We start from the raw sequence: 70,334 nt of genomic DNA, 5'->3' as shown, positions 1-70,334 counted from the left end.
ATGTGTTTGATTAATATTTTATCTGTCATTTGGTCCGTAAAATATTGCACACAAGGTATATGATTTCTAAGAGTCAGTTTTTACTTCTTCCGTATTGAAGGGCATTACATGAGTGCCTCGGCACAGATGTGGGCTAGCACTCACAACAATACTCTCGAAGAGAAAATGTCTGCTGTTGTTTCTGCTTTATCTGCCTGTCAAGATGAAATGGGTACAGGATATCTTTCTGCTTTCCCATCTGAGCTATTTGATCGTTTTGAAGCTGTAAAACCTGTTTGGGCACCATATTACACCATTCACAAGGTAAGATTGCATCAGCATTCTTGTTTTTAAGTCAGCTTTTATTGCATAATACGGGCCCTTTTTCCCCCCTTTTTGCTTTTTCAGATAATGGCAGGCCTTTTAGATCAATACGTTTTGGCTGGTAATGCTCAAGCTTTGAAGATGGTAACATGGATGACTGACTACTTCTACAACCGTGTGCAAAATGTGATAGCAAAGCACAGTATTGAAAGGCACTGGCGATCGTTGAATGAGGAAACTGGTGGCATGAATGATGTTCTTTATAGGTTGTATGCAGTTACGGTGCGTAAAACACATTTATGAATTTCCTTAGTTTTTTACCTTGGTTCTTTACCTGGTTAAATATAGTGAGATTTTCCATTGGCTACTCTCTAACCTTACGAGGATCCACTAAGCATCCATGGCTGAATGGTTAAAGCGCCCAACTCATAATTGGAGAGTTTGTTGGTTCAATTCCTATTGGATGCATGCTAATGGGACCCTCCACAAATATGAGCCCCAAAAATGGGGTTCACATGGCTTTTGGAAATTTCCATTGTGTACAACACAACCTTATGGCTGCCTTTTTAGCATTTAGGCAATTGGAAGAAGGAGTTAGTTCAAATCTGCAATTCTGCAACAAATTTGACACCTACTTTTGCTCTGAATATGTTTGGTATGATAATGCCCTTCATTGCGTGTTTTGTGCATTGAACAAACTATTATCCTTTTTCAAGGTTAAGATGTAAACCTGAGTTTGGCAAATGCTACTCTATGGAGTATAGTGCATTCACAAGTGTTGGACTTGGTTTGGGAGATCTTTTTTCTGTGGGCGTTTTTTTTTTTTTTTTTTAATTGTGGTTGTATTTAGTCTTTGCTTATCATTGTAATGGTTTTCTTATTTGCAAAATAGGTGATACTTCTAAAGAATCTAAACTTTGACAGCCAGTTATTGCAACTGTGTGCAGGGAGATTCGAAGCATTTATTGTTAGCTCATCTTTTTGATAAACCCTGCTTTCTAGGATTGCTTGCAATAAAGGTAATTGCCTTTTTCTGTTGTTTGCTTTCCTGGTCTGTATTGAATCTATCCTTTTTTTTCCTCTCTCAAACATGCTGTGTCAAAAGAAGAAACGTTTTCAAGAGATGAGACCTTAGGCCATACTAGGAAATATGAAATGTCCTACTGTATATGGAACATACATCATTGACTTCCATTATTGGCTTCACCCAAATATATTCATTTGGACACACCCATTCTGTTGTTCTTGGTGGATTGGGTATGAAGCAGCTGCTGCTGGAACCTGTTTGCTAAACTAGAAGTGTTACCCTGAACCACCAGATGTGCCTCTACGTGGTTATGGGATATAATTGGTGAGGGGCTCATAGGGCTCCAATGATGCCAATAAGATACTTGAACTATATGGCAGAACAATAGTCGATTAGTTATTGATTCCTGTCATAACTTAAAACTCGTACAAATATTGGCAATATATGTCGAGTTGGATTTGTAGATGTCAAGAGTAATGTAAATTCCACATTTGGGGGAGGAAACAAGACCTTTGTTAAATGTGTGGTAAATCGAGAGTTCACAATGAGTATCTGAGCAAACATTACATCAGAAGCAGATAAGTATCCATTGTTTAGATAGCCTCCCGTATGTTCCAGTGCGACTCTCAAGTAAAAGTGAGTTTTTTTCCTCGGTTATAGTAAAACCCACGTCAGCTTCTATTCCAAACACATTCTTGCATAACTTCCGTTATTACCTTGCAGGCTGATGATATTTCTGATTTTCATGCCAATACTCATATACCAATTGTTATTGGATCTCAAATGCGTTATGAAGTTACTGGTGATTCACTTTACAAGGTAAACAGCTATAATTTGTTTGCTCTGCTTCTGCACTTGTATAAAGAACGAAGGTTGTCTTCTAAGCCGAGGTTTCTTACAGTTGAATAGATTTTACACTTTTCTTCTTTTTGTCCGTTGTCTTCTGCTTATGGTAAAACCGGTTTTTACTTTTCTTGAAATTTTTTTCTTCTTATTATTTGTTGTATGTCCTGGCTCTGGCTATATCTTCCTGCTATTTGGGAGATCTCACAATCTGTGTGATATGAGCATTAAGGGAAGAAAATAAATCCAAAGTCTCTCTTCTTCAAATTAGTGCAAGAGCAAAGACCATCAAGCACAAATTTGTTCACACATTCTAACAATACTAACTTTCACTGATCAAAAAACTACAATAATAATTAACGTAAGGTTGATCAAAGTACTGACGCAACCCCTAAGGCAACCTCATGTGCAAAGGTTTTTAAAGGGGCCAAGATATCTGATGGTAATTCATGTTAGCTTGAGTGGAAAAAGAGGCGTGGTGGATTTCATTTCCATTACCCTACATATTTTTTTCTCTCTGTTGTGAAATGAAAGGTATTTGAAGTACTTCAGGATATTTTAAACATTTTAGTCGATGTACATCTTACAAACCTAAAATAGTTTCCTAACATGGCCTATATTCCAGAAACCTTTCCCCACAAATATTTAAAATATCCTAAGCATTTGTGCACCCGTTTTTCACGGAATTTTTCCAAATGTGGCAATGGTGGAAATAAAATTGATCAAACTCCTTTGAGAGTGCATGTGCAGTAGTTTCTCGCTGAAGCTTTTACCCTTGCTCAATGACATCACCAGTGGAAAGTTGCAATGCTGTTTTTTCCAGGAAATAGGGACCTACTTCATGGATATTGTTAATTCTTCCCACAGCTATGCGACAGGAGGCACATCAGTCGGCGAGTTCTGGTACGATGTTGGAACTTATAATCATAGATCTTACCTAAGAATAGGCTCTTTTCCCCTAATATTAGACTGCCATTGTTGGAGAGAATATACATGTAACCAGTGAAATGTATTCATGCCCACCTTATTGATGGTTCCCCTTAATGCCCTTTTTTATCCTAAATTGTAGTATTTTCCTCCCTCATGCTATGTGCAGGTCAGACCCAAAGCGACTAGCAAGCACTCTAGACACTGAGAATGAAGAGTCCTGTACAACTTATAACATGCTAAAGGTATGTCGATGACTATTCGTAAAGTTGGGGCTGATTGGGCTGGAGGTGGAAAATAGAATTTAGTTTGTATGACTCGCCACATTATATTACAATAATATGCCAAATGTTGGGAACATTTATTTCCAGATGTAGATATCACGATGACTTGGTATGGGACAATGGAGCTGGTGGCGATAAGGGTCAAGGCTTTTATGGAGTTGGAAAACCCCTTGGAATATTTGGGTTGGTATCTTAGCAAGGCCATATTTATAACCACGAAACAAATCCTGCTTAGTTTGGTTTTTTTTGGAAGTGTTAACCTTTCACAAGGAAAGTCAGAACCTCCCCTATCTCATTCAGTGGGAGATTCTGGAATCTGGGATAGGCAATCTTTGCTTCAAAGCATGATCCTTGACTCTCAAAAGACCTCAAAGATATAAGAAAATTGTCCCAAAGACCCCGGGTAAAATTACGAACATTGCCCTTTATCATGACCAAGTGCGACCTAATCCTTTTAGAACGTGCTTGGATTTAACGCGTAAACAAATTTCTCTCTCTCTCTCTCTCTCAAATCGTGGCTGCACCTTTGGGTTTTGGTTGTTAGGAGTTAAAGATTGACAAAAGAGATTTGATGTCAATCTCTGTCCAACTTTGGTGTTGCATACACTTCTCTGTCAGTGATCAGCCATTTACTAGACTTCTCCACATCATAATAATATTCGTGTTTTCAAGCATTGCACTGAAATTCTATATGGTAGGTTTCCCGCCACTTGTTTCGATGGACCAAAGAAATAGCATATGCAGAGTACTATGAGAGGGCCCTGACGAATGGTATACTGGGCATCCAAAGGGGAAGAGAGCCCGGAGTGATGATCTACATGCTCCCACTAGGCCGTGGCGTTTCCAAGGCCATAAGTTACCATGGATGGGGAACGAAGTTTGATTCCTTTTGGTGCTGCTATGGGACAGGTTTGGACCTGAAACCTCAAAATTTCTTGTGAACATGTTCTACTTTTCCTTCTCATTTTCCACGGGAAAAAAATCCCCAACATGTTTATTTTGTAAGAAAATTCATAATCTGCATAAACCTTTTGACTTCATCATGCAACATTAGAATTTAAAGTCTCCTTGGTTGTTTCATGAGAGATTCCATATTCTGTTATAGAAAAATATTTCCTAGCTTCCTTGCCCCCCTGTGATTTTGATTAAGAGAATCACAGAACGTCACTATTCAGCATTTAACTTCACCAATGATTTGCTTTCTCATTCGTCTTTAGTTTTGATTGAGGACATTTAATTAGCCTGCTGTCCACCTTTCACTCATGTCTTTGTTTCTGTCCACCTTTCACTCATGTCTTTGTTTCTTATTCAGGTGTGGTATTGATTCTTTTAGTTAACCTGCTATTAGATGTTTTCCTCTTTTGTTAATGGTTATTTACTTACTTGTGCATCTTTGTACTCTTTTTTCACTTCTTTTTTTGTGTGTGTGGTCTGACAATGATATTCCCGACTTGTCTAGGAATTGAGTCATTCTCAAAATTGGGAGATTCAATATACTTTGAAGAAGAGGGCAATGTTCCAGGGATTTACATCATCCAGTTCATATCGAGCTCACTTAATTGGAAATCTGGGCAAATTCTTCTAAATCAGAAAGTAGAGCCTGCTGTTGCATGGAATTCTCTCTTTCAAGTGTCCTTGACAATTTCGTCGGAGGTAAATTCTACAAGTTGTAAAAAAAATTGTTGGCAAGCTAAACCTCAAGTACCAGAATGATAAGACATAAGTAGGAGCAACTGTGCTTTTGGGGGACACTCACAAGAGTAGTTATTTTGAACAAGAATGATGTGAACTTCGAAGTGGATAAATGGAAATACAATTGTAACACAACATATTTTAAATCAAATGCACAGCTTAAGTCATTTGGAAAGGAAGTTGATAAGGTGATTAATTATTACTCTAATCAGAACTAGCTGGATAAAAAAGACCAATACATTACAATGTTCTTCAAGATGGTGCTTGTTCCAATAGGAAAGACTGAAAGAGGAGACAAAAAGTTGTATATCAGAAGCTTGCATTCTTTATAGCATGGATCCTCATAGGATTAATAAAATTCCAAGGCTCCAAGCCTTTAGTTTCTGCAACTATATGGAGCATTCTAAGATCCTATTTGGAGTTAAATTTAGTAATTTTATTAGTGCAAGCGCTTGGTCCGTGATGCAGGAAGGGTCCGGTCTGCAATCTACCTTGCATTTTCGTATACCGCTGTGGTCATTATCGAATGGTGCAAAGGCGGTATTAAATGGTCAGGATTTGTCTCTACCAAGTCCAGGTCTGAACATTGTTTTCTCGTTTCCACCTCCTTACTGAATAATGTCCTACTGTTTAAACATTTCGTTTCTGCATCGTGTATCTTCTATTCTTGGTTTCACAAGTCATAACAATTATGCCACAAAGATAAAATCAAGAAATAGACTGTTCTGAGGTTTCTTTTACTTTGTACCATTCACTAACTTCATGGGCCTCTTAGACAGCTGGCCTCGGCCCGGGGCCTTTCCCAAAGTTTTGGAGGACGATAGTCTACCCCTTCCATAGTCCAACCCCATTTGTGTGGTCATTTTCACTATTCTAGATATCTTGAAAGATCGTACATATTACCTAATTTATTGGTAATTGATTTCACAATCCTCTTTTTATAATCACACTCCTTTTGTTGTCCTCTAGTGATGTGAATTTTCAAAAATAACCTTTCATTTGTATACTCTCACACTTGGAAGGACAACATTGTAGATTCACATCACAAGAAGACAACAAAGGGAGTGTGGTTATAAATAAGGGAGTATGAAATCACCACCCAATTTTTTTTGTTTTAGATAATTTTTTAGAACTTCCTCTTCGAGAAATAGGTGAGATCTTCCATATGTGGAAAAATCTCGAATTTTTTTCTTCAAAATAGATTTGTTATTTACTCGATTGAATGGGCATGAAGGTGGAAAAAGGACAAACAAATGAGGATGCAAGGAGTATTTTCTAATTTGATTATTGCAATCTAAGCGTGTACGATAGACTAGAGGCTGCGTTGAAAGTTATAAGCGTTGCAATTTATAGTGATTCTCATTGTCTACGGTGGATTGTTCTCCTTCTCCCCAGTGCATTATGCACTCTGTCAGTCCACACATGTTTTGTTCTTTGTTTAGGATTTTTTTTCTTTTAGCAAACAGAAATAGAGGTACTTATTTTCCCCCTCCCGTTGCAGGTAACTTCTTATCAGTCACTAGAAAATGGAGCGCTGGTGACAAAATAACTCTCGAACTGCCAATGAGTCTAAGAATCGAGGCCATAAAAGGTATTACAGTGCTTGCAGTGTGTGTATGTTCACATATGTACATGGCATATTTAGCATTTCCTGGAAAACTACTTTGTTATGAAATAACTAATAACTTATTTTGTTTAAACTTCAGACGACCGGCCAGAGTATGCTTCAATTCAGGCAATTCTTTATGGCCCCTACCTTCTTGCTGGTCTTACCACTGGAGACTGGGACATTAAAACAGATTCAGCTGCTTCCCTTTCAGACTGGATAACTCCAGTTCCTGCTGCTTACAATTCCCATCTGATTTCCCTTTCCCAAGAATCAGGAAATTCGGCATTCGTCCTCTCCAACTTCAACCACTTACTTACAATGCAGAAGTTCCCTGAATCAGGCACTGATTCGTCTCTACGTGCCACTTTTAGACTTCTTTTAAAAGACTCAAATCCCACAGAATTTGCAGAAGCAAAAGACTTTATTGGGAAATCGATCATGCTCGAACCCTTTGATTTTCCTGGTATGGTCGTTACCCAAAAAGGGAAAGATGAAAGTCTTTCTGTTGCAGATTCTGCTAATGAAAGCGTTTCTGTTTTCCGTTTGGTTGCTGGATTAGATGGGAAACCCGGGACGGTTTCCTTGGAATTGGAAAGCGAGGAGGGTTGCTTTGTGTACAGTGGTGTAAATTATAAAGCAGGTTTAAGCATCAAGCTCAGCTGCATGTCTGGATCATCTGATGCTGAATTTGAACAGGCAGTGAGTTTTGTTCTGAATAGTGGGATTAGCGAATACCATTCGATCAGTTTCGTGGCCAAAGGGGTGAAAAGGAATTTTGTTCTCACTCCTTTGTTTACCTTGAAGGATGAATCTTATACTGTGTATTTTAACATTCAATCTTGAGAACTTTTTAAGGTGGAAGCTGGGGAAGAGTAAAGTACAATTGTGGAACAGTTTTTTTAAGTAATGTGAAAAGAAGATTTGTTGAAGCTACTGCTGGTTTTGTTTAGGATGTTAGACTTGGATTTAGGGTTCAAAACATTATAAAAACCAAGTACTTGTTTTCTCATTTCAGGTAATTTTGGCTTAGAGAATACAGGATTTTGCTCCAATGTGTACTAGCTTTGGATTGAGTTTAAGATCTCCTGTGCCATGAATCTTGATTTGTACCAAAAAAAAGGAGGAAAAAGATTGGAAGCCAAAAAAAAAAGTGAGGGAAAAGCAACGAGATATCGCAACAATTTAACATATGTAATACCATGATAATCATGCACACATAACTTAAAACCAAAAATTATGTTTGTGGGTTGACTCGTGTTCAGGAAGTCAATCTCAACTTCTTTCGCAACAAGTAAGATGTTCGTAGAGTTAAGCTTTTACTATATATCTTCCGATAAATCTAGAGAGAAGATAAGTTGTCAGGAAAGTAAAGGCTGGAATGATATAACACCTAAAATAAGGCGTTTTGAGTTGTGCTCTGTGATCCTAAGCTGAGCTGCTATTCTTTCTCCACTTTGTAGACACCCCATTCTGGACCATCCAGATAGCACTACTTTTCGATCTTTTATTTCCCCAATGATGATTATGGTCGAGAACAGTCTGAGGACGATAGTGTGTTTGAGCTTTGAGCGTCCCGAACCTCTTTCAAACCCCCTTCAAACCCTTCAAACCAGAGCCAAACAGCCCCAGCAAAACCCAAACTGGCTTACGCCAGTACCCTGATGACGTACGCCAGTTAGCTGCCACGTGTCAGTCATCGACCGTTGACTCAGCTATTACTGGCGCACGCCGGTCCATATGTGACGCACGCCAGTCAATCCCAGTCAAATCAACTTTATTCAGCCACATGGACGAGACTTTTGTACCACCCTGACGTCGGTCACAGTCTCCCTGATGATTACTCTCAGCAAAAACGCTCCCCCTCTCTCCTACACCCCCTATCAAGCCAAGTCCCATGCATTTAATGCATGGGAGGCTCCCTTCTTGACCCAAGCCAGCCAAACAGGCCTTAGTCCAGACTGATCTCAGTCTATCTCTCCTCTATAAATACCCCCCTTGCATTCATTTGCAATGGTTAGACACATTAAGAAGAGAAGGGTCTTTTTTTCCTCTCTTCTTGCTCTCTATCTCTGTTCTTCCATTGAAAGAGAAAGGAAAGCAACCCACCTCCATACACCCTACTGATATACAGTCACCTTCTAAGCCTCCATCTTCAAGCCTTAAGCTCAATACCACCTTCAAACATCAACACAAAAAGGTATACCACCTTTATATTCCTTTCTGTTTTCAACTCTTGAGGGGGACTAGTAAGGTCCAGGCTAGTAAGTGATACTAGTCCTGGCCTTAACCTGGTAAAATACAACAATCGTATGAGACAAGACATGGCGCGCGCCAGTACCTCTGTGCCGTACGCCAGTTATGGCAGTTCGAGCACTACTGGCGTGGGGATCATGGATCGTCATTTATGTTATCATATCTTTCTGTCAATCACCTAAGCATGATAATAACCAGTTTACTGCTTTCTGTATCTAGAGCTGCTTAGCTGTAGTAGTTGCTGCTTACTTCTTCATATGTTTCAAAAGGCCTCTGGGATCCTTCTGGTCATGTTCCAGAGCCCAGATGGTGCAAAGCCAAGCACTGGATTAAGATAAAACTGGCGTACGACCATCCCTGACTGGCATACGGCAGTTTGTCCTAAGATCCACTGGCTGGCCCTTGCATGCTAGCATAGTCTTGGCCTCCTTTTGTCCCCACACTGTTTTTGGGGTATTCTGTTGCTTTTCGTGGCTTGAAGCCATTTCATTTGTCTGTAACTGTATATATTCAATTCTATTAAACTGCGTGGTTTGTCCTGGGTGTGTGCTGGTCCCTTTTCAGAGCTCAGAGGGTTGCGAACAAAGACTGTGAAGCCTGATGAGTGGTGTACGCCAGTCTAGGTGTGGCGTGCGCAGGTCATACCAGCATGCAGTGGCTCGGCCAGTGCATGTTGGTGCGGATCCTGCTCATGACCCTTCAAGGCAGCGTACTCCAATTCATTCGGGTTGCTCAGTGCTTGTTCTCAATCTATATTTATCATTGCAAGCAATCATCCGTAAACATTTTATCACATAACTGCAACTTGTTACAAGTTTTAATCCTCATTAACTGTTCCCCCGCCCTAACTGGCTAAAGAAATGATCAAATGAGAGAAAAATGCAATCGCTTTATAAAACAAAATGCCTGAGTAGAGACCGATCTCCGGATTGGACGAAAGGGGTGCCATAAAACCCTTCCCCTTTCGTAACCTGGCTCCCGAACCTCAGATATCGAAGGTGACGACGGACCGGTCTACAAGCTTTTTTCAAAATCAAACAAACGTGGCAAACGTTTTCGAGTTCGATTCCTTGGGTGTTTCACCGCTAAAACCCGAGTGGCGACTCTGAATCGAGGCATTTTGCCGCGCTTTTCAAAGAGGGCCGCACCCGATATTTCAAAATAACAAAATTGGAAATTTTGGGGCGTGTGCCCACACACTTAAATGTGGAGTATTTGTGCTAGCAGCGTTAGTTCCACCAGATTCGTTTTTTGCTGAGATCGAGAATCGTGCAGTCTGAGCAATCGCGCGACGAATAGCCTAGAATAAATCATCTAACGTACCCAAAGAGTTGGGTACCGAAAATGTAAAATACCCATGCGTGTGCTTGTGGCCCACCCCGGTACCACATAAACTATCCCAGAAGAAGCTATCAATTCACATTTCAGGGGGCCCTCATGAGCAACAGAGCTTAAACATGCCTCACGAATCCTCTTGAAATAGAGGGAGTGATTCGAACCCTGTACCTATGGGATAGAGATTAGTGATAAGAGGAAGAAGTGTTCTCATCTGAGATTTCGATTATTCCATTCCAATTCCTTCCTAATACCTCCTAAAAGAAAATCCCGAATTGCTGACTGCTGCATTCCTTCATTATAGTACTAATGTTTCATGAATACAACCTGTCTTCTCCTGATAGTATATATGGAGTTGTTCTATAAGCTGACTTCTTCTTGTGGGTTTTGTGCTTATCTCAATTTGCAGCACATTCAAGTAAAAAGGCTCCTCAGTCCATGAAGTAGTTCACCCAAAACGCCATGGGAACAACCGATGTTAGAGTGGATGTGAAGCTGAACAAACCTGTCGGAAGTCTCGGAACCGTGGCATCCGTAGCGCTCCAAGGAGGGTTTCGCATGGGCATGGCGAGGAAGAGAAACAATGAGGAAGATGCCGAGGAGGAGCTTTACTTGCTCGTCACTGTTGCTGAAGATTCCATCTGAGGGGCTCAAGGGATTAAACACCAAAGCCATTGATGATGAAGATAGCCTTTTCCAGATCAAGATAGCCTTGTCCAGATCTTTTGAAACTTGTTTTATCGGCAGATTTTAGGTGATTTGTTCTTTGTTGAATATTGCTTCACATAAAATCTGGTATTTTCTTGGATTGAAATTACCATTGTTCTCGAGAATGTGCCCACATTTTAAATACTTCTATGGGTTGCATATCTTTTTCTGAAAATGGTAGGTATGGTATAAAATATGCAACACATACAAAATGCAGCACCCGACAAGTAACATCAAGCGTTTACAAAACCATCTCCCAATGTTGTTTTTTTCAAATTCAAAAACCAGGTACCACAAAACGCCGCAATTTACTACCCTAGTTAAGTACAGCATAATGTTTCAACTTCTACGTTCTTAGAAACAAAGTCCACAGGAAAAATGGCAGTCCGATAGTGTGTGCGTCTAGGTAAATCCATCAGTCTTCCTCTATTAGAAGAACTGTTCTAAAACCAAACCAAACCTCACCTTCGTAGTTTATCCTAAGATATAACTCATAAACATTACAATTGACAACCTTCTTAGCAACCAAAATAATTGACAAAATGGCAGGAGGTTTCACATAAGTCATTTTTATCCACCTGCAGCAGACACTGCCTTGCCTATTCTCAAAAAGAATTATGCCAAGGCTAAACTGGGATGACGAATAAAGGCACTTAAAAGTGGTTTGCCTCAACTTTGCACTCTCAAATTGCATGAACTAAATAATTTGGCATATCATTCGCATGCGACAGGAAAACCTTGTTACCTTCCATGTACAAAACCCCCAACCAGTGGTCCGTCATTCCCATCATTCCAACATCTCACCAATCATTCGAAGCATATTTTGGAAAAATTTCACCACCATCAAAGCTCTCATGTATGACGTAGTTGGATATTCAAGCCCTATCACTGCCCAGATCAATCCTACTCAAATCAAGGGAAACTCCATGTCAAAACTATGAGAAACGTAAGATAGCAAAATTAGATGAGAGCAGAGTACTTCCATATGAAGCATAAATGCATTAGCTACCATTTTCCTTTTAAACTATTGCTTCTATACAAGGGTAATAGAGGAAGAAACCTAGATTAATGCTACAACAACCAGCGTCTATAAATAAACAAAAAGATCAAGCTAATGCGGAAGTCGAGAGTCGGGAACATGAGTCGAAGCCACGTTTTGAAACGGCATTGAAGCAATGTTACTGAACATAGTTGGCACCACATTTGGTAAATTTGCTGGCACCATATCAAGTAGTTGTGTTGGCCTCAAGGTAGGGAGTGCCTGCCACAAACACATAAGATGTTGAAATTATAAGTAACACGTCATTAGCAAAGCAACCATAACTAGACCCTTTGAATGATGCAACTCCATTTTTTGTAATTTCTTGCATAACCGATGCAGCTCAAAAAAATCATTCTACCCAGTACCCCAACCAAAAAAAATAACTAATTACTGAAGAGTCTCAGACTGTTCAATCAAATTGGTACAGTTTCGTATACTCATACGGGAATAATTCCAAAAGCCATTGTTTCCTCTTTCCGTGCAGTTGTTTACTGGGAGTAGGGCAAGAGTACATGTAATACCAATTCAACCGTATTTGATATTAGGTAGCATCCCATGCCAAAATACGTAAAAATGTAACATGGAAATTATTCTGACAAGCATTAATGCCTGCCCTCAAAAGAATTTGTCAACAGCCTAAGTGACAACTGGGGCAGGTGACCTTCAGCTTAATCTGTATCAACAATTGAATTTCGAGCGCAACTGCACCAGAGAGTTCTTAATTTATATTCACTAGAATCAGCAGCAATGTGCATAGTGAAAGTATGGATCAAACATGCACATGTTCCGAAAAGATCTAGACTCCTAGCATGAGAACATACCATTTGGCAGAAGCTGCTTTGAGGCCCAACATTGACAGTTTCCAGCTCCAAATGTACCTGAAACAAGTAGGATACATAAAAATTATCTTTCTGCTTGCCCTTTCAGTTCTAAAAAGTTTCAACAGTAAAACAATTAGTAGGAGCAAAATCAACATCAATCTCCACGAACCTTCCTTCGTTTATTTGCGCCATTATCATCATTTGCCTTCTCTTTCCCAGACTCCACTCTCTTAGAAGCCTTTTTACACTTGGTCATTTTAAGGTTAGGCGCCCTCTCTTTTGATGTGGTGGCGCAATCTCGATTCTCCTCCTCAGTGCCACAAATTGGACGAGTCATTGAGGTACTCGGTATTGAATCATTACGGGGAGAGTTATTCACACATGCACATTGCTTCAGAGCTTCTTTTATGGCGCCTAGTGCAATTTTGTAACTCTCTTGAGATAGCGAACCTTCTTCACCCAAAATTATAGCCCGTCGACACAGATCATTGTACCGACGGACCTTCGACTGCACTTCATCCAATCTATTGCTAATGGCATGCCTGCTCGTAGCAGCATTTGTCCATCTTTGCAGTATGTACTTCAATGGGATATTGAAAACTCCGGACATTTGGAGAACCACAATAGCATGTCTACACAGATAACCGTTGTATTCAAACAAACGGCACGAACAACTAATATCCGATTTGGACTCATTCCATTCCACTATGAAATCCTGATTATCTTCAAAGTCTTTAACAGAATATGTAATTGAAGATTCATCTTCTTTTTCTTTCTTAAGATGGCATGCAGCTGCTCCCAAAACCTCAACTTGAAACTTCTTGAAAATCTCGTGAGTATATACTAGCGACATTTGTTTTTCGAAAGGGGACGGAGACTTCAACTCAGGTGTTTCATGCCATGCGTCAAAATCTGCCTTGGCTTCCTCTTCATACCTTTCTTCCAGTATTACTTTGTATAGTTCTATAAACTCTCTCAAACAAATTTCTTCATGGACATACTTGTCAAAAAAAGAGCTCAAACTTTCAGATCGGGATAGTGTAGACAATCCAGCAAAAGATATACCTCTCATAAAAGTGGGCATCCACAGTTTACGATCTTCGTACAAGTATTGCATCCATTCATCCTCTCTCAGATTGAATCTGTCCAGCAATTTGCACCATCTCTTTTCAAATTGTTCTTCGGTCCACGACCTACACATACATTTTCTAAACTTGGCCGTAAATGTATCGAGCCACTGACCCAAATAATCGAGCTGTCGAGGGATCTTTTCCGCTACATGCCAAAGAGAGAAACAATGGCGTGTTCCCGGAAGAACTGCTGCAATAGCTGCTTTTAAAGCACTGTTCTGGTCAGTAAGTATGACTCGTGGAGCCCGTCCCCCCATCGATAAGCACCACGTTTGCAACAGCCAAACAAATGTGAATGCTGTGTCATCCGCAATTAATGCACACCCAAGCAATGTTGGCTGTATATGATGGTTCACTCCAACAAATAGAACTAGCGGTATTTTATACTTGTTCAGAAAATATGTAGTATCAAACGAAACAACATCGCCAAAGTTGGTATAATCATCCATGCCTTTGGCATCAACCCAGAATACATTTCTCAGTCGATGTTCTTCATTCAAGTCTACCGCATAGAAGAATTTAGGGTTTTCTTCCTGCATATGCACAAAAAGTTCAAGCAACACTTGAGAATCTCCCTCTTCTAAGGTCAAATTGCGGCCCTTATCACGTTGGTTTCTGATATAATTCTCCAAAGAACCATTATATTGATAGGCACCATACTGTTTGGATACTGCAGCCAGGATCTTCCTTCTTCGTACTTTAGCATCATTCTTTAGTGGGTCAATATTCCTGTGGCTACGGAAAAAATGGGCTTGGGCTGGTAGAAGCTCGTGATTATGCTCTTTTATGAAACTATGAATATACCATTTTCCATTTGGCCTTCTCTTCACATGCAAGCTTGCTTTACAACCAATCTTTGGTGAAGGCCGTGGATTGATAGCATCATCAGACTGCTGCTTGTTTCCGTATCTGATGCATGAAAATTTTGCATCAATAAATTCCTTCGACGCCCTTGAACGACGACTGCTCAATTTGGCAGTTCCAAACCCCACAGACTTGGCATATTCTTTATAGAATTCATATGCCACCTCATTTGATTCAAATTCCCTATCATCTTGAGGCTCTAGGTTTGTATTCCCAGCAGTAACAACGGAATTCATTGCGTAGGGTGGAAATCCAGATGAACCAGAAATTCAAAGCACGGTCCACCTCAAAAATCTGTTCACTTTCAGCTTACTCCATTTCATTTGACTCACCCAGAATAACATTTAACACTCCTGCACAGGTGAACAAGTAATCCGCGCCTCAACAACTGCATCACCATCTTACGATTCTTACCAAAAGATTTGAGCATATAATCTCCTACTTGTTCTAGTATCCTCCAGCTACGAATCATAAAGAAGCAATCACTCATTATCACAGAACCATTGAACATTATCAACGCAATTTCACACAGCAAAAAATATTTATGTGCCAAATCTTACAGGACAACGCAGTCTTTCTATTATTTTTTTTTTTTTTTTTTTTTATTTTTTAAAAAACTCACCTAAATTTTCATCTGTCAGGCATAGAGAGATGTGGAAATGGAGATGCTAGAAGAATGGGTAGCAGAAAATCCGAGACAACGTTGAGTATATCACTATATTTCATCAAATAGTAATTGTTAGCAAACACATTGCATACAAGCTGCGTAGATACAAATATGAAGAGAGAGAGAGAGAGAGAGAGAGAGAGAGACCTGGAGAAGGGAAATGAATTGTTGCTCAATTTGAATGGTAATCCGAAAGAATCACAACTTTGAGGGGTCGAATTTGTGACGATTGAACTGTGTTTCAGACCCTAGCGCAGGGTTATACGTATCTGGAGACTGGGTGTACGGAGGCGATGAGGGGTCCGGTTCAGCATTCGGGTCCGACCGGAATCCGGTTTAAGTAAAACTTGGGGTGTGTTTGGAACTCGTTGATATGGTAAGTAGCATATATAGATTGAGAGGAAAATATTGAGTACTAGTGCTAGCCCGTGCCTACGGCACTACGCATTCCAATCGGAAGGGGATAACAGTTGTGTGATTTAGATGAAAATCATGGGCACTTAACCGGAAAGTGGGAGGATGCACTACAGCCTTTGGATTAAATGAATCTAAGCCGTTCCAACAACTTGTCCCCATACCCTTCTGTTTTATAATAGAGATTGTTACTATATTTTTTTTTGGTTAAATGAAATTTATCTGTTTTTTGGAAGAACCGGATAGAAATTAAAAGGAAATATTTGAATGATTTTCATTGGGTCGTGACAAAGTTTATTTGGTATCAGAAATATACATTAGGACAATGAGATTCACTTTTAACAATGACTCACACACGTACCCTCAGAGCCGTAGAAGAAAATGATAGAAATTAAGAGGAAATATTTGAATGATTTTCATAGGCTAGAGTCGTGTCAAAGTTTCTTTGGTATCAAAACTATACCGTCAGCGTCGTAGGAAAGTGGAATCTATGTGCTAAGGTCTCGTTCAGTTGCCAAGAAAGTACAAGAAAGAATGAAAAAATCAACTTTCTCATAATTTTTGTAGTGTTCAGTTGGCAGGAAAGTAGTAGGAAACTTGTTTTTAAGTTTTCCTGCAAGATTTACTTTCTTGCAAAAGTGATCCAGCAAAAAGTATAGAATTTTGCGTCATAGAAAAAGTTTTCCCCATTGTAGGGCCAAAATAATTGGCGGGTAAGAATAAAAGTGAGTCAATACCAAAAAATACGAATTAGGTTCTTAGAAAGACACTTTTTGAGACTTACATGAGCAACAACAATTTCAACTACTATGGTTGTAGCGCCCCGATTTTTCGGAAGCAATATAAAATAAAATCTTAAGAAAATTTGCCAAATAAATATAATTTTTCAAAATAAAGTTTAACTATTACAGTCACAAGATAAATTTACTAATTCAAAATACATTAACTTCAGAGCTGACTCTAGGCTTGATACAAATTCGAATCATACTCGATCTTCGTTCCTGATATTCTTTCCGTGTTGAACTGTAACATCTTTGAATCCTCTCTATTGAATCCTGCGCCCACTGGCAAATTGATCGCCGAAGCAAACGATTTGCCAGGATACAGACGTATCCGTGAGTGATAAATCACCCAGTAAAATAATTCAACCCAACCACCCCTCTTACTTTACAGCTAACAAGTAATAGGATAATAAAGATGCGAAAAGCAGAATAAAGATTTACAAACACCAATTTATTATTATTTATTATTTTTAATTATTTTAATGTGAAATCTAAGATCCCTCCACGAAATCTTTCCTCTCCCGACCGCTAGCCATGCTCGGTCCCATGAGGTCACTTCCCTTTGCTGTCGCAGATACACCTAAGTTATATACCGAGTGTGCACCCCAATAACTACAACAAGGGGAAAGCTGAATCATAATTAGGGTTCGCCTATCTTATATACCATTTCACAAATCACTTCACAATCATCACTGGACACTGCCAGTTTCAATCTCATCACAAATTTCATCATATCTCAAAATCACGCCTGCAAGCAATCTAAAAATAAAACTTTTCAATTCATCCATTACCTAGAATCGTCTAGGTGAATTCTATTCGCATACCACTCCATATCTCTAAGGTCCAATCTAGCATTCAATCAAGCAGTGGTGCAACATACAATTAATCAAATAATAAACAAAACAATCAGTAAGCAACGTAATCACGCAACTTTTATGAATGGGCCGTTGCTCTTAATCTCGTGTGGCTAAGATGATAATAAGTAAGAATTTTTTTTAAAAGAATTTAAAAAAAAATATTTTTCTAAGCTCTCATTAATTATTTCTAAGTAATTATATTGATTAAAAACTAATTAAATACATTAATTAGAAAAAAAATATTAGAATAATTAACATGGCCTTAATAAGAGGCCTATGCAACCGGTTGAGTATCAAAAGTTGAGTTCGGAGGGTCGCAGGATTATTTTAAATGAAGACATTAAATAAAGTGGCCGAAAGTGAAGTAAATAGATAATAAATAGTTTACTAATTAAAATATGTTGAGATTAACAAAGTTTCATCTTCGGAATGTAAGGAGTCTAAATAAAATTACCCGGGCATTAATAATAAGGTTATAAGGTCGTAAGGTAATTTTGATTGGAAACACTATAAAAATAACAATAAATAGTAAATTAAATTAAAAAAATATTACTTTAACAAAATATCATCTTTGAGATACAAGGAGTCTAGGAAAAATTAGTTTGGGTGTTAAAACGTTGTTTGGAAGATCGCAAAGATTTTTTGTTCGAAAACTTTGAATGATAACTAATAAATAATTTAATAAATAGGTAATTAAATAAAAAATATATGATCTTAACAAGTTATGATCTTTGAGGTGTGAAAAGTTTAGGAAAAATAGTTCGGGGGTCAAAAATGGTGTTCGGGATGTCGAAAAGTCGATTCGAACTAAAATTGTACCCACCGCAAGGTATGACCGGGTTGACCTTGCGGGCCGCAAGGTCAGAGACCTGGTTCTTGCGGATGGAGCAACCCGAAGGCTGCGGCCGCAAACTCCATGTCAGATTTCGTTTTTTTTTTTATTGTTTTGGCTCTGTTTCGATGCATGGGATCGTTCGGGGCATAGGGTCAAGCATATAAACACTTAATATACTTAGAAAAGAGGTTAGAATGGATTATAATACCTTTAATCGGGACAAAACGATTCGGGAGAGTCCGGTGGGTTTTCGTTTGGCGGCGTAACATCGATACTCTAGCAGCAACTTTGTACCGGAATAACTTGACCAAACCTCTGCCATTTTGGACGATTCTTGTGTCTAACGCGAAGATCTTGAAACGCACTACAACTTTTGTGAAGAAGTCGAAGTCCAAAAACCATTCGAACTAGGAGAAAAGTGAGAGTTTTCATAAGTCCTGTTTGATGTCTGGAAACAGAAATTCGAAAATTTCACTGATTTTTGGATAGCGATAACTCTATCAATCCTTGACCGTTTTGGGTGATTCTTGGGTTGAAATCGAAGATCTCGATGCCCTCTACAACATTCGTGAAGAAACTTAGGCCTAAAAATGACAACTAGTAGGAAGAAACAGGCCGTGAACAAAGGGATGTGATATGGAAGAAAATTGAAAGAGTGTGATCTCTCTTTTCACTACTACAAAAAGGTATAAAGATCACGGTCCAAAAACTAAAAAGATCTCACTTTTTGTAAAAGCGTAATAAAATGTTATGGACTATAGTTTTAATCTCAGTTATACGAAAAAACTGAGATGGAAAGATTTTTTAATTTCAGTAATCTAAAAAATGAGATTGTAACTTCAAGAATAGATCTCATTCTAAAAAAACTGAGATTATATATGAAAGAATATATCTCATTTCGAAAAAAACTGAAATGAAAAGATTTTTTAATCTCAATAATCTAAGAGTGAGATTGTAACTTAAAGAATAGATCTCATTTTTGAAAAACTGAGATAAAAAAAATCTTTAATCTCAATCATCTAGAAACTGAGATCGTAAATTAGAGAATACATCACATTTTTTTTTAGACTTGAGATGAAAGCTCTTATATAGGAAAAGTTGAAAGTCGCTTACCCCTTAATCAACTACGCGTGTAATACCCCTAAATAAATGTCACTCTCAACCATTCTACAAAAAATATTTCGTCAAAAAATGGAGTACTTTCGGCGATGAAAATATATTTCGTCACCAAATGGATACCTTTGGTGATGAAATTTATGAAAGTTGCGTTTCGTCGCCAAATGTATTTCGAGTACAACTCTATGCTCAAAACTCCATTAATTGAGATAATTCAAATTGGGTTTGAACAATAACACAAATGGCTACAACTTTCATGTTTATCAAAATTTCTAATTTTAATATCTGAAGGTTCAAAATGATGTTTGAAATATATTTTAATGTTAAATGCATATGTTATATATTAAATATTTCAATTCTATATTGAAAAATGTGTGTGGTGCAGTTGGTTGAAGCTTCTATACAAAACTCAAGAGACTTAGGTTCAAAATCTAGCAGGATAAATAAAGGGGGATTTTTTCTTTTAGGAAAACGCCACTTTCAATCTCGATTTTTTCAAAAACTGAGATTATTATTCTCTAAACAACCACGGTTTTATAATGAAACTGAGATGTTAAGCTATTAAAGGTCACAGTTTTGTCTTTTTTAATCACAGTTTTTATGTTTTTAGTCACGGTATTAATGAGTTTTAATCACGGTTTTTATCCTGTGGTTAAAAAATAGAGACTTTTAGTTACACCTTGATAGACCACGGTTTTGAATGCGAGATTAAAAGTGAAAGATCACACCAAATAACCAAGGTCTTTATCTATTTTTGTAGTAGTGTTTCTTGTTTCTGTTTTTGCAGTGGATTAGGAGTAATATAGAGGGAGGGATAGTCCTATGGTACACACCCCTTATTAGGGGATGTACCGTACGCATCATGATTTTAAACCTTTGGATTTCAAAATAAATAATCCAGACCACCCATTTATTAAATTAATTTATAAAATAAAAAAAAGATTTAGCAAGTAACAGGTTGTTCTCTCCTCCTTGACTTTTTCTCCATCTCCCTCATGTGTAAAATACTACAAATTATATAACATAACCACAATTGTTATGACAATACAAAAAATTGACACTTTCTTACCACAATGTGTAGCACCAAAAAAAATCGATCAAAAGATACTAGATACAAGACCAAAATATATCGTAGCACAATCAATATTATTATACCCAAGCAAGATACATGTCTAAAATATCACAAATTAAATATTGTATAACTTAACATCCTAACAGTCCTGATCGATCATTTTAAAAATACACTCACTAACGACATTTAGACTGTACAGTCAATTTATAGTATTTGGTATGAAACCTAGTCCTCTGTTGTAATTGAATGTAATGTAGCCATGCGACTGTGACACAATAATGACGATCAAATCCGTTGAATTTTTTATGTTTGTTGATTAAGCCACCTACGTAAATTTTTGTCTCAATCAGGTTTAGAAAGCTCTATCATCGGCAGACAAATTGAATAATAGAATGATTTTTCATCCAATTAAGTGTCTAGCTATAAGCCATCAACTTCATTCTTGGTACGAATGACCTAATTAATATTATGTAAAAGATATACGATTTTGATAAAATAAAAAAAAAAAAAAAAAAACATCTTACTTGGGGCTCAGATGGTGTATTATTATATTTTAATATTGTATTGAAATTGAACGACGAGATTTGTTGAAGCATGAAACTTTAAAGACTAACTATGTAATTTATCTTAAAAAATAACAACATTCTTTTAAAAAAAAATATGAATGAAGGATGTAAGACTTGAATCCCAGATTTTTTAAATAAATATCCAAACTCCAACATTTTATCACTATGGTACACAATTGAGAATTTGTAATTCTAAAGGCTATTAATTATATAATATTTTCTTATATGTAGGGGCTTTATTTTCAGACTAAAAATTTGAGAAGATAGATACCTCAAATGCCTCTGTCCTAGTGCTGGACCTACACTTGTAGATCATATTATAGCCTATATCATTGGTGTAAATCAATATATCGACTATAATATTTTTTTTGAAAGAAAGTACAATGACAATAAATTTACAAAATTATTTAGATTTTACTTCCACGACCTAGTTCTAAGGACCGCCATTAAATTTTGATTGGTATGCATAGGGTAAAGGTTTGACACCGATCCATGTGTCAAATATATAGTGCCAATTGTTAAGTGCACCGCCCTGAATATTAATAAGATTGGGTATTAATATAATTAATTTCACCAATTACAAAAAGGGGAGTAATTTTCACACTCTATTTTTTGATATTCACACTTATTTTTTTGTACTCCATTTTAGTGTCGAAAGTGTATGCATTTACGACAGTAGGATAATTATTTTTTTAGTGACCTCTCATTTTTTCACGAAGGAATTTTGATTTTTTGAATTAAATTTTATAGAGAAAGAATTTGATTTAGACAATATTTTGAGAGGAAATTGTAGTAGTATTCAAAAATTTGGGTATAGTACTTACTTTTTGGTGAATTTCTTGGATGAAAATTTTGTTCAAGAACTTCATTTTTAGTTTAAATTATTGTGGTATTGTGTAGGGACAAATAAGAATTTGAAAAAATAGTATGGAGGAAATCGAAAATTAAGATAATATGGTGGAAATTTTAAAATTTAAAAAAAAATAATGTGGCGGGAATTGAAAATAATTAGTGGTATTGTATTTTGCCAATTATAACTATCGTTTACTGAACATTCCGATTGAATTTTTTTTATACGATATGTTGTTGGTATGAAAATGCCAATTTAAGGTGTTGTCATAACAAATTTGGTTATATTACTAAATTTGTGGTATGATATTCTGTTGATTATAACTATCGTTAATTGAACATTCTGATTGAATTTTTTTATACGGCACGGTTTGGGTATGAAAACGTCAATTTATGGTGTTATCATAACAAATTTGGTTATATTACTAAATTTGTGGTATTTTAGACATGTGTTATTATGGAATATTTTAATTAATTTCCTTTAGTACGACACATTGTGGTAAGAAAACGTCAATTTATGGTATTGTCATAATAATTATGGTTTGTTATATAATTAGTGGTATTTAAATATGTTTTCTTTTGATACGACACATTGTGTAAAGAAAATGATAATTTTAGGTGTTGTCATAATAATTGTGGTTATTTTATAAAATTTGTGGCATTTTACAAATATTTTTGGCTTGAGTATAACAATTGTTGATTCTGGTACGACATATTTTGATTTTGTTACGGAATATCATATGAGTCAAAAAAAATTGGGAACGATTCATTGTCGTAAGATAATGCCAATTTATGGTGTTGTTATAACATTTGTGGGTAACATTATTTAATTTTTGATATTGTACGCATATATTTGGTTAGGGTACAAGTATTATGGATTTTGGTACGAATAATTATGGTTACATAATAACAATATTTTTTAATTATGGGTAACCTGCTAATGACCTGTTCAACAGGTAAATTTTAATGTACAAGTCGTAACTAGAATCATAAATATGCATTAAAAAATCAAAAATCGGCATAATAAAAATCACAAATTGTCATAATTTAGACATACAGTATACCCTGTGTACCATAACTTCTCTAGGAGTAGTGGAGGAAGATAGGAGAGTGAGATGTTATAGAGATTAGAGAGATGTATAGTTAGGAAGAGTTTGAAGAGAAGTGGATAAGTGAAAAAATAGAGATAGAGGGAGAGATAGGTGGGGGATGGGTATCCAAATCCCATAAATTGTGGAATGGTTACTAATATCTATTTTATAGATATATAAACACACTTATACATAGTTACAAGCTAATTAATAATGTATATGCTAAACTAATTTTAAATACCAAAAATTAATCTAGGTTCTAGTTTAATCAAATTACACTTTTAAATAATTAATCGATTACTATAGACTATTTGATTAAAAATAATTTATTTATTCGAAAAAAAAATAGGGTAAAAATCCGGATCGTTACAATGGTGCTTTCTGAGATAATTGTTTTGGAAAAAGATTGGTAGTTTATTTTTTTTGGAAGTATTTATTTATCTTATCATTGGTTTTCAATTTTATTTTGTACTAACTAATTTTCAGTGAGTTTTTTGCATCGGCAACTAATCAAGCACAATTGTATAATATTTATTTATTTAGTTATTATCTACTTATTTTTTAAACTTCATTTGTACGGTTGATTATCAGAGAATGTCAATTTAAATAAGAGATTTGCATGACCATTTAGAATATAGCAAATTGATTATGGAATTGCAAGTCGATTTTTTTATTTCATGTTAAGGCTTTGTATTAGATAAAATACATTTTCCGTATGTGTTAATTTTTGAAATATGATAGCCTATTATATAGCTCTCAAAGTTACTTTTATTTAAAATTAGCCATGAGAATAAAAATAAAGAAGTTTCTCATAAGTGTCTTTTCCCGGCAAATGAACTACTAAATTTTAGTTTTCCTGCAAAAAAAAAATTTGTCAAATGAACACTCACAGGAAAATAGATTTATTTTTCCTTTATTTCACTTTACTTAACTTTTTCGGAGAATAACTTTCCGGTACAACATTCCTGGCAACTGAACGGAGCCTAAGTGAGTTAATATCGAATACCTTGTTATTATTTGAATGATTTTTCACAGCTCTTATTTTATCTCTTTCTGATGTTAGTTTACAATGTTGTCCTTCCATATGTGAATGACTATACAAGAAAAAGGTTTTATTTTATAAATTCACATCACAATATGACAAAAAATGAGTCGTGGTTATAAAAAAGGAATGTATGAAAATCCTACCTTTTTTCTTTTGCGTAGATTTTACAAATAAAAAAATGAAAGTGGTTTTCATGTTCCTCATTAACCTTTTTTTTGTTGTATTGTAATTTTTGTCTTTTAGCCTTCATTTCAAGCAGGACGGATTCAGAAATTTTTATTAGTGGGGCACACAAATTAATAAACTTAACTCGTATATTTATAATTCCTCAATTAATACTTTTTTTTTTTGGTAAAATAACAAACTGATGAATATATTTGTAATTTCATCTTATAATTATTAGCAGAAAGGAATGTGTTTGTAAAAAAAATGTTGTGAAATTTTGCACTCAAATAAATTAATTCGACAAATACCCTCATAATGGAAGTCTAGAGTAATTTTCTTCGAAGACTATCACAAATTTATCAGATATAAGTAAAAATATTCAAGAAAATTAATATAATTCTACAAAATCGAGTGGGAACCTGTGCCCCTGCCTGTATCCATCCTTGATTTCAAGACTATTTGGGTTTGGTTAATTAGTCAAAAATATATTTTTTGGTCTTAGATTATAAACAGTTGTGATCTACCATCAGAATTATTTTAGTCTGAATTTTCATGAAAAGTTCCTTTTTTATTGGAAACACTTTTGACTCTGTTTGTCTTTGGAAAATGTTGGAGCTATGATTCTCTCAACAACTTTTGGGGCTACTCTTGTGTGCCAAAGGGGCACTTAACAAGAGAAAAATGTCACGTAACCACATTTCTTCACAAATTGGACGGAATATGATGACAGATGTCTAAATTAGAGGGTTTTGTAAAGTACGAGTATTTAATTGAAATAAAATTAAATAAAGGTATTTATGAGACAATTGGGTGAAAGTTCATGTGCCATTTTAAAAAAATTCCATTTTATTTTTATATTCCAATGAAAATGAAAAGAAGAGAACTTGAACGGGGGAGAAACTAAAATGGAAAATTATCTTCTTTGACTTGTATCCACGTAGAAGAAGAAAGAAAAGTGGAAAATTTGTTTTATAAATAGAAAATAATATGCAAAAATGAGAGGAAAGAGGAACGAGAACAAAGGAAAATAGAAAGAAATCGACTTTCATTGATTTCACTTGGATCTCTTTCTTTTCCTTTTCTCAAAGGAGGGAGGAAAATAATGCACTCTACTATTTTTCTTTCATTTCTCTTCCTTTACAAGTGTCAAAATTGATCCTATATTCAAATTACCGTCTATTGCTCGGTTAAAATTGAGCTGTTGATTGCCGAGATGAATAGCCGAATCGGCCACTCGATATCGCTGCCAAACACCCACTCGGTAGCATCTCCCAATCCATTCAAATATACTCCTTCAAACTCAACAGCTAGGAAAATTCCAAGAACTGAACAGAGTACACGCGTCAAAAACCCAGTTGTGCTCAACGTTCACCTAGCAGTGTTTTCTATAGTTTCCCTCCCAAACAATACTTTCAAAAAAACCTTCCCTATTTATGGAAAAAATTGCACTCCACAAAAATCGATAGTACAATTTCTCCAATAAATACACTCGCTTCAATCACGCCCTCTCTCTCTCTTCAATGGAAGACGACCATGAGAGCGGATTTAGCGCCCCGTTATCTATTGTTTCTCTGACTCCATTCTCGCCCTCCCCGCGCCGGCTCTCGACCCATTTTACCAAGCCAAACCGGCCCGTGCGAGCCGCGAGACAGCTCGCATGGGTGTCCCTCCAGGGCCGGCTCGTGGGCGCCGAAGAAGCCAGCTCGGCTACGACCATCGGCGGTGGGTTGAGCCCAGGTGAAGCCGTAGCTTGGGAACTGTTCAGCCCCATGCATCGGATTCTAGTGGTTGCTGTTGTAGCCGTTGCGGCCGCCAATTCGAAGAAGAACCGGCAGATTTTTCAGCTCATGAAATCAGTTGAACTTAGGGTTAGTAATTGTGACTTTTATTAGTTTTTCGTCTTTTTTTGGTGGTGTTGTTAAGTTCGGGTTAATTAGGGTTTTGGACGGTTAAGAGAATGGTTTGGTTGCATATATCTGTTGTCATTAATAATAGGGTACTTCCATTAATGGGTTTGATTAGAATTTGAATTTTTTGTTGTGGGTTTTATGAATTTGGGTTTTAGCCTTTTAGGGCTAGAAGGTAGTGATTGGGCCTTCGTTTCATTGAACGCGCCAGACTTTAATTCAATTTATGGCTGATTTCACGGTTTTGATTTTGGATTGATGTGATGTATCTTTGGTTTTATATCTAACATTTCTCCTCATTGCCCACATTTCCAGCTTAATCTTTGATTGATGAATCCACCTGCATTGAATTTTCAATTTATTGCCCAGTTCATTCATGCTTGCATATGGTTCCATGGTTATAATTGTAGGTTTGTTTAACCATCATTAGTTGGTCCACATTGTCCACCATTTCAGCTTAATTTTCAGTGATAAAATAAAATGAAGAGTGAATGAAGTTCTTTAAAACTGATTCGGGGGAACTTTTAGATTATTCAATTTCCCTGCAAATATAGCCATTTAGCAACAACAACAAAAAAACCCACGATTAGGGTGTTGCGTTCTGATTTTTCATTATATGGCTTTCTTTAGTTCTTTTGATTTTGCTTTCTTGTATCTTCAAATATTAATTTTCAGTTTCCACCTTCATTATCAATTAGTACCACAAATTCGATTTTCTGTTTTGCTCCTTCAATAATTCAATATTTGTTGATGCAACTGTGGAACTCAAGTTAGATGTCCGAAGAAGCTGTTACTGAACTTTTTAGTTTGATTCCGTAAATTAATTTCAGGATCAGGTGCTTTTAAGCATGCAACAGAAGCTTGATAATTTGTGCGAGCAAGTGAATTATTTTAAGGATCAACCAGGAACTTGGGAGGACATGTCTTTCTCCAATAATGTTGATTTCCTGTTTAATGAACCAATTGCCTCTGAAAAAGTTAAAACAGTTGCCTGTGGCCACCGGCTTTCTGATCAGCATCAGGCAAACGATCAAATGGTAAGAATGTCTTTGGATCACGTACCTTTCATTGAGTTTACATTTGCAGTGATTGCTGAGATTTGAAGCCTAAAATCAAGTGCTTACCTTATTCTATTGTCTATTAGGATAACTCAGTGGTCAGACGTTCGAGTGGTGATGATTTGTACAAGTATAAAAGCCGTCTATCTAATGTGGTACAACCAGATGAGCGTCGCATGTCTGATTTGTCGGATTGGGGTTCTAGTGTCACTTCCTGTGTTGATGGAAAGGTAATACAAATATTAATAAGTAGCAACTTCTGCTCTCTGAATTTTATGAAAGTTTTGTTTGTACATGAGATGTCAAATAAGCATTACAGCAGAGCTTCATATTTTGGGAGTTTTTGCCATCTTCCATAATGGGCTATACAACCAGGTTCGCCTTTCAGACTGTGAGAACTGCACTAGCAATATTATATAGGTGTATAATTCCAATCTTCTAAAACAGATCTCCAGGCGAGTAGTACACCATCTTGAGTATATTTTCACAAAAGGAAGAATTGCATTCTGAAATTTTCATTTCCACATTTAGAGTATCTCATCTACCATTGTCTTCTTTCACTTTCATTCTCTCTTCTCTTTATTTTTAATTTTTATCCTTTCTTGTTTATCATGATAACATTTCACCTACCTGGTTTTGTACCTTTCAATGTGCTTTAAAAACATTCCGAGAAAGTTATAACATTCTACTCTTATGAGTTTTCGTAAAACTGCACCCTTTCCTTCAAAAAAGGAGTTGGGAAATGGAAAAGGTGCGCATATGAAGCGCATGCTTCAGGACATGCTTTTCACTTGTGGAAGTGCTAATACATCTTACCAAAAATAATGACCTCATTTTATTTTCTTACGAGCTGTGACAATAATGGGCTTATGTCTCTTCAACGTTTGGGGTGCATTGACAATGACGTGAACATCTATGCAGACACTATTGTCAGAATGAACAACTCTCGGAACAAAACCTACACACACATGTTTTGTCTAATTGAAGTTCTGCAACAGTAAGACTAACGCCAACTTGATGAAACTTTCACAGCTAAACACACTAGTGATTGGACAAGATATATACAATCTCAAGAAGGAATGTGAAGAAAAGGATGCCACCATAAAGGAGCTATCCACTTATCTACACTCATCTGAAGCTGCTGGTTCTAAGGTACCTACACCCCTAATTTTATGTGCTTTTCTTCCTTCCAAATAGTTATTGTTTGCTAAGCTGAGCCACTTTCTAAATTTTAATTTAACTGATAACAGAGGATTGCAGAGTTGGAAGACATTGTCCGTACGAAGAACATGAGAATTACAAGACTGAAGAAGGACATGTTGGTCCTAGAACAGAAGGTGAGGATACATTTAAATGCCACTGGTTTGGGACTTGACTCTGAAAACAATTTGCCAAATAGTTTTGGAAGAGGAAGAAACAGTATTGACTTGTGAAAAGTTAACTTCAGACAATTTTCTAATACCAGTTTATGGTTAGATCATTTACCCCTTCCCTTTTAACCAAACTTACGGCCGACCATTTCAAAGTATGGAAGTGGATAGCCAGAAGTCGTGTTAGTAGGACTACTTTACTTTCAAATTTACAGAGTTGGTAAGCACAGAATCAAAGAATCATGTGGTTGTCAATATTGAGTTCAACCCAATTGAACCATTAAATTGAATTGTATGCCAATGACACAGTTAGTCCACTTGACAAGACTTCGGAGACCCTCTTTCACAAGCTCAAACATAAGGCTGCTACCAGTGATGGCAGAAAACCTCCTGTATGATATGGATAGCACCACCGGGTCTTCATCTTCTGATTCAGAATACCCTCCCAGAAACCGCCCACAAGCTTCTCTTGTCAAAAATCAAGATACTTCTGCTTCAAGTAGTGATGTTGCTTCGAGGAGGAAGGAAAATTCAGAACAGAAAAGTGGCTGTGGGTCCTTAATGAAACAAACAGACAGGTGGCAAAAATCCAGACCTGTAAGTCCTCTGAAAGAAAAATCAATGAATGAGGATTTAGGACCCATTTCCAAACCAATGAAATTGCTATCAGCTGGTGGGGATCTTAAAACTAGGAGGAGAGCTCAAACTGGATCTAATGCTGCAGCCTCACAGAAGAGATGGGTTTAGTAAGTACTAAGTACCATAAGATTGTTTTTTGCATGATGATGCCCGTACACGAATGTTTTAGATTGCGGTTAGAAGTTAATATCTTCGTCCCGTACTCTACAAAAATCCACTTTTTAGATTTCTTTTTTCCAAATAAAAGAGACATATCCTTGAAGTTTGTTTCTTGCTTCACATGGAATTTCTTAAGTTTTATACCTCAAGGATAAGGTACATATTAGATACATAGACGACGAAAATGAATAGAAACAATTAGATCACGGTTGGCCCATTACAGCTTTAAGTTATCTTTTCCTTAGAAGGACTGCATATTTGCTGTGGAACAATGTACCATGTGATAAATAAGAAACTGAAGATAGTTATGGAGGCGAAGAGAATCGCAAATGGATTTCCTGTCAATGCGTTGGCGTTGTGAGTTCAGATTCTATCACTTGCATTTGAATGCTATTTAGTTGAGTTACGAAGATATCAACATGTACTTGATAGTTGAGAAAGATTTACCAAAGCCCATTTTAGAAGCTTCATGTTGCTCTCTTATTTTACTGTTTCTTTTCAACTATTTGCAGATAACTGCGGGCACAACAAGTACTTTGTGAAGATCCATTTTCAAGCCTTAGGTTTTGTTTCTATATGCGACATGCCGGCATATACAACATGCTGAGGTGTTTCAGTACCAAAGTTGCATGAACAGAGGGGACCCCTTTGTGTAGCTTTGAAAGTTGTTTAAGGGGAGATATATATACAGGGTCAGTACATATGAATTAGGCGCGAAGCATTACTATTCTGCAATGTTCTTATTTGAAAGAATATATAGTAGTAGTATTTTGAGGACCAGTGGTTCTTTGACTTTCAGGGTTTCTATATTTCAATTTAGGGAGTACTAGTTATTGTTCGACTTAATAAGTCAAATGGCTTATTTTTTTGTCTTCATCCAAATTTTTTTCCCATTTGTTAGTTTTTTGTTATTTTTTCGCCAATTTTTTTTATGGATTATTGCTTCATCATGATAAGAGGAATTTAAAAAGTACAAAATTATGATTGAAACCCTTTTTTTTTTTTGAATAAAAACGAAAAAAATGGCTTATTTGTCTTTATTCAAAAAATTTAGGTTTCGATTGTAATTTTTACTTTTTAGATTCTCCTTGTCATGAAAAAATAATAATCCACAAAAAAGTTGATGAAAAAGTAATAAATGTGAAAAAAAATTAAATAAGGACAAAAAAAAAATCATTTAGCTTATTAGGCCGAACAACCTAACATGAGCACTCTATTTAGGTGAAGACTTATTAATTACGTACCTTGTTTCTCTCATCCTGCACTTTCATAAGCAACTGGGCATTCCATGGAACTGGAATGGATTGAGTTTGGTAATTGGGGTTTTAATGGTCTGCAATGGATTGGATTTGTTACTGCAATATTCTAACAATACTGACTTTCGCCAATAAAAAAAATAAAAATACTAGCTTGCATGCACTCTGTTGATCTAAATAACAATGGACCAAGTTCATAAATGAGTTTCCTTTGTTTGATGACGAATTGTGACTACAATATCAAAACACGATGCATTGTTAAGTTTAAATGACTCATCAAACGAACACCACAAAAAAAAAAAAAAAATACATCTAAACATCAATTCTAAAATTACAATTTCCTCCAAAATAGCCGACGGATGTGTTTGGAGTTGGGAATGAGTTCCCTTGTCTCTAATCAATAGAAGTGGAGAGATGGCGGCAATGGAGTAGTGGTGGTGGCGTGGTGGAGGCGACAGAGCTAGCGGAGGGTGATGGTAGTGCATATGGTCGTATACAAGTATTTACAAATTTAGTTTGAATTATTAAGTAATCAATAGCCTACTTAATTTTCACGGAAAATTTAATCTACGTTTTAAGAGGCACTTAAAATTTCAAGCAAAGTGAAATACATTAAACCTTGTTAATTACTTATTGCTTAATATATTGTGTTTTAATTAGGGTTGCAGCTGAGCCAAGCTTTAGAATGTTTAGATTCGTTCATTAGATTTTTAAGCGAACTCGAGCTGAGCTCGAACTTAATAAAAATTTGACAAGCTGAGCTTCTCTAGGTTTGAGTCGAACTCTAACTTGAACTTGAACTTGTTCACAAGTCTTAACAAGCAAAAAATATTAAATATTTATGCTCTCATACAAGTGTAGAATTGCAAATGGAATTTTTGTTTTGTGCCTGAATAATTCATACATACATATATAAATTTTGTATGAACATATTAAAATTTAAGTTTATAGTGCTTTTAAAAGTTTATACTGGTACAAGTTATAGAATTTTAGGTAGAGTTCACCAACATTTAGGTTCATTTGCAGCCCTAGTTTTAAATGTTGAATCAGGTTGTGAAATAACCCGAGTGTGTGTACAATTGTAAAACATGCTTGACGCACTCCAAATGCACGTTGTAGGTCTTGTTTCATACTCCTAGTTCTCTATAAAATTAGTTAAATTAAAGAAATTCAAAGCACCTTTAGAATGAGATCAATCATCCATATATTCAACAATTTTCTACAATTTTAAATTTTAAATTTCGAATGAAAGGTTAAGGTTTTGACAGAAATAAATGAACTTAAAAAAAAAAAAAAAACGAGAAATGGTGTATGGATTTGTAGTCTTCAAAATCATTTTTTTGGTTTAAATATGCTACTAGTATTTTTATTTTGGAAAATAAAGACTTTTAATTCGCCTTTTTTGGGAACCAACCCCATTAATTGGTTAGTTCCCACCACACGCGGATCACCACATTGCCACCTCAGCTCAAACAATCTCACCCGTCCAAGAAAACACCATCCAAGCGTCCAAAATCATTCCCCTAACTAACCGCATAAATCGTAACTCCCACTCCTATTGGCTCTTAAACCCTTCACGCGGATCGCCAATAGCAGAATCTCATCCGTCCATCACCCACCGATCCAACGGTCCTCACTCTTCCGACTAAAAAATTCCCAAATCCCATCGAAAATTTCAAACTTCCCTCCCTCCTCTCTCTCTCCCCTACAAATACCCTCCAAAACCCACTACCCAAATTCACAATTCTCTCTGCAGCTTCAGTCTTCTCTCTCTAGAAACGTAATACTCTCTCTCTCTCTCCAAACAAGAGATGGCAAGGACAAAGCAAACCGCGAGGAAATCGACCGGAGGGAAGGCCCCACGGAAGCAGCTGGCGACCAAGGCTGCTCGGAAGTCGGCGCCCGCGACGGGAGGGGTGAAGAAGCCGCACAGGTTCAGGCCAGGGACGGTGGCGCTGAGGGAGATCAGGAAGTACCAGAAGAGCACCGAGCTCCTCATCAGGAAGCTCCCTTTCCAGAGGCTCGTCAGGGAGATCGCGCAGGACTTCAAGACCGATCTCCGGTTCCAGAGCTCCGCCGTGGCCGCGCTGCAGGAGGCGGCGGAGGCGTACCTGGTGGGGCTTTTCGAGGACACGAACCTGTGCGCGATTCACGCCAAGAGGGTCACGATCATGCCCAAGGACATTCAGCTGGCGAGGAGGATCCGCGGGGAGAGGGCTTAGTTAGGGTTTTCTGATTTGGGGGTTTCTATCATTAGTATAATAGTATATGTCTCTCTCTCTTGGTAGGATTTGTTGGGCTTGTAGTATTCTGCAGATTGGCGTTGGATCTGGGTTTGTCTATCTCTGGTTCTTGAAATGTGACTAATGAATAGTATTATGGGTCTTTTGAAATGTTTGAATTCCCAATGCTGTCTTGGTTAGCCATTTCTAATCATGGGTTGTTTTCTTATTTTCTCTGAGAGATTATTCTCTGATTATTTGATTGAAAAATTATCCAATTTCAAGCTGTAGATTCATCTCAGAACAGAAAGCATGCCAACCAAATGTTAGGAGTGTGGAATTTTGATTTGAAAATTGGGATTGAGATGTGGAATATCTAATGGAAGGAAGTACTAATTTATTTAAGACAATTGTCACAAAAAAAAATTGTGGCTCTTTTGCTAATCAATCAATTTGATAGTCCAGTAGTTAGGAATTTTATCTTTTTTTGGATTTTAAATCCCACAAGAAAAGAGTAGATATAATCCGTTTTGTTCATAATTTTGGGGCATTTAGCCGTATACCCCATTGAGACATAAATTTTTGAACCCCTCAAACATTGTATGCTTGGGCAATTTGCTTTATTTTGATTGGAGTTTGAAATTTTTTTTGTAACGTCCCGATTTTCGGACACGTTATTTAAATCATTTTCAACTGATTTAAAAACTCATAAAAACTGAGATATAAGAAAAGAAATTTTATTAAATAGAGTTTAGCAGCGGAAACTTCAAATACCAAATTCAAACCTACTTAATAGTTTTACAAACTAACAAAATGAAATAGAGTTTGACAAATGTGATAATACTTATAAAAAATTTAAATAAAAATACTTCAAATTAACAGAGCTTCTAAGGGTATGGCCTCCAAGGCTCAACAAACTCCCATTCCTCAGTTGGGAGGTCCTCATTCTGGTACGGATCATCTTGCAGCGGATTCTGCTCTTCAGTCTCCTGATTACCTGGCATGAAACGCCAGCCCAACGGCACTATGATGAGTTTTGAAATTCAGTAGATAATCCCAACCCTACTACCCCCTTACCTTACAATTAGCAGATCAACAATATAATAATTCATAATATACAGAAAGTATGGAACAATAGCACATCGTCTTTTTCTTTACTATCCATCATCTTAAATGAAATCTAAGGATCATCTCCACGAGACCCTTTTCCTCCCACATCCACTAACTACAACCGTCTCATGGGTCCACCCTTTCTCTTGCTTATCCTGCACCAGGGTCATAGGTGAGCGCATCTAAGTTATGTACCGAGTATGTTCTCACTTAAGACCATAACAGGAGGATCGAGTCATCCCATGACGTATCGTACATTAGGGTCGGACATCCACTGCCCCACGCTAACTATAACCGTCTCATGGGACCCATTCTCTTTCTCCAAGAGAAACTTCCCATGACGTATCATACATTAACGTCTCACTAACTATAACCGTCTCATGGAACCCATTCTCTTCCTCAAAGAGAAACTTTCCATGACGTATCGTACGTTAGCGTCACAACACCGGGCCCCGCAGGTAACCCATTTCAACACAGGGCCCCATAGGTTACCCTCGCCATCACCATGGCTGAAATCACAATTCACATACTCACACTTCCAACACTTTACCAATTTCCATTTACTTAACATCGTCTATATGAGTCACTACTCGTAACCACCCTGTGAAACCTATTTGTCCAATCTACAACCACAACAATAATACTTCATAATAGCTTAATCAACAAACAACATGTATCTCAAAATGAAAGCAAGCATAGCAATTGGTATTGTGCAAGTATGTAAACACATAATATTTTATGATTGGCCGATGCCCTTAAGGTTCGTTGACAAGTAAATTGATATTAGTTTTTATTAATCTCATTTTAAGATCGTTAACAATAAAAATAATAACACCAAAAATAATTTTATTCTTTTCTAAACCTAATACTTTTAGTTACTAAATCCTTTCGAGGTTAACATATATCGCAGATCCCAAAGAAATAGTCATAGGTGTATCCTAAAAGTTTAAAAATTTAGCACAAGTGGTAAAATAATTAATTTCACATAGTTTAGGATCATATTTTAGTACAAACCAAGACACAGGGGGTAAACTGTAATTCTTGATGGATGGGTTCCTATTACGTCAGTGTCTTCCACCTGGTACTGTACACATGCAGTTATATATATAACGTATATATGTGGCTTAAATCCGAAATTTCAAACGGGTCGTGTGATCAATCCCGATATCGAAAATGAGCTTATTATACCTTTCCGGAATCGTCTCGACAAGACGAACAAGATGAACGGATCAGATTTTTCATTTGAATAGTTTCACAAAAAAAAAAAAAGATCTGAACAGAAAACGGAAATTTTCGATTTCTTCAACGCACATGCATGGATTTGTTTCTTTTCAATTCCTATCATTACAACTAATATAATAGCACATTTATATACTTAGAAAAAAGTAGGGGAGCGATTATACTACCTTAAATCCGGCCGAAAAAGCAAGTAAAATGGAACTGACGAAGGCAGGAAAAAGGCAAACAGAAATTTAGAGAAGAAAAAGAAGAACAGCCTGGGAACCGGACTGTTGTGTTTTTTTTTTTTTGTCTTTATAAGGAAGTGAGAGAGAGTGCAAGTGTAGAGATAGTAGAAGTGTGGGGGATAAGTACAGGAGTGATGGAATGAAAAAGGATAGTAACGTACGGAAGAGATAAGAGCAGAAGCCATAATTTGTGGGTTACTGATGGCTTTCAAAAAGAAGTCCCTGTGTACATGGACGGGTAGGTATGGTAAAGGGGAAAAAGTAAAGATATATTCTTCACCTATTTATATATATTTAAGGTATGCATAATGTATATGCACAATTAATTAAGCACTGACTTCCTTTTCTTTTCTTCTTTTTTTTTTTTACTACTACTACTATAAACCTAATCATACATTTAGATTGATTAACTTAGTTAATTAATTATCGGATTAGAATTTAGCATTTCAATTTTTTTTTATTTACAAATTTTAGGAGTGTTACATTTTTTGTAAAATAGTAGGGGTAATAAGTGGAAAAAGATAGAGAGAGAAATGTTGAAAGTAGTAAAAATTTAGGAGGAATTTTTCTTTTTGAATTGTGAAAAGAACAAGGCTTTTGGTGATATGCCTTTGCCATCTTAGAGCAAGTGCACCAATGATAGGTAAAATAACTACTCAAAATGTAAGATTTATAATTTAGCTAGACAGTTTTTCCATCACAACTACAGCAAAACTCTCTATCTTCTCTTGATTTTATTAATATATTGCATTATTGCTTATAAATAACTGAGATGGGTATGAATGTAGAGAGAGGGGGGGATAAAGTAGGTGAAAGAAACTCATATATTAATTGTTTAATCTTTACTTATACTATAATCCCTCTCCAAAGTTATCGAGCCTGTATAATACCTTTGAGAATACATAGGTTGGTGTAGGTTACTTTTTCTAAATTTACTTTCTACTTAAGAGAAAAAGGAAAAGTAAAAAGTCTTATGTACATGCTCTTATGTCACTTGGCCAATTAAGCCTTTATTATCGTAATGCAATATTTATGACAGAGATACATGGAGATAGCTATATGCAAAAGGAGAAAAACACTAGTTTGTCATTATGATTTTCCTTCTGCTTTTGAAGTTTTCTAAACGAATCATAAGGACAAATTATTCAAGTAAATTACCTTATACTATAGTATATAGTATGACAGATTAATCCATTGTGGATTGGGAGATTATTGAAAAATAAGTGAAAAGACCATTGCGAATCTACTCTAGTCTCTCAAATGTATTGGATGGTCTACTTTGGGCCCAAACAAAGTTGATTTTCATGGTTGAGAGATTGTTTTTGAGCTAATTTGACAGCACTTCTTTATTTGGAATACTTATAAATGCTGGCCAGGTAAATAAGGATATATGTAACTTAATAACTTGTTCGTTAACACAAAAGAATTTTTCTACTACCATGAGCTGAACTCGGAAATGTAAGTTCCATAGCAGTTTTGTGCTACTACGGATATTGCAATGCATATGCGTACAACTATAGTTATATTTCCATATTTACGACAATGTAACACGTTCACGAGATGTAGAGATGAAATTGGTGCTCTCCTTTTTTCTAACCTAAGACTTTGTATATTCATAATTATTTCATATGGTCTTTATTATATTCTTTAATTTTTTGAGGTCAAAATTGCATATGCCCTTAATTGTCTAGAGGCATATTCTCTCCATCCGTTTTATATTGTTGGTCATCTATTTTATTTTTGGACACCCCAAAATATTAGTGCCCTTTAAAAAGTTAAGGCTCTCTTTGGAACCCATGGAAAGGAAAGGAAAATTAAAAAAAATTTCCTTCCATTATTTGGTTGGAAGAGAAAGGTTGAAGAAAATAAGAATTTCAAGTATAGTAAATAGTAAATTTTCCTTCTCTTTTATTTTCCTCTCATTTTCTTTCCATTCCATGGGTTCCAAACAGAGCCTAAGTAAAATAATGTGTGAATTTTCAACATTTACCATTCATAAATGCTCCAATTAAATATTCAATAAACTTTAAAAGTGAGATTCAAAGGGCAGTAGTGGAAATCAATGGTCAGTTTCAAATGAGACAATGCTTGGTTCTTTAAAAAGTTGGCATCTCCAAAAAGGATCAACGTTGTGGGACGGAGTACGTAATTACAGGATCAGCTCCTCTCCATACCCGATCTCTTCATACACGTCCATATTCTCAATTTTCGTCCATATTTTAGACCCAAATTTATGATCCAAATCGTTCACCTTGTATAATACACCAGTAATAGGGCTTGTTTGTTTGGTAGCTTTAAAGTCCTTGCGCATGGTTTCTAACATATTTTCTCTATCTATCTCTCTCCACTCAAACCTCATTCGAAACCCAAAATGAACAAACCCATATAAGTTATATAAAATAGTAGTATAATCAGGTATTGATAGTTATGTGAATATGTTAACTTCATTGTGTAAATTGTATGGTTAAACTGCATAATATATTTACCATTCATTTTGTACAACAATTTGCAATGTGTTCATTCATCTATCAATGTTCTATTATATTGATATTTTTGTATGTTTATAAGTAGTTTTTTGTGTGTTTCACAAGGTGATTGGATCATAACTTTGGCCCCGAAATATGGACAAAAGTTAAGAGTATTGAGAGATGAGATCATCCTTGTAATTAGAACAACATTAGAACACAATCCGATCCTTGTTTCGAGGTATGGCAAACCTGCCAAATCACATTCTATTTTTATGGTACAGTGGGGTGGTAGTTGAGGATAGACCCAAGGATGAGTCCGGACGATCGGATTATTATGTTTTTTTACTTGAATTACAAGTAGAGTGACAGCATAATGGTAGGCAATATGTACTTTCATGCATTTGACTGAGAGTTCAAACTCTACCAACTACAACTAATAATACTTATTTTCACGAATTTTTTTTTTTTTGTACTTAAACGATAATACTCCATTAGTCCCTAAATAAGTGTCTCATACGAAAAGATGTAAAATTTTCAAAAAAACAGTTTCGTGCATATATTTCTTAATCTCTTCGTACAAAATTAAAGAACCACTATAACTCTATAAGTTTTTAGCTCACGAACATTAAAATTACGAGAGATACTTATTCATGGAGGCGGTAAATCTTACTAGTCCGTTTCTACAATCAACGGTCTGGATCTTAAAAAAAAAATTTGGGGACTGGAAAAGTTTTTTAAAAATCCAGATCGTCTAAAATAGTTTTGGACGTGTGTGATTCATCTCTGTAAAAAAAAATTTCTCTAAGACTTTGTTTGGAACTTAGGGAAAGTGAGAGAGTAAAAAAAGAAAAATTAATTTTTTTCCCTCCAATTGATTGAATTGGAAAGAAAGAGGATAGAAAATACAGAATTCAAATTTCGTGAATAGTAAAATTTCCCTCCCACCCATTTTCTGTCCCTCATTTTCCATAACTTTTCCTAAATTCCAAACAAGCCTAAATTACACATGTTCGCGCTCAAGCATCCTTTCCAACAATCGTAGTAATGTGTTGTATGCGTGGCCAATAAGCTGGCCGAACTAGCCTTCACGCGGATCGCCAACAAACAAACCTCATCCGTCCATCACCCACCAATCCGACGGTCCCCACTCTTCCCCACTCAAAACCCCCAAAATTTTTCGAACTTCCCTCCCTCCTCATCTCTCTCCTACAAATACCCTCCAAATGGAATTCAAATCCACCCCACCATCACAACCAATCTCAGTTTTCTCTCTCTAAAAAACCTATACGCCCTCTCTCTCTCTAGACCCACAAACCCAACCAGAGATGGCAAGGACGAAGCAAACAGCAAGGAAATCGACCGGCGGGAAGGCCCCACGCAAGCAGCTCGCAACCAAGGCGGCCCGGAAGTCGGCGCCGGCGACGGGAGGGGTGAAGAAGCCGCACAGGTTCAGGCCGGGGACGGTGGCGCTGAGGGAGATCAGGAAGTACCAGAAGAGCACGGAGCTCCTCATCCGGAAGCTCCCTTTCCAGAGGCTCGTCAGGGAGATCGCGCAGGACTTCAAGACCGATCTCCGGTTCCAGAGCTCCGCCGTGGCGGCGCTGCAGGAGGCGGCGGAGGCGTACCTGGTGGGGCTGTTTGAGGACACGAACCTGTGCGCGATCCACGCCAAGAGGGTAACGATCATGCCCAAGGACATTCAGCTGGCGAGGAGGATCCGTGGGGAGAGGGCTTAGTTTTAATTAGGGTTTGCTGATTTGGGGGCGTTTTTGTTTGGTGCTATAGTACAAGTACTATTATATTCTGTCTGTCTCTATCTCTAGGATTAGTTGGATCGGATGTGGGTTTATCAGTCTCTCTATTTTGTCTGAGAATTATCAGTGTGGCCTTTGAATTGGAATTTATTAACTGGAAGAAAATTTCAGCTCTTTTCCCAATTGGCCAGTTTGATCAAACTCATTTCAGGTCAAGTTTGCTTTAATGGCAAAATAATTTTTTACTCAGGAATTAATTTTTTTATAATTTTTGTAGTGTTCAGTTGGTAGGAAAGTAGCGAGAAATTTGTTTTTAAGTTTTTTTGTAAGATTTATTTTCTTGTAAAAGTGATCTAGCTAAAAATATAGGATTTTTCATCACAGGGGAAGTTTTTTCTATTGTGAGGCCAAAATAATTAGTAGGTAAAAATAAGGTTTTATTTAGTTGCTAGGAAAGTATAGAAAATGATGAGAAAATTAATTTTTTCATAACTTTTGTAGTGTTCAGTTGACAGAAAGTAGTGAGAAACATATTTTTAAGTTTTCTTAGAAGATTTACTTTCTTGCAAAAGTGGTCCGGTCAAAAACATAGAATTTTGCGTCACAGGAAATTTTTTTTTTTATTGTGGGGTCAAAATAATTGATGGGTAAAAAAAAAGTAAATGATGCAAATACTAAAAAAAATACGAATTAAGTTCTTAGAAAGACATTTTAAGATTTACGTAAGCAACAATAATTTCTACTACTATGGCGCTTTTTGAGATAATTGTTGTAAAAAAAGATTGATAGTTTATTTTTTTTGAAGTATTTACTTATTTTGTTATTAATCTTCAATTTTGTTTTGTACTAACTAATTATTAGTGAATTTTTGCATTGACAACTAATCAAGAACGGTTGTTTAACATTTGTTTATTTGAGTTATTATCTACTTATTTTTTAAACTTTATTTGTACGATTGATTATTAGAGAATATCAATTTAAATAAGGGATTTGCATGACCATTCAAAAGATAGCAAATTGCATAAGGAATTGCAAGTCGGTTTTTTCATTTCATGTTAAGGCTTTGCATTAAATAAAATACATTTTTCGTATATGTTAATTTTTGAAATATGATAGCCTATTATTTAGCTCTCGAAATTATTTTTATTTAAAATTAGATGTGGGAATAAAAATAAAAAAGTTTATCATAAGTGTCTTTTTTCGGCAAATGAATCACTAAATTTTAGTTTTCTTGCAAAAAAAAATTGTCAAATGAACATTTACAGAAAAATAAATTTTTTTTTCATTTATTTCACTTTACTTAACTTTTCTTAAGAATAAATTTCCGACACAATATTCCTGATAACTGAACAGAACCTAAAAAGGGCAAACAATTTGGTATAAAAGGAGACTAGAGAGTATTACAGGATGAAAGTTTAACAAAGAAACATTGGATCGAACTAATTTCTGCAATTTTGGTCGTTCCTAGAAGTGCTTCAGTTCGATTCGGTTTTGAATTTTGAAAAAATTAAGTAGTCAGTTCGGTTTGTGAGTTAAAAAGACCGAATTGAACCGAACCGAACCGAATCGAAATCTAAGAATTCCACTTTTCTAGCCCAACCCATCCATTCTCCATGTGGTCCATCCTTTCTCCAGACTCCAAGTGGCCCATACTGGCCCAACGAAACACAAAACCCTACACCATTTCCAGATCCCACGTCCGACAAATCCTCCCCTCCTCTCTCTCTCTCCTCTTATGAAAAAACATCAAACAATATTCAATAAATATGATTTCGGCGTAACTAATGTTCTCAATGTTTCCTAAAAAGTAAATAGTTTCGATCATCTAAATCGGCTCAGGAAAGGTTACTGTCCAGTCTCAGGATCCAAGTCCCCAACTAATAAAGTCTTGTAAAAATCCTCGTACCTCACATTGTGGAGAGAACCTATACTCTCATCAATGTATAGAATTCAATGGCTTTGGCAAGCCCATCCTCGGACCTCAAATTATTAGGGAAAATGATGGCTTATGACGTGTTTTGATAATTAATGTCCGCCAAGAACATACTGAGAATATTTGTTAATGTTGAAAATGTCTTTGATGGGTAGTAATTATCAAAACACGTCCTTAGCCATCATTTTCCCAAATTATTAGCTGTAACTTGATAATTTGTTTGTTAACAAGTCCCAGCCAAATTCTTGCATAAATCCTCGTACCTCACATTGCGGAGAGAACCCATATTGAATCATTCTATAGAACTCAATGGCTTAGCAAGCCCATATCCTCGTTCCATAGCAATTTGTGCTACAACGAATTTTGTTATGAATTGAAATAAACTTATGTTTATATTTCTGTATTAATGTAGACAAATACTATTTCGTATGATCTTTCTCACGTATATTCTCAAATTTGTTAAATTTTTTTAGGAAAGTTAAATTTATTTAGCCTAGACTTGGACGTGTGATGTTACAGTCGATATATGATCCTTTTTTTTTTTGAGATAAAGTAAAACCCAGAAACCCCAAAATCAGACAATTTTATTCGCTCTAATCCATACCTAGATGAACGAGAAGCAAAACTCTTTATGAACAACCTAATTGTTTGAGAAAGTAAATTCGAATCTCTAGTTTGACTCCCTAAAAAGGTATGGTACTTTGAGTCGGGTCATAATTAGTTTCTTTCGTGAAATTTTTAGTACTTGCGTGAATGTCCTAATTTTGATCAAATAGAATAGGAAATAGTCAACATGATATGATGCGTGTAAACTAATCTGAATAGATTTTACCATTAATAAAATGGGAAAAGCAAAAAGAAACCTAAACTGTGGAAAATCATCATAAAGGGTATATCCTCATTCCTCCATCATGTTGAAGTTGTTAAAAAAAAAAAGAGTAGATAGATTAAGATAATTTCTGTACTTGTTAGACCGATGGTGATACACCCACAAGAAACAGTGGAATCTGCTTTATAGCAAGGGAACAATCAAAACAGGACAAAATAGTACAAATCAACATACTACTCCTACTATACAAGAGTGAACCAGCAAGCAAGAATTCCCCCCCTTTCTGCTTTTGCTTTGGAAAGAACAACTTAAGAAAGCCAATTGCCCTGTGCCCACAGTAGCTTTCTTGTTTTGTCAGTCATTTTCATTTTCAAAGCTTTCAAGAACTGAGCGAAGTGGGTATTGCATTGCGGATCAAAAAAAAAAAAAGTGGGTATTGCATTGTGGGTTATTTCAAGAACTCCACCCCGACCGCTCCTTCTCGCTCTCTCTCCCCCTTTGCCATTGCTTTGTTTTGTACCCTTTTTTTATTTTTATTTTTAAATAGGAGTGTCTGAGGGTGGGTTTCAGAACTCAAAAAAAGTCATTATTTTTTAAGAAAATAATTTTAAGTTAAAAAATAAGGAGCTTATTAAAATATAAAAATATGCCTTATGGACCTTGTTTGAAAGATCTCATTGAGATCTTTTATACGATGCAAAAAAATTTGAAAAATTATTTTTCATTTATATTATTTTTGAGTTTGAAAATGTGAAATAAGCTGTTCATTTTTTAAGAAGGTTTCTGGAATGGGGCCTGAGTCAATTTAAGCTCATCTCAACTAATTTTCTCTCTGGTCTCGTTCAAGACAGACCATCACGCCGGGACCGGAGAATTCACAAAAAAATACTTTTTTGCGCCTGACCCCAAAAATAGAACCTTAATCAATTGTGTGGGGGAACAAACTCACCAATCAATTGGACTAACTATTGGGGATTTTGTTTTATACCTTGTTTTATATCAAAAAAATATTTGGTGGTCTTGGGGCACCGCCTCATGGTGTCCCAGCACCCTCTTTCACCACACATTTCTGTGAGGCCAATATACAAAATGCATGGATCCGTGAAATTTTGCGTGGTGAATAAAGATGTTAGAATATCATGTGACGGTGTCCAAAGACCACTGAATAATACTCCCTTTTATCCTCTTAGCTAAGTGGGCAAGGGAACTTGAAAGTGATCTTACCACAATGATCACAAAACAAAACGCTGTCCCATAGATAAGTTGCGCCAAGCATCTTTCTCAATTTTTGGAAATGAATCATTTCCATCTCAAATCAAAGAACTTTTCAAGCCTCCTAATTATTAGAGTATCAAATTGCTAGTCAAAATCAATGTAAACTGATCGATTTTGGGGTTTCTTTAGGTGAATCAAATGTGAAAAAAAAAAACAAGAAAAAAAAAAAAAAACACACCTTTTGCATGTGGTGGGTTGAAAAACTGACTTCTTTTATTGGAGCAGTTGGTTAAGAAAGTTGGTTTTAACTTTTAAGTAGAATAATGATGTGTCCAAGAAAAGTAGTTATGGGAAAACAACATAATCCTACATTAATCATTCCCACTATCCCACCTGGAATTCCATTTCACAGATTAATTAATACTATTATAAATGATTTTGGAAAGCAATTAATACACTATATTTATTTCCTCAAATGACTAGATCTCCATTCAGGTTCTCTTTGTTGTGATGTTTTTACTAGCTTATTTGCTTAAAATCTTGTTGAATTTGGCCGCAATCGTATCCCGATCTAAGCCGCGTAATACTTGTATACGAGCGTGAAATTAATCTCCTTTTGAAGATATCGCAATCTACTACTACAATTCATGAGAGTGAAGATTGAGCGTGGGGCGCATAATGAAGAGGAAAGATTAAAACCATGAGCGAATGATCCTAATGAAGCCGTACCAAACAAGCCCTCAATAACAAACTCTCTTTTTTCTGAAATATTTTTCCTGGAGCACTCTTGTAGCATATTTCTTGGGAGGAGGGTTCTCTCCGGTTCGTTAAAATGGACCGGACCATTTTTAGTTTGGACTCTTTCCGGATCCATTTTAATAATACAAATAGAATTGGGGAGGCCTAGCTATCTGGTCCCCATGTTGTCAGTAATCAGTATGCATCTCACAAGAATCACTATTTGAAGAGAAAAGGAGAAGACAGTGAAGAGTGTTTGGAAGGAAATGGATTCTCTGTCCCCCTCAACCTCAGCCCCTTTCGGCCCAATCTGCATCTACACAGCTCAGTATTTTTGAAAAAGACGAAATTAACCCTCTATACAAAGACTATTTTCAGTGTTCCCAATTATTTGCCATGCACATTAAAGTAAATTTCATACTACACATTAGTGATAAACCTAACACAATGACTTTTGCCATGCACATTAAAGTAGATTTCATACTAGACATTAGTGATAAACCTAACACAATGACTGCAAAAGATAGTAGGATATTACTTTCGGGAGTACTAAAATGAAAAGTTTGAATCATCAAAGTGCTGCTACGACAAGACCCGTTTCTCCTTGAGAGAAGATCAAGCCTAAGGGTTTCACGAGAAAATCACGTGAGAGAAGATCCTTAATCTACGTTTTCTATTTTTTTTCCCCAACTTCGTTAACAAGAAAACTAGCCTAGCCAATTTAGAAGTGTTTAATGTGATAGTGATTTTAGTTCATGTTGTTTTTTTATGATTATGTGACAGAATTGCGTGAGTTCAAGTTATGATAATCAGGAATTAAAAAAAAGACTACATGCCTTTGGTATAGAGTATTATACTTAAATTTCTCTTTTTTGGCCATATCAGAAAATAATTTCCCTTTTTTTTTGGGTACATATAATTTCCTTTTTATTCCTTGCATGTGGACAGTGGACATGTTGCATTGATATTTGATGTAACCCAATATGTACTAGTAGGTGTTGGTGGAGTTTTGCATTGAATTTGTCGCAAGAGTAGCAGAAATCAAGTTTTGGAACATTCTGGTTTTCTGGTCCAGACCAGAGTCACGGTGGTCCGGACCAGCGAGACAGTTTTGTGCAAGAACAACTTCTTATTTTTTTGTCCGGACCAGAGTCACTGTGGTCTGTTTTTTGCGTGTTTGTTATTCTGTTTCGATTTTTTGGTCCTCTATTATAAATAGAGGTCCTAGGGCTGCTAGGGTTATGATTCTCTTTTGTTCATCTGTTAGGGTTCCACCAAGGGTTTGTGTCTCCTTTTTGGGTTTCACAAGAGATTTGTTCTTAGATATCTGTTTGGTGCTTCATTGAGAGTCACGGGTATAGCCGGCTCTTTGTTTCTCTTCCGTTTATAGTGAATCATCTGGTTCTTTTCCCCGTGGAATTCGTTCTTTTTTTGTGCTCGAGCGGAACCACGTATGTCTTTGTGTTCTTGTTTATCGCTTGTTGATTTGTTCTATTCTCAATTTCGTATTCGGCACAACAGGTGTAAGCATCACAAGTGCTGTGCTTCTTCATCTTCTTTTTTTTTTTTTTTAATCCGCTTCATATTTTGTGAGTACAACCTCAATGAATTACTAGATATTACTTTTCAAATTAACGAAAAAAAAGATAAGAAAGAAATAAGAAAAAAAGTTCTAATTAATCATTGTATTCCCACAAAAATGTCACTCTCTTTTCATTTGACTATCCTTCAAAAGGGAGATACATATTTGCAATTTCAATCTCATTTGACTCTTGTTTCACTCACAAGTTGAAGGAACCTTAGAACTTATTAGTACAAGTTACAACAACTTCTAAAAAGTCATTTCCTTTGCCTAATTTCGTGTGGTTCACCATGCATCATCCATTTCCTTCTTTTTTTTCCTGATGAAGCTGACCAATGTAAAGTAGATATAGTCGCTCATCTGGTCATTTACTAGGTAGTTAGTGAGCCTAGCTCCAATGACAACAATTTAAGAAAAAACAAAGAATAGAGGGTACGTCCAAATAGTCTACTCTTTGAAATTCACATTTGAGACTCCGTTAAAAGAAATTTCAAACATGAATCTGAATAAATGGGTTCTCAATAATTTTTCGCCGTGATAAGTGTGGCTCCAATTAATCTAGTATTAATCATTACGGGTGTGTGTGGAGTTTCGATAGTACCAAAACCTATCATGTGAAAATGGGGCTATCTGCATGCTTATTTCAGGAAATCATGGGTACTTTTGTAAATTCACACCTGATCTACCCATGCCTACCCTGTATTGTAGTAAAAACCACTGCATCCCCCCCTCCCCACTCCTCGGCTTCACATGCGCTCTCACTGGTACAACAAAGACAAAAACTTCATTGGATTTGGGTTTTTCACATACCTCCAACCCCTCCCTCCCTCCCTCTCTCTCTCTCTCTCTCTCTCTCTCTCTCTCTCCCCTCACATTATTTTCTCTGGCTGTACACAATCCTCAACTGGATATCATCCCATCATCTTCATCTCCTTCTTCTCTGCAAATCAAATCCAACCGTTCAATTTCAAAACCCAACTGCTCACCCTCTTTGTTCTTATCCCTGCCTCACTAATCCCTTTCCTATACGTACAGATTGTACCGTATTTCTCTCATATTATCTTGTACTCTGCTCTGTCCTCCGTTTTTTCCCCTGTTTTTTTTTATTCATGGCTCAAATCCATCAAAACAACACTGCAAGCGCCACAACTGAAATCAGGAGAGAGGAAATCCAAGCCGCCATTGCAAAGGCAGTGGAGCTCAGAGCCATCCACGCTTCTCTGGTTCGAGGGAGCAGTCCTTCGAATTTCAGATACCCATCTCCTTCCCCTGTTCCGCACCACCATACTCCTCAGTTCTCTGCCCATGATTACCCTGTTTTTACACCAGTGAGTTCTCTCTTCTTTCCTACCACTTTTTTCAATTCTTTTTGCATTTTTTTTTTGTTGTGATTTTCTTGGAATTCTATTTATGGGTTTTGGATGTTGATTGAAGTGAAGCTTTCTTTAGTCATTTATTGCAATTATTACGTGTTTCCCATTTCTGGTAGCAATCATGACCATTGCTGCCTTTCATTCTGTCATTCATGGTTTTGTTTTAGACTTTTAAGGTTTCTTTAAGCTGTGCTTGAACTGGGAGGAATAATTGATCATGAAAATAAGGAGATGGTAGGAAAACTACCTACTCCAATTTTTAAAGGTTTGGCTAAACTTATTTATTACGAGGCGTTTTTCTTTCTTATTTTTTATTAATTTTTTAGAATAACATATTCATCCTTTTTTGATAAAAAAGAAGAAGAAGATATTCATTTTTTTTTTTTTTAGGGAATTGATAATGTCAAAACTCTTTTTGTTTCTGTCAAAACATTTTTTGTTCCTGTCAAAATTCATTCATTGCATGACTTAATTGCTCTCCACTACATTACTTACTTTACGGAAATATCCTTTAAAATCTCATATGTGCAATGCGTTTTCCAGTTCCACGTTTCAAGCAAAAATGCAAGGATTCATGAGCAAATTCTAGAACTAATTTTAGAAGAGGAGCAAACAAAAATTATCATCAAGCAAAAATGCAATTCACGAGCAAAACTAGAGGTAATTTGAGAAGAGACGTAAACAAAAATAATCCTTTAGATTTGAAGGCATTTTTTTTTATAGTAAGTGAAGTAGTGAAGGGCAATTAAATCATACAATAAATGAGTTTTGACAGGAACAAAAATGATTTTGACATTAACAGCTCCTTTTTTTTAACATATTCATTCTCAACCATTGTTTTTGAGAAGATAAAAAAGCCAAAAAAAACTTAGCCCTCCCTCTCTTTCTATCCGAAGGATGGAAGGGCAGAGAAGCCTTTTTTTTTTTTCAACCCGCGGCAGAGAGGCCTTTGGTATCCCCTCCGGTCAAGAATTGGGGGTTCTAACGAGTACCAAAAAAAAAAAAATTAATACACAGAAATATATACCATGATTCTTCTGTCTATTAATAATTGCATGCATTGCGTGATGGCTCATGTACCGATGTACGGCATTATTCGAATTTGATCATAGAATAAATTCTCTTCCAGAGGAATTCTATAACTAAACAAAATAAATTAAAATCTGTATTTTTCAAATAGACAAAAATAATCCTAACCATCCCACCTTTGTTTGGTGTCAGTTTTGAGATAGAAATGCTTTATAGGTTTGCGTATTTTTTCATCTTTAGTCAATGTTTTGAACATTTTAACTAAATTTTAGATTTTCGAATAGAAATACGTTATATACATTCAAAAAGTATAAAAATTTAATTTAAAAAATCACTAAAAACGAAAAAACAAAAATGACGAAACAGTAAAAAATTTTGAAGAAAATATTTCTGTGATGAAAACCATATTTCTGTGATGGGATCCAAACAAAAAGTCGCATGCCTTGTGAATTCTGCCTATTTTGGAGAGAGTATTTCTTATGTTTTTGGGTGGTCCTTTTCTTTCACCCCATAAATCCCTTAACAAATCCTCCAAAAATCACAGATCCTTGTGAATTCTTCCTTAGCTGTTGCTAGATTATTATGTATTTCATTTACGGATCAGTGTCTCAAGACTCTAATTAAATTTAAGCTTGGAAATTTATTTTCATATTTTCTTCTTTCAAAAAACACTTTTTATTATTTGATTAAAAGTCACAGAAGAGATTCCTTACCCCCCACTTTACTCAAAACATTTGTCCTTACACATTGCTTGCTTGCTTGCATGGTAAGGTTCCAAGGCAAAGCCATTGACTCACACTTCAAATTTTCCTCATTTTCAACGATTATTGTGTTCCTTATCCTTCACATTTTTTAGGTCCCGTCCAGTTGCACGGAAGGATGAGAAAATCAACCGCCTTACAACTTTCTTTGTGTTCAGTTACCAAGAAAATTGTGGGGCCCATAACCTTCAACTTTCTCAATAAGTAACATTTTCCTGCAAAATACATCATGCTAATTATAAAACGAAAGAATTTCAGGTTTTTTGCAAAATTCTTTATCAAGAGAGCACGCTTGAAAATAAATTTTCTTTTCTTTCGATTCACGTCACTTCACTCCACTTTTCTTTAGAATACATTTCTCATATAACATTCTCGACAACTGAACAGTGAGGATATATAAATTTGCAACCATGTGAGGGATTCTCTTATTTTGGTTAAGTTCACTGACAAGAATTTAATTTTTGAAAACAGAGTTACGAAGAAGAGCCATTACCAGGGTATCAACAAATGCAATATTTAGACAATCAAAGTAGTGTATCAGAATTTTGGGAAGAGTATGGTCTTGGGGGATCAGGAAATGGAAATGAAACCATGATGATAACAGATTACAAAAACATTGCAAATGCATCTTCAAGGAAAGGAATCCTCCCCTCTGAATTACCCAAACTAGACTCCCATGTCTGTCCAGCTGAAGACCAAAAATTTGTCACCAGTACTAGGACCACTTCCCTGCTTAGGAAATCGCCCGGAAACGATTTCCACAAGCCAAGCAGGAGGAAAAGCATGGGTGATTTCAAATCTGTTTCCTCCTGCAATAAGTGTAATCCTGCAGTTATAAGTAGTGGAACTGAAAATCCCACCAGGAACAACAGCAAGAATTCCAATATCGTGGTTCCACTGACGGATTCGCATTCTTCTCTCCATTCGCAGCCAAAGAGCCGCGGGCTGAGTCTTTCTTGGTTGTTTCCGAGGATCAAGAAAAAGCACAAGAACGTGAGTTCTTCGCCAAACAGGACGGAATCCGAGGAGGTTTCCCACGTTATGGGAGCAACGTCGATTGAGACGTTGAAGAGAGAGCTCATGGAAGCGAAGGAGAGCCGGGATAAAGCCCTGAAGGAGGTTGGAGAGATGAAATCTTCACTGGGAGAGCTCAAAGGGAAGTTGGAGTACCTGGAAACATATTGCGAAGAACTGAAAAAGGCTTTGAGACAAGCAGTAGTACAACGGAAAACAAACGATTCCCAAGTTCCGGAGATGCTTGGCAGCCTTCCGAAGAGAGGGAAACCCGTTTCCGTTGAGGGGGACGTGGAAAATCCGATGCCCGTTAGCGAGGAAGCAATGGTGGAGGGATTCTTGCAGGTGGTATCCGAGGCGAGGTTATCGGTGAAACAATTTTGCAAAACCCTGGTTTCCCAGATTGGAGAGACTGATAGTACTTTGATGGAGAACATAGATTACCTTCTTCAACCCTACAAACTGTCTCTGAATTCGAAGTACTCAAGGGCAGTTTTGTATCATTTGGAGGCAATCATAAACCAATCACTTTACCAAGATTTCGAAAACCCCGTGTTTCAGAAGAACGGTTCGCCCAAGCTCTTAGACCCGAATCAAGATCGCCAAGCGAAGTTCTCTTCGTTTGTTTCCCTCCGGAACCTAAGCTGGAACGAAGTGCTGAGGAAAGGAACCAAATACTACAGTGAAGAGTTCAGCAAGTTTTGCGATCAGAAAATGAGTTGCATCATCACTACTCTGAATTGGACAAGGCCTTGGCCTGAGCAGCTGCTCCAGTCATTCTTTGTGGCTGCAAAATGCATCTGGTTGCTCCATCTGCTTGCTTTCTCGTTCGGTCCGCCTCTGGGAATCCTCAGGGTTGAAGAAAACAGAAGTTTTGATCCTCATTTCATGGAGGATATTTTCGTCGATCGACAAAGATCGCGCGGTCCGAGCCGGGTGAAGATTATGGTAATGCCGGGGTTTTATGTAGAGGACAGGGTCCTTAGGTGTAAGGTTCTTTGCAGGTACAAATCTGTGGCCTGAGTCAATTTTTTTTCCCTCTGTACTTTCCTTTGTCTTTGGGCTAATGTAGATTGGTAACCATTCATGTTGTTGTATCCATTGCTCGAGCAAAGCTAGCGCTTACCTTAGCTCAGTCCCTTTGTGGTGTTAATTTTATGTTTCATATTGTTTTCTTCAATTTGCTTAATGAAGTCGGCTGGTACGTACCTTCGGGGATTGGATAAAGCTTTGCAACGACATCGTATCGTGTTCTATGTGGAATTGATAGTCTCACACATCAAACCCCATGAGTCTAATATCGGAGGTCGGTATGATTTCAGAATCCATAGGAGAGGTCAATGACATCAGGCGATTTTAGTGCAATTTTAAAAACTAGTACTAGGAATGTAATTGAATTTATCAATAAGGCGCGACGATCCCAAAGTGAAGGGCTTTAAGTTGAGTTTGGGATGACATTTACAAATAGCCATATCATTCTTTTCTTGTGGAGCATTGTACTATACATAAACTTGTAAAATCATTATAGTCTTTGGTAAATGTAGAGACTAGATACTTCGTCTAATTACAAGCGGCAGAAGAATATAAATATCGGAATTATGTCAAACGAAATATAAGCCCACAATCACACTATACCCATTTGATGGCCCCTCAAGTGGCCAAATAGTCAAACAATAACCTCATTCAAATAATCAATCTTTCCTTTTGATACGGATTAAAATCATTATCTCCCTCATTAAAGTGTACTGGCCAACTGTGCAAACTCAGGTTGGTTGTTGGTTGTTGGTTGTAGAGACTAGTCAAAAGGTGATAAAAACTGGGCAGATAAAAATTGATGGAAGGTGAAGTCAAGATTTTCTTTAATTTTTTGCTCGGCAAGTCAAGATTGGAGATTGACTTATTCACGGAGGGTCGTGCTTCCCTTATTCACGGAGCCGTGCGATATCGGTCATCTGTTTCAGCTTTTGACGATTTGGATTTAAATGAAACTTTTTTAGAGAAGAGTTTAAGTATCTCCTAGAGAAATTTCATTTGAATCTGGACCGTCCAAAGTCGAAACGGATAGACGTGCGCGATTCACATCCATAAATAACTATCCATAGAAGCTTCATTAAAAAGATGGGAGGCTTAATTATCCATCCTCAAATCTCATCCAACTTAAGTATTCATCCTCTATTTTTTGAACAGTTATGATTTCATCCCTGTTTTTTTTATACCAAAAGTGCCCCTAATACACACACACACACACACACACACACACACCAGAAAATGAGACCAAAACATAATCTTTCCCATCCCGTCCCACGATTTCCGTTCAAGTCCTAAAATTATGGATCCCAAAAATTCGGGTGAGATTATATATAAGTAAGCATCTCTCTCTCTCTCTCTCTCTCTCTCTCTCTCTCTCTCCAAAGTCCTTCATAAACAGCCGCCGCCATTCACACGTCCTCCGGTGGGTGGCGATCCACTCGTCGTCCGACATCTTCCGCTCTATCGCCGACGTTTCCCTCCTCCCTCTCGCCAATCAATCATCCTCCGTCATCATCAATGAAGCCAATAGAAATCTCCCTTCGGTACCGTTGCTGTCAACTGATTCCCTCCTCCCTTTCGCCAATCAATCATCTTCTATCGTCAATAAAGTTTAACGGAGAAGTGGGCGTTATCATTGTCGCCGGAGCAAATCTTCAAGATGTAGTGATTTGAAGTTTTTTTTTTTGTTTATATGGTTTGGGTATTCATGGTTTATTAACTATGAATCGGTGATTGAATATTCATGTTTTTTTTTCTCGTCTTGTTCGTTGATTTTTTTTATTTATGGCTTGTTTGGATATTCTTATCATGATTATTAATGAAGGTTTCCATGACGATACACAGATTGAATGGTTTTTTTGTTTATTTGAACCATTTACCATGGAATATTTGTTCGAATCATGGGATATTAATCGTGTCCACGTAGTAATTGTCATGGTAATTTAACCATGTAATGTTATGGTAATTTAACTATGTAACGGTTTGAATATGTCATGTTATATATATTTTTACGGTAATTTAGCCATATTCCATGTAATAAGATCAATGAAAAATATGACTTTCTGTTATCTGGTTGGCTAACTCGAAGAATGAAGAAAAAATGCAAATATATGGTCAATTTATCATATTATATTCCTAAAAATAAGTAATCAATCATATTGAAATTTACCAAATCCCATTGAATTAGGAAAAAATCCAATCCAATCCCACTAAATTAGGAAAGCAATATAACATTGAATTAGGAAAATAATCCAATCCAATCCTACTAAATTGGAAAAATAATCAAATCCAATTCTACTAAATTAGAAAAGCAATATAATATAATATATGTATATCATAGTAAAAAGGGTAAGAAAGGTAATTCACACACTAAAAGGATGAAAACATAAGTATGAAAAAATGGCGGAATGAATTCTTACATGACATGGATAAAGAAGATGAATATTTAAATATTCCTAAAAAGATATTCTTTGAAATTGTCTTTCCCCAAACTTTATTGACCATCTTACAAATCAACCACCAACCCACTTTCGCAGAGGCAGGGCCACCATCAAAATTGCTGATGGATCCAATGGTCTAAAAAAAACTTATGCTTTAGTCTACCATACTGCCCTTCACCAGCTAAACAAACCAGCAATATACTCAAACCATATTGTTGTGCAAACTGTCGAAGACAAACTATATACAATATATCACTGGTACAGTGTGCAAACCATCACAATGTATATACAACAAAAACTTCTGTTGAACATTACATTAAACAAATAAAGAAAAAAAAGCTTTCCAATATCGAGAGGCGGGTAGTCAGTGTCTTAAAGCTACCGAAGGAGTAAGCAGATAATTAAGAACTCTGATTAACCTAGATCACAACTATACATAACCATGTTTCTGCACAATGAAAGGTCTAAAGAACCTGTGTAGGATCGAAGTTGTCCATCGAGATGCCTGAAAATGAAATACAGAAAAAACCAGATTTTTGTAGAAGCTCTGAAAGGTAGAAACCAAGGCATCCTATAACATTGACAGTCATATTTCATGACGTTTCTTGAGTTTTTGACCTAAAATGTAAGCTTTGATACTTCTGAATATTCCAAGGTATTTCACATCACGTGAAATTTTACCTCAGTTCCCTTTCCACCCCTCCACAATTAACAGGAGATCAATCAACTAGGATCTTTGCAACTGTGATGTAGTTAACCACGAATAAGATGAATCTTGATTCATACATGCAAGAGCAAATCACGGTAGGAATTTCCAAGCTAACTTGTTTCCTCAACATGAATGTCCTAAAAGCTCTGTACAGCAGCATGGTAACTGTTTCTACTTCCTAGAGAGAGAGAGAGAGAGAGAGAGAGAGAGAGAATACAGACATATGTTCGTCAAAACTTCCTCCAATAGAATAAGCAAAATTATAAATCCAAAATGCCAATATGCGTTTCGACACTCTCTTGCAATTTTACTAATAGCATACTGGCTGTGTGTATAAGATTGTTATGTAAAATGTCTAGCAAATTTTGCCTGGGATGAAAGCATTAATAGAGAGAAACAAGAAGATTGTTAACAAAAAAATCAGGACCCTTCTGAACTTCCAGAGTCACTCCACCAAAAGCTGACAGAAAGACTTTTTGTAAGAGATCGAACATAATGCCACCATTTTGGAGGGATATAAAGCATTTCACCTTCCTCTAAAATGCAGTCCATGAATTCCAGGTCATGCACCTTTGGAAACTTGTTCACATCCATGCTGTCCAGATCAACCTTAAAGCCACCAAAAAAGAACCAAAATCAGAGAATCAAGGTGTGGACACCATACGAATAGAGCACTAGTTGAAGCTTTTACCATCTAGAGAACAGAAGGAAACTATGAAAAGGCAGTCTCAGGAAATTCTGCCCGACTTAGAATGCAGTCCATAAAACCAAGAATTTAACTGATTGGGAAACCAATGGAATAGGAACCGAAAAAGCAAGATGAGAAATCAGAAACCCACAAAGGACAGTAAGACCAGGGTTCCCAATAGATGTACTCATACAACATTCAGTCCCTCTTCGTGTTTGTTAGCCGAATAAACCCTGAGCGTCTCTAAACAACCAATATCCTCATTAAATTCTGACCACACCCCGAACCCTTCCCCCTCCATTAGCATAGACACCAGACTACCAGAGTATAGAATTGCATCACAAAACCTAAGGAGCTTGAAAGCTAGTAGGATTCTTCTATTCTCATTTCACATGCTAGTGTAATAAAGTCACATTGATTCTACCAACTACCTAAGTCTACAATGGACATGGTTCGACTCTTACTAGCTGCAAGTTTTTTGCCTTTCAAAGAAATAAAGTCACATCAATTGATTGGGACACAAGGCCCAGTTTGGTTATACAAACGAGAGAGAGAGAGAGAGAGAGAGAGAGAGAGAGAGAGAGAGAGAGAGAGAGAGAGAGTTGAATTTCAGAAGACACGATGGAGGAAGAAATCCAGGGTCGAGTGGCTAAATGTAGAGAAGTCCATGGAGAGAATTGTGATAGAAGAACTCATCCAAATGGCCTTGTGTTTACTTTGAACCTGAAAGGATACGTGGATGTGCTGGAAATGAAGTTTCCACCAGAGGAGTATCTACTGGTATAAATTATTGTAACAGGGACAAGACACCAGATCAGATTGATAATATCTCTCTTTTGGTATCCTACTTGTGGATAAGGGCAACAATCAGCATGCATCAACTTCAAGAGTTTGGCATTCCTGAGATCAGTCCATTGGTTCTTCCATTGCCACTAGCAAATATTCAACAAAATTTATGCTATGATGACGACAAACAGTTCGACAAAAAAAATAAACGTGCAGTGATCTACAGAAGCCTAAATAAGCCACGAATAAAAAAGGGAGAAAAAACTCATGCGCACATATCTGCATACTAATTTAAGGATTTGGCACCAACAATTATAGGTGACAAGCACAACAAACAACTCGATTGCAAGATCCATGTCATTTTTAAAGTTACTCTACAGTTCTTGATTCTATCCTCATTTCTTCACGATGATAATACAAATATACAATATGAACCTGCTACCGGACATGCACCATGAAATCATGTCAAATCAACATTCAGATACCCAGGGTAAGCACATGAGGTATTTTACTATATCATCCAGACGATGATGCACAAGCATAGCAAGTACACCAAACCGTAGTTAGAGAAAACAAGCATGTATAGCAATAGAGTTTGAGTTCCTCTCTTATTGAGAGCGTTTCAGTAACTAATAGCAACTTCCTAGAAGTGGTTTGAACCTAATGCAGGGTTCACGAGCACAGATACCTGGCTGGAATTTTTGAGCATGGATTCATTGTATGGGTAAAGTTCCTCTGACAGTGTAGCACGGTAAAGCCTTACATATTTTCTGCCAACAACCTGAAACAAAGAGGCAAAACTTCTCAACTTATGTAATAAACACAACGCTGTATGTTGTATTACCGGAATGGAAAATCCACAAAGAAGTTTCGCTTGTAAATTTGGTGATATGCCAGAGCAGAAAAAGTGAGCCAACAAATGTATCTATTGCATGTAAAGGAAAAGCACAAATTCTAACCAACATGCGAGCACCCGAAGCAAAATAACAAGATAAATAGATAAGTAATCATTTTGAAAGCAAAAACAACAGAGGTCAAGAAGGCCACTCATACTGAAGGTTGGAACTTGGAATTGTTAAAGAACGTCAGCAACGCATAATATTGAGTTATTAGAAAATTAGTATGAAGTACCTGAGCAAGTATATTATGGTGAGGATCGTGGTGCAATGGTGTTACTGTACCAGCAGGACCAAACCAAGCATTAAGTGATTTGAGCTCCCCGCCACCAGTAAAACAGTAATCAGGTATAAGTATGTCCTTTCGTAGCTCTTCTATCTGCCATTCAAAGATCAAATCAACGACTAGAAGCTTTAACACGAGTCCAATATTATATGCTACATTTCCATCATATAGCGTCATCGTAAAAGGTTAAGCATGCCTGATCAAACAATGGATGCTGAGCTAAATATGTTGGACCAGCAGGACTACAGTCATTAGACTGGATCCTCTCAAGAAACTGGGAAAACGTGATTAGTTCTTGTTTCCACTCTGAGCATAAATAGTTCCTCCCAACCTGCAAAATGTTTTCAACTTTACCAGTTTTAAGATCACAAAGTCATTCAACTGCATAGAATACTTTCTGTTAACTGACAAGGGGTATTCCTCTTGTAGGCTATATATTCAGTTAGCCTCTTTTTTCAATTCAAGCTGATTTACCCAAAAAAAATCAGAACGTACAGCTTCTAAATCACTCATACCGGCATTAAGAGGAATCATAAAAGGAACAATGGGTTAGATACATGTGCGCTAAGAGATGTTACGTTCGCAACAAAAAGTAAACATCTTATCCATGTAGGGAATTGGTTGCAACGTGGGGGAGAAAAGATACAAAGGGAGGTTTTTACTTTTTACGGGGAAACCATGATCCATTACACTTCTATGCAGAAAAGCTTGAATGCATACAAGAACTTCAAATATGAATGAGTAATTTCAGAATTTCAGAAATCTAACTTGTGAATATATGCAGAATGGATAGGGTATAAGCACTTGAATTCTAGGATCTACTTCACAAATGCCATTCATTTCAGTTTATATGTGGCACAGCATTACAGCACTGTTTAAGAAGATGTAAACCCCATCAAGGGGGAAACTCTCCCCCTACTCAGAAGCCCTTGTCTAGTTGGTGATCGCTAATAACTTATAAAGTCAGGAATCATGATTGCGAATACTTCCCTGACTAAATACAAGTTTTATTGAATTTTGACATCGTGCAAGCTACAGAATTGAGAATGAGATCAGTACAACCATTCTTAAGCTGAGCTTTATCAACAAAAATCTTTCTTGCAGGCTCAACAATATTGGGATTTATACATCTTAGAGTTATTGATGCAAAAGGAGACCTTTACAATTACGCGGTTCATGTCATACTAGTATACTACTCATGTAGAGAGTGAATAAGTGGGTTCACCTTCATATCTTCCATCACAAGACAATTTGGTGGATATGAGATTTTAAAGTGGCTTTTTACTGCAGCTTGAGATGCTTTGACCTTTGATCAGAGAAAAAAGGCCAGGCACTTACCCTCAATATGGTGTTGAAGGATCCAACAATAAATTCCAAGGGAGACTCAAATAACTCTCCAATCTTTGAACTCTCCAATTAAGGCCAACTTACGCAAAAGTCATAATTTACGACTGTTTTTTGCATAATCCAACGAGAAAGCTCGAATTCCACAAGCTATATGTCCCCTAGTTTATACCGCCCTTTAGGGTCCTCTATTTTGGATAGTAATCCAATGGGCTGGTTCATATTAACACTATCAAAAAAGGTGAGACCATATTAAACAAGAAGGCTTTTATTGCTTAATTTATGCCTCAACTTCTTGAACGACATTTTGTCAATCCCGGGGCACAAAACTTCTTAAAAACATAACGATAGAGCACAAAGTTGACAAACAAATGATGCTCGCCTTTCAGCTACCACAGCTCAGCCAGACAGGTTCTTTACGATTTCTCTTCGCAGAATGGTTTTCATCACAGGGGATAACAAAGTCAATATGTAGATATAAGATCTCCTCTCTTTTTTTGGAGAACGTTTTTTGTTCCGCTGCCAGGATCTAGATATATCCAGATCTCCTTAAAATGCAAAAATAGTTTTCAGAACAAAGCTAATAGTAAATTACTAATCAAGGACTGAAATCCAGAATGATATAGAGAGGTCATTTCTACGGAAATAGTTTTGACTAACAAAACTCTGCCAAAAACGAGAAAAATAATCACCTCAACTGGAACAGTGCGATAACCAGCAATCCTTTTAAGGTAATCCATGTCATTCCACTTTGTCCTAGCTGGCCAATGAGCCATACATTCACTGATTACAACAGGACAACCTGACAAGAAATAGTCACACAGGAATTCCTCCATGGATAAAGCAGATCGTTTGCTAACAATGTTAGAAGACAGTGAATTCATGGGCAAAGCCGGAAGCACCTACATATACAATGTAACGATGCACAAGTCACTATCTGTCCCCTTCTGTATGGATATCATTCAAAACGTTCTCAAGGAAACATATCAATTAAAGAGTAGAACATTAAATGCAAATGATATTTCCAAGATGAGGATAGCGCACCATAGGTCAGTAACACTGAAATTTTAAAACAGGTAATTCAGGAATTTCCAAGGTTGGTCTCAGCTTTGCAAAATAATCATATGAAGTTTATTTTCATTTCATAGTGCCAACTTCAAAGGTAAAATCTGCACAAGGACATAGCGTAGGGAACCAAAAAGACTCCAGGTAACATAATTCCACGGTCTAGGCAATGGCTCCAAAGTTTGTTAGTATGATGGCCAACCTTCATGCATAAGGACAAAAGTCCACCTAAATAACCATTCATACCAGAGCAAACTTCCATCAACTAACAAACATGTGGAACAAGGAAAACATAAAAACATGTTTGCAATTAATGGTCATGCCTAGCCAAAGAAATCCACCATAAAAACATGTTCTACATTGCCCAGAAATCTTTCATTTCAATGAATCCCGTACGATGTGGAACAAGGAGGAATTAGTGTGAAGACACATGATATTGATTCATTTTGTATATTTGGTTTTATTTAGGCATGCATTCTGTATCTTCAAATCGATTAATAGAGTTTATATGGCTGTGTCCGTTGTGTTAAAATGTAACTCGAATTGAATCTCCTTCATGGGATTCTCAGAGATTAGGTTACCTTCCTTGGTGACTTCATGTCAGGTAGAAGCCCTTAGCAGATAGGGATCCTCAATGCAAACTCAAAGGCAATAACTCATCGAGTTAATTAATAAAATATGCCTCCAAATATATGCTTCTTAACATATCTAGGTTCCTTTTTCCTTTCTTTGTAATTGTAGGGCCACATTTTTCAAGGGACTTATCAAGTTGCCATGTTCGTTTTTTCTTAGGGTCCATCAAGCAAAAAAAAGGTCCTCTCTTTTCAACCGAGGTAACATGGTATTGTGGCAACTTATATGATCGAGGAAACTTTTAGTTTTGATCCAGCATGCAAATTTGATCCAAGTGCGCGTATACATTCAAAACAAAAAAAAACGAACTGAACGGAACCGATTCCTGTCAGATAGGTTACGGTCTGTTTTGGTTGCAAATTTCGCTGTTTGGCTCGGGTTTGAAAAACCCGGGCCAAACCAATCCGGTGCCATTCCTAGATATGGGCCGGAAATGCTCTTAGACCTAACAATAAATCCTTGGTTAATTTCTAAGGAGTAAACGGACCCCACCTCCGCGTCGTTAAATTCTCGAGGAACAACCCGACATTTTGCTTCCGCCCCTTGGTCGGAAACCGTAACCGCGGTCGCCTTGGCCGTCGCCTTGTCGATCGCCGACTCCAAATCCTTCCTCAGAGCCAACCCTCCCATAATCAGTCCCATGTCCAGGACCCTAATGGCCTCACTAAACTCGCCGGCGGCGTAACTGAACCCGGCCACGCGGAGGCACGCCATCGAGTAGGCGTCCCTCCAGATTGGGAGCACGGAGTGCCAGGGGCCGGAGTGGAGCTGCTCCCACGCCACCTCGCGAGCCGCCTCCGCCGCGCGGAGGTCTCCGGCGGCGGCGAGGGTTGACATGCCGACGTAGGCGTAGCCGCCTTGTTCGGAGATCTCGTGGAGGATATTTGGGCCTTGTGCGTCCAGTAGCGGGGTTGATAGGGTGCCGGGGGCGGGGGCGGCGGATGAGGCGGTGGACATTGGCGGTGGTCGCGAGGAGAAGGTTCTGTGCTGTGCTGTGAGTTTTTTCTAATAACGCGTCGCAGTGCAACAACACTGGTAGTGGTGGGTATATTAATATCGGAAGATATTTATGTCCGACACCGACGTCGAAAGAAGACAAGAAATATCTCACCAGCCAAAGGGATACTCTTACGCAGCAGCAGGTAAAGGGGGATACTTGCAGATATTTTCCGATATGAAAGAGAGAGTACAAAACATAAATAAGCCAATTTTTGTTTTGTTTTTATTCATAAAAAAATTAATTTCAATAATTTGAAAAAAATAAGCCATTTAACAGCAGAATGAGACATAATGGTTCCAATTGACATTTTAAAAGATTAGAGATTCCATTGGTATAGACATACCAACACATACCCCGAGTACAATTCATTTTTGAGTCCGTTTTGGATCCAAAAAAATGATTTAAGCCGTTACTTTTGTTTAAAATATTTTGTTCAGGGTTCCTGTAAAAAATAAGCTAAATTGGATATCGGTAGAGACGTTTACGATGTATCCAACTTTGTCCCAGAATTCAAGCTAGAATTCTGAAGAAAGATGGATGTATCGCAAACACCCTTGACGATATCCGGTTTAGTAGATTTTTTTGCAGAGATCTTAAATAAAGTATTTTAAACAAAATTAGCGGACTGAATTACTTTTTTTTTTGACCCAAAACGGGCCCAAAATTGATTTGCACACGATGGTACAAATAAAAAAAATTTGTAACTTTATCATTTCTGTAAAAAGATTGTCCCATTTTGAAATTAGATGGGCAATAGTGGATGGTTTTCCTCTTTAACCCTTCCATTTTTAAATTTGTAGCAGTACTAGTAAAATAAGATAAAAACAATAATTGAAGGGCAATGTGAGAAAAGCATTTTTTTTTTTGTTTTTCAATCGATGAGAAAAACAAGTTTAAAAAAGTGCAATAATGATATCCCCTTATTTAGTTAGAATTTTCAAAAGGAACCATTAAATAGAAACATAAGGAGTAAATTTTACATAGTTTGTACCATTTGGGGTTTTGTTAGAACAAGTCCCACGCTGGTTGAAAGTCATTTTCATAATTTGACAAATTGGACACTAAAAAGTGATCTGGTCTCAAATTATGAAACTGCCTCTCTAGTGATTAGTTTTAGGGCGCTGCTATTCGCAGCCCTCTATTTACTCCCATAGCCCGTTAAAAATTTTCAATTATACTCGACAGTTAGTTACCGAAATTGAGATATTTTTTCAGCATCCAATTACCGAAATATAATATTTTTTTCAACAGATGTTTACCGAAAATGCATGTTCGGCTGTTGTTTACCGAAAGTTGAACATATTTTCGACATGTAGTTACCGAAATATAATCTTGTTTTCAACAGCAATTTACCAAAATGTTATTTATGATTTTCAACAACCATTTACCGAAATGTAGTGGGCTACGGGAGAAACTAAAGGGCTGCGAATAGCGGCGCCCTAGTTTTATTTTAGGTAATTGATAATGCCACGACACAAAATTCTAGTGCCACGACTTTTACAGTGGTTTGACGTATTTATCCTTGAAATTGAATGAGAAGCTGACACATACACATCCCTTCTCTCTTCAGTGACCCCTCTCTCTCTCTCTCTCTCGTACATATCTCTTCTCTCTTCTTGTAACTGTTTGAATTCAGTACCACAACCCCCTTTCTTGATTGACCAAGAAGACCCAGCAAAGCCAATTGATACTGTCGGCGTCAGCGGTGAACCACCCTCCAATCTCTATGCTTATCACAAACCCTCCACAAGTCGTTCGCGCGCTTCTACTCCGCCGGAATCTGCAGTGTTGATAACCCCGCCTCGATCTGCCGTAGTTCAAAATTGAAGAGGCTCTGAATTTTGGTGTCTCTTTCATCCTTTGTTTCCTGCAATGTAGAGAACATGTGGTCGATTGAAACAGGGTCTGGTCTCATCATCGCCGAAGCAGCTCCGATGTTGAACTGTTAATTGAATAGATCTAAAATGTATTTATCGGTTGGAAATCCTAATCATGGGTAGTAATCCACGCTTAAAGTCGAATAGATATTAGGAATTAATTTTCCGAATACTCAATGTAATGGTTTGTGTCAATTCTCGAATGCCACTTCAGTTGTGAAGAAATGTGTTTTACTCCCAAAAGTTTGGGTTGGAGCTTGGAGGTTGAGCCTAGGCCATGGCTGAGAAAATTAATGAAGAAAAAGCAAGGTTTAATTTCCTCGTGAGGGGAAATTTCTGGTTTGAGGATAAAAAGGGCAAATAACAATATTGTGTCGTGGCACTAAAGAAACCTATCGTGACATTAGGGCCTTCCAATTTTAACCCCATATGGTTTAAGTAGCCTCTTTACTAATCCCTGCCAATGGTTATTAATCCTTCAACATTCTTCGTTCCCATCTTAAGTGCTTGTATGCATTCAAGACCAACCAAAATAAAAAATCAAACACTATTGAACCGATTCTTGTCAGACACGGTATATAGGTGATAAAATACTTGTTTGAGTTCGGTTTGGGTTGCAACACTGCGTGCCCAATTGCTTGGTACTTGATAAGTGTCTAAATGTACACATTTGGACCGCCTAACATACCTTTGTTATATTATTATTATTATTTAACGTCTTTTGTTATATATTTGTGATTGTAGGTCAGAATAGTGTGTGTATCAAATTTGGCCTTAAATTAGAAGTTTTGCAAGAAATGGTGGTGGATTCGTCCACACCTGATTATTTTCTACCTTCCCTGCCGACTCACTCATTGTTTTTTTTTTTTTTTATCATTCCCTAATTGTCCTTCGCTCCTTCAATTCTCCACCTAGATATCTATAATGGCCACCCATGCATGTTCTCTTGCCTCTAATTTATTTCCCCACTTGTTTGTATTTCTCTTTCTTTCATTTATTTCCCCTCTTTCTATCGTCTAGTTCTACATTATGTTTTTGTTTCGGCTCTGAAGTAGCTCAAGGACTGAGCGGATGTGCCAGGACTTGTCACGTCCAACGTAAAGGACTGAGTGCCATTTTCTGACTTTTTAACCGTGAGGGCGAAAGTGCTGCAAACCTAAGGACTTGATTGCAGTGTTGGTTGGTGATTTTGCCTCTATGAGTGAGGACTTAATAATTTTTTAACCGTATAGGAAAAGAAGTAACAACGTAGAATAACTTTATTATATCGTAATAATAAAGTTAGGGATACAAGAGAGATAGGAATAACTTTGTTATGTCGTAATAACAAAATTGGGGTATAAGAGAGATAGAAATAAGGGAGAAATGATATAGTTGCTTCGCTGGGAAGGCTTTGGTTTTAAGCGTTGAACTTGATTGGTGTGTGAACCTTTTTTTCTTCTTGAGTTCTTCTATTTATAGGTTGAGATGCTCCACGGCTTTGCACGTTGTAAACCTCCTGACTTCACTGCAACATGACACGTGTCCCATGAACTTCCACATTTCCCTCGAAAGTGGCGGTTATAGGAAGTAATCTGAATAATCCCCCACGTTTCTTTTTAGTCCCGGGCAGTTATCAGAGATAGTGGGCTTTCTTCATTTCCTATTTCTGTGGGTTTGAAAGAATAATGGGCTATTTGACAGTCAAATGGCCATGTGGCAATTACTCCCACTAACTCACTCCCTCATTTCATGGGTAGTTCCAGAAAGGTAACAAGGGTAATGGGCCACGTGGCTCTCCTTCTTTTATGGGCATGAGGGAATTAAGAGCCATTTAGCTTCAAAATGGACAGTAAACATACCAATTTCATGGGCCTACTTCCAAATAATCATTTCCAATTATAAACCTTTGAGCTTTGGCAGACAATTAAGCCCAGTATACTCTTAACCCATGATCGGATCAAATTAAAATTAATTGGGCCCAATTAGTTTTGTCTTGGCCCATTAATTTTAATCCAATGCATCTCTACTTTTTGGCTCAATTTAATCAAAAGACAATTAAATGGCCTTCAACGCTTGCCCAGGACTGGGTGCAAAAAACAGGTGTAAACAATGCCCCCCATGCATTGATCTTGTTCAAGATCTAGGCTTGTAAATTAGGACAGAGTACAGTTTTTGGCAAAACCAAACGAGTCCTTATCATCGGGTTTGAAAACACATAAAGATCATTAGGCCTAACTTAGCCTAAAAACTCCTTTTGAACATTCAAATTTTAAAAAGATGATCAGGCTTTAATTAAGCCTAACCACTTTTCAAATTTCAGAATATATCTTTTAATTGAGTTTGGACTCCTCCGTTTTGAATTGAATCAAATCCCAACAGTTTCCAAGATAAAAAGCCCCAACGAAGAGTCCTGTTACCAGCAATAATTATCACCTCCCTAGGCCTAAGAGACAGGTGTCAACACCCTAGGCCTTGCATTGGCTTGCATGCAGTCTTTTCAGCCATCAGGACCTCTTTGGGTCAATCAAGAGTCCAACTCTTGGATTAACTCTTTGATTTTTATCAAGGAGAGAGAGAGAAACAACGGCACCTCTTGAATCTTGTACCGTCCCTCATAAAAACCCCATTCTTGAACTTTCCTTCTCTCTCTACATCCTCTTTGCTTCTTTCTTTCTTGCACAAAGTAAACCCAGCAAAGCCCTAACTCACCATTGTACCCGTTTGATCCTCTGGTCTGCAACAAGGATGGCCACCCACAAAGCCAATGCTCCTCCCTCAAACCCTAACAGCCGCGCAGTATAGATTCGAAAGATTTTGGTTAAGGAGAAAATAGCGATTACCAACGACATCTTGGTGGTTGCCAATTCTGACCGGGTTGGGCTTGGCCCTGCCTTCCAATTGGGGTTCTCATCTCAACTCGCCCCCATGTATCCATTGGCAGAAGAAATCCTTCCCTTCGAATCTCCAAGCCTCGACTGGAGTCGCTTCACCACGGACATACCCAACAGACTTTGGCATAGGCTTGACGCTAAATATGTTGAATGGCTTGATCGAGTGATGGAGGCCAAAGGAGATTTGTGGAGGCAGATTAGAATTAGGGATGCTATTCTTCTTAGCAGATCGCCAATCGACATGGATAAACATCTCTTCCTCGCCGCCTCTCAGTTCTGGTCTATTACTACGAATTTGTTCCATTTCAAGGTAGGTCTCATGAGTCCTACTCTCCAAGATCTTGCTTTTCTGACGGGCCTCCGTCCCCATGGGATAGAGGCCAATTATTTTATGTCACAAAAAACTCCCTATTTTGAATACAAAGAGCCTCTGTCCTTCAATCCTTTCATAAACCATTATGCCAAAAAAGGTCCTGTCGAGGAGGATGAGCATGTGGCCTTTCTCCTATATTGGTTGAACAAATTCATTTTCTGCGTCTTTGTGAATAGGGTTACCAAGGATTTTATTGACTTGGCCTGTGCCCTAGCTTCTGGGCAGAAGCTGGCACTAGGCCCCCTGGTCCTGGCACACCTTTACCGAGGTATGAAAGAGTTGGTAAACAAGAAGTTTATATTTGCCCCTGGTCCACTATGGATCATTACCCTATGGCTCTAGTCCTACTTCCCTAAGTTTGCTCCCCCTATGAACAAAAATCCAAAACACACCTACTATGGTCTTCATTACGTTGATGCTCGTGGTCCAAGATATGCATTTGGGATTTACTTCAAGTTTTTCTATCATGAACTCATGGGAATGGGAAAGAACTAGATGCCATTTTGCTAGAGATACAGTACCTTGGTGGTTGAAGCATGGGGCATCAGATCCGGGTGAAGACTTTGATGATCACTTCACGATTTGGACAAGTTTCTTGATTTCTCGTGACCTCATGTATGGCATGGCTTTTAGTCCCACAAACTACAAGTGTGGTGTTAAATATTACAACGCGGCTCAATTTGCCAGGCAGTTTTGCCTGAGCCAGCTTACACCTCTGCCCCCATACCAGTCCTTAAATGAGGACTTTATTGACAGACCAGTGATTCAACCAAAGGAACTAGAAAGAGTGAGGAATACCCTACCCGAGTTCAGAAAGAGCTTTAACCTTCACTCCTACGTTGAGCGTACTGATAAGGGTGCCAAGTTTGATAGCTGGTGGGGAGGCTATACAAGAATGCATTTCTTCAATCCATACCTAGAGGTCTTGACCATGCTTCTGCCCAATCCTACTGGAGCGCCCGAACATGGCATTCATATGCCTTTACAACAGATCAGTCCTTCACCAACCTTGAGTACAAAAAGAAAAGGTGACTCGAAGGCTCTTTATTGCTTTATTCTCCTTTTAAAACTCTGAAGCTTAGACTAAAATTTTCTCCGTAATGGCAGGTTTGGAGGATGTGCCTAAAGACGATCTTGCAGCCCCCTCGGCTCCTCAAAGATCAAAGAGGTTGAAGTTAACTACCAAAAGGCAATGGCCAAAGGTATAAACTCTTTAGTCTTTCGCTTAATCCTTCAGAATAATGCAATAAAGCTTTTATTCCTCTTTCAGGTGTAAGAGACAGCGATTGCTGGAAGAACTAGGAGCAGTGCCAAGACTAGTTCTCCTGAAATTGATCCTTCGGAGAAGGTCTGCACTTTCTCATCTCTATTCCTTATGCTTTATTTGAATGCTCTATTAACTCCCTTTCTTACAGGCCACCTCCAAGATCAAAGAAGGACGAGCTGAATCTGGTCCCACCAAAAAGAAAAGACTGAGAAAGAAAACTTCTGCCCAGTGACTCTGAAAACACCGTGTCTGCCACAGAACATAATCCTATTGTAAGGATGTACTGTGACAGGAATTTCCAAGCATTTATGGCTCCCTATTATCATCAACTTCCCCTTGTTTTCAATCCTCAAAAGCTCGACGACTACTTTGAAGAAGAGGCAGAAGCAGCAGATGAAGGACTAAACATGCCTAAACAGGAACCTGAGCATGAAGCATCCTCGAGGACTCCAGAGAAGCCTAGGTCTCCAATCATATAGTCCACTCCGCCAACTGATCCTATCGTCGAGCCTGAGTTTGTCAATGTGCAGGAAGAGGAGGAAGGCGAGGACCTGGATTCTTTGTTCAAATCTGCCCAGGACTTGTTAAAGGCAGCCACCTCCGGTACCTCAGGTAGTGGTCTTGGCTCAACTTCTCAGTCTGAGTTTACTCCAAAAGAAGTTAACGAGGCCAAGCCTTCAGGATGGCCCTCCTTCAGAGCTTTAAGGCAGTCGTGCATCCCGCCAGAGCCTCAAACATCAAGAAAGCCATGGACGTACTGGAGAAGGCAAAGGCCTTGGAAACAGAAGAGACCTCCCTCCAGTATTTTCAAAAGGAATTTCCCAACATGATTAAGTCTCATGATTCTTCTACCCATGAGCTCAACAAGATAAATGCTAAGCTGGCTGAATTAGACGTAGTTAATATGGAACTAATTAGGTTCAGTACTGAATGGAACCAGCTGAAAGAGGACGTTAAGACCAATGAGGCTAACATCACTGCAACTTCTGATGAAATCCAGGACCTCAAGACTAAATTGGCAGAAGCTGAAGGTCGTCTAGAAAGACTTCGAATGGAATCCAAGAAGCTAGCCAAGTATCATGATGAGCTGAAGGCTGGATCAAAAAGTTAGAAGATGAAGTTGAATCTCCTGGTTGAAGAAGTTCCCAATCTTCGAAGGCAGTGGGAAACACTTGAAGCCCAGCTTGCTAGCCTCGACACCTCCTGGGAGAATCTCAAAAATAGCCTTCAAGGCCTTCTGTAGGTCTTGACCTTTAAAATTCACTCCCTCTTTTGATTTAGGCCTATAATGACTCTGAAGTTGTTCCCTTTGTGCCTGGCCTGGAACTTTCCTTTAAATGGCCAAAGGTGCAGGTTTGGTTTAATGATGCGTGGCCTGAACTCGAGGCCTTTATAAATTTTGCATGACATGTACTATGGCCTCCATTCAAGCCTTGTTGGCAGATATTTCTATGGCTTATTAAAATTATTTTCCCCAAGATCTTTCATTTCCCACATAGTAAGATAATGATGCTTTAGGTACTTTCCATTTGTTAAATGCTTAAACAAACCACCACTTAATTCCATAAGAAGATACACGTTACCTCTAAGGACTTGAACAATCTGGTAAGGACCTTCCCAAGTCGGGGACCACTTGCCATATCTTGAATTCTTTTCCCCTAAAGGAAATATAGTTTTCCAAACCAAATCACCTTCAGAAAAGCTCTTCTTTTTCACATGCTTGTCATAGGATCTAGTAACTCTTCTTTTCTGAACCAGCATGTGGTCAAGGGCTGCGAGCCTAACTTCATCTAAGTCTTCAAGTTCTACCAGCATGGCCTGGGTATAATTTGTAGGAGTGAGGCCATGTTGATATACTATCCTTGCTGATTTCACTGCCACTTCCATTGGTAGGACTGGATCAAGTCCATATACCAACATATAAGGGGTTATATTGGTAGCTTCTTTCTTTGAAGTTCTGTAGGCCTATAAAGCCTCAGAAAGTAACTCGTGCCAAGCCTTTGGGTTGTGTTCCACCATCTTCTCTATAATATTGACCAAAGTCCTATTGGTGGACTCGGCCTGGCCATTCTCTTGTGCATAGTAAGGAGTAGAGTTGGACATAATGATATTTTGCTGGGCAGCAAAATTGACCACTTGTTCTCCCATGAATATTGTACCCTTATCTGCAACCAAGTGTTCAGGCAGTCCAAACCTATGGATGTTTCTTTCCTTGATCACCTTGATTACTTCTCGTTGATCCACAAACTTTAATGGCACCGTTTCTGCCTATTTAGTAAAATAGTCCGTGGCTACCAAGATGTAAGTATGATTTCTAAAAGAAAGCAGATAAATTTTTCCAATTACGTCAAGGGTCCAGCCTCTAAATGGCCAAGGTTTGACCACAGCATGATAATCAGCTGCAGGAACACGCTGAATTGGGCCATGGGCTTGGCAAGGCTGACATACTTTAGAAAAATGAACGCAATCCTCTAAAATGGTTGGCCAATAGTATCCATACCTTCTGATTAACCATCTCATCTTTATCCCTGATTGATGGGCTCCACAGACTCCTTCATGGACTTCACTCATGACCCTCATGGCCTCAGGGTGCCCTAAACACCTTAAAAGTAAGTCGTCCTCAAAGCTTTTCTTGTATAATTCATCACCCACGAGGATATAGCTCATAGCTCTTCTTCTTACCTTCCTTGAGGCTCTATGATGGGGCCTCTTGAGGAAAGAAATAATAGGTGTACGCCAATCGTTCTCGGGCTCATCGTCTGACTCTTCTCCCGTGAAATCAGAAGTAAATACTTCCAGTCCTAGACCTCTTCTCCTTACAGAAGGTAACAATCTCTTTTGGACTGTGATAATCTTGTGAATGGTTTCTGGAGCTAACCTCAGGCCT

The 70,334-nt window shown here is 37.4% G+C and overlaps 7 protein-coding genes and 1 long non-coding RNA gene across 19 annotated transcripts in view; 4 read left to right on the top strand and 4 right to left on the bottom strand.

Annotated features, from left to right (window-relative positions):
* LOC131315643 (uncharacterized) overlaps positions 1–7,618 on the top strand; it is a 9,433-nt gene extending 1,815 nt beyond the window's left edge. The window contains exons 2-12 of the mRNA XM_058344821.1: positions 101–303; positions 388–585; positions 1,251–1,322; positions 2,054–2,149; positions 2,997–3,076; positions 3,270–3,345; positions 4,083–4,293; positions 4,844–5,037; positions 5,545–5,653; positions 6,578–6,667; positions 6,783–7,618. Coding sequence (XP_058200804.1) covers positions 101–303; positions 388–585; positions 1,251–1,322; positions 2,054–2,149; positions 2,997–3,076; positions 3,270–3,345; positions 4,083–4,293; positions 4,844–5,037; positions 5,545–5,653; positions 6,578–6,667; positions 6,783–7,528 — 2,075 coding nt within the window. The 3' untranslated portion in view covers positions 7,529–7,618. The remainder of the gene's footprint in view (positions 1–100; positions 304–387; positions 586–1,250; positions 1,323–2,053; positions 2,150–2,996; positions 3,077–3,269; positions 3,346–4,082; positions 4,294–4,843; positions 5,038–5,544; positions 5,654–6,577; positions 6,668–6,782) is intronic.
* Positions 7,619–11,960: 4,342 nt separating this feature from the next.
* On the bottom strand, positions 11,961–15,874 carry LOC131324557 (protein FAR1-RELATED SEQUENCE 4). Of its 2 annotated transcripts, none has more exons than XM_058356562.1 (4): positions 15,653–15,874; positions 13,014–15,299; positions 12,845–12,901; positions 11,961–12,242 (listed from the first exon to the last, which is right to left on the bottom strand). In XM_058356562.1, exons 2-4 carry the CDS (start codon positions 15,072–15,074, stop codon positions 12,093–12,095), a joined length of 2,268 nt encoding a protein of 755 aa, XP_058212545.1. In that variant the 5' UTR covers positions 15,075–15,299; positions 15,653–15,874; the 3' UTR covers positions 11,961–12,092. The 2 variants fall into 2 exon arrangements, with proteins under 2 accessions (XP_058212545.1, XP_058212553.1); XM_058356570.1 differs by having other exon boundaries at positions 13,014–15,191.
* A 9,892-nt stretch (positions 15,875–25,766) lies between these two features.
* On the top strand, positions 25,767–30,259 carry LOC131336106 (uncharacterized). 2 transcript variants are annotated; one of them, XM_058371779.1, is made up of 7 exons: positions 25,767–26,165; positions 27,035–27,241; positions 27,349–27,492; positions 28,295–28,414; positions 28,513–28,599; positions 28,942–29,378; positions 29,943–30,259. In XM_058371779.1, coding segments are annotated over exons 1-7 (1,344 nt in total). In that variant the 5' UTR covers positions 25,767–25,817; the 3' UTR covers positions 29,944–30,259. The 2 variants fall into 2 exon arrangements, with proteins under 2 accessions (XP_058227762.1, XP_058227770.1); XM_058371787.1 differs by lacking the exon at positions 29,943–30,259 and adding an exon at positions 29,676–29,895 and having other exon boundaries at positions 25,784–26,165.
* A 2,146-nt stretch (positions 30,260–32,405) lies between these two features.
* LOC131331229 (histone H3-like centromeric protein CENH3) lies at positions 32,406–39,889 on the top strand. Its single transcript, XM_058365115.1, has 2 exons — positions 32,406–32,907; positions 39,235–39,889. Exons 1-2 carry the CDS (start codon positions 32,498–32,500, stop codon positions 39,686–39,688), a joined length of 864 nt encoding a protein of 287 aa, XP_058221098.1. The 5' UTR covers positions 32,406–32,497; the 3' UTR covers positions 39,689–39,889.
* A 6,900-nt stretch (positions 39,890–46,789) lies between these two features.
* On the bottom strand, positions 46,790–46,996 carry LOC131336158 (uncharacterized). Its single transcript, XR_009202755.1, has 2 exons — positions 46,877–46,996; positions 46,790–46,844 (listed from the first exon to the last, which is right to left on the bottom strand). It is a non-coding gene; the product is annotated as an uncharacterized LOC131336158 (long non-coding RNA).
* A 116-nt stretch (positions 46,997–47,112) lies between these two features.
* On the top strand, positions 47,113–51,315 carry LOC131336098 (IRK-interacting protein-like). The gene is made up of 2 exons (XM_058371764.1): positions 47,113–47,331; positions 49,638–51,315. The coding sequence occupies exons 1-2, from the start codon at positions 47,113–47,115 to the stop codon at positions 51,201–51,203; spliced, it is 1,785 nt and encodes a 594-aa protein (XP_058227747.1). The 3' UTR covers positions 51,204–51,315.
* A 2,430-nt stretch (positions 51,316–53,745) lies between these two features.
* LOC131336116 (lysine-specific demethylase JMJ30) lies at positions 53,746–61,194 on the bottom strand. Of its 10 annotated transcripts, none has more exons than XM_058371819.1 (8): positions 60,550–61,190; positions 59,052–59,261; positions 57,212–57,346; positions 56,965–57,108; positions 56,522–56,614; positions 55,666–55,770; positions 54,890–54,968; positions 53,746–53,831 (listed from the first exon to the last, which is right to left on the bottom strand). In XM_058371819.1, exons 1-8 carry the CDS (start codon positions 61,012–61,014, stop codon positions 53,761–53,763), a joined length of 1,302 nt encoding a protein of 433 aa, XP_058227802.1. In that variant the 5' UTR covers positions 61,015–61,190; the 3' UTR covers positions 53,746–53,760. The 10 variants fall into 10 exon arrangements, with proteins under 10 accessions (XP_058227802.1, XP_058227846.1, XP_058227811.1 ...); XM_058371828.1 differs by lacking the exon at positions 53,746–53,831 and adding an exon at positions 53,910–54,155 and having other exon boundaries at positions 60,550–61,189; XM_058371811.1 differs by lacking the exon at positions 53,746–53,831 and adding an exon at positions 54,584–54,819.
* Positions 61,195–68,896: 7,702 nt separating this feature from the next.
* LOC131331217 (uncharacterized) lies at positions 68,897–69,367 on the bottom strand. Its single transcript, XM_058365105.1, has one exon. It carries the CDS (start codon positions 69,365–69,367, stop codon positions 68,897–68,899), a length of 471 nt encoding a protein of 156 aa, XP_058221088.1.
* Between the last annotated feature and the right edge of the window lie 967 nt (positions 69,368–70,334).

The sequence above is a fragment of the Rhododendron vialii genome, chromosome 1a (genome assembly GCF_030253575.1).
Source record: "Rhododendron vialii isolate Sample 1 chromosome 1a, ASM3025357v1".
In the NCBI taxonomy this organism is placed as follows: Eukaryota; Viridiplantae; Streptophyta; class Magnoliopsida; order Ericales; family Ericaceae; genus Rhododendron; species Rhododendron vialii.
This window is presented reverse-complemented; position numbering and strand designations above follow the sequence as displayed.

Bases quoted from the DNA above. Each gene is read 5' to 3' on its own strand.
- LOC131336098 (XM_058371764.1), top strand. From the start codon at position 47,113: ATGGCTCAAATCCATCAAAACAACACTGCAAGCGCCACAACTGAAATC. The intron at 47,332-49,637 runs GTGAGTTCTCTC...TTTTGAAAACAG, and splicing joins ATTACCCTGTTTTTACACCA to AGTTACGAAGAAGAGCCATT.
- LOC131336106 (XM_058371779.1), top strand. From the start codon at position 25,818: ATGGAAGACGACCATGAGAGCGGATTTAGCGCCCCGTTATCTATTGTT. The intron at 27,242-27,348 runs GTAAGAATGTCT...ATTGTCTATTAG, and splicing joins ATCAGGCAAACGATCAAATG to GATAACTCAGTGGTCAGACG. The intron at 27,493-28,294 runs GTAATACAAATA...AAACTTTCACAG, and splicing joins CTTCCTGTGTTGATGGAAAG to CTAAACACACTAGTGATTGG.
- LOC131324557 (XM_058356562.1), bottom strand. From the start codon at position 15,074: ATGAATTCCGTTGTTACTGCTGGGAATACAAACCTAGAGCCTCAAGAT. The intron at 12,902-13,013 runs GTTCGTGGAGAT...TACTTGTTTCAG, and splicing joins GCGCAAATAAACGAAGGAAG to GTACATTTGGAGCTGGAAAC. The intron at 12,243-12,844 runs GTATGTTCTCAT...TGTTTGTGGCAG, and splicing joins AAAGCAGCTTCTGCCAAATG to GCACTCCCTACCTTGAGGCC.
- LOC131331217 (XM_058365105.1), bottom strand. From the start codon at position 69,367: ATGTTGGTATATGGACTTGATCCAGTCCTACCAATGGAAGTGGCAGTG.
- LOC131331229 (XM_058365115.1), top strand. From the start codon at position 32,498: ATGGCAAGGACAAAGCAAACCGCGAGGAAATCGACCGGAGGGAAGGCC. The intron at 32,908-39,234 runs GTTAGGGTTTTC...TCTCTAAAAAAC, and splicing joins ATCCGCGGGGAGAGGGCTTA to CTATACGCCCTCTCTCTCTC.
- LOC131336116 (XM_058371801.1), bottom strand. From the start codon at position 61,014: ATGTCCACCGCCTCATCCGCCGCCCCCGCCCCCGGCACCCTATCAACC. The intron at 59,262-60,549 runs GTGGGGTCCGTT...TTGTATATGTAG, and splicing joins GAGAATTTAACGACGCGGAG to GTGCTTCCGGCTTTGCCCAT. The intron at 54,969-55,665 runs GTCTTCTGAAAT...GGTGGCTTTAAG, and splicing joins TGGATTTCTTCCTCCATCGT to GTTGATCTGGACAGCATGGA.